Genomic DNA, 72089 nt, shown 5'->3' with positions numbered 1-72089 from the left:
CTAGGAGGAAATGGTCTTTTACTTTTCCACATCTGAGGGACCGAGGGCTGGCTGTTGTGCTTTGACGGGGTTGAGTAGGGTGTCCCCGGCAAACTGCCGGTCTGTGAGGAAGATGCAGGCGGACATGTTAGGTTGCCTTGATCCAAAGGTGGTGCTATCGATGTCAGAGAGCGCTCAACACCAGCTGGTGTTTCCACTTCCCAATGAAGCACAGTGAGCTTCCCACTGCAACTTATGCTTCATATCCATGTGACGGTACATGCATGAAGTACTCAAACTGTGGATTTTTTTTGCCTCTACTTAGCTTTTGGTGACAAATATTACAGATAACACGAGTTGGGTCATCCTTATCGATCTGAATAAATGCCCAGGCTATGCAAGGCTTAGAGCCCATGCGACCTGAAGAGCCACTACGACTTGTGGTCAGAGGCAGAGTTGTGGTTGAGGATGCAGTTGTTGATGTGCTTCCAGTACTCCGTCTCTGTCCAGGAAGGCGCAACCTAACCTCGTCGTCAATAGCATCTGTGACGCCCCGCTGCGCTTGGTATCACAGATCCTAGAAGAGTGTATTGATGGAATCCTCCACAAGAGGCCCCCATAAACATTCACACATCTCCACCTTCCACCTCAGACCAGCAGAGGGATCCCGTTAGGGATATAAATAGGGAAGGTGGAGCTAGGCAGTTCAGTTCCTCTGAAGAGTTCCTGCAGTAGAGAAGCCTAAGAGAGGTCAGTCTGCAGTGGAGCTCAGTCTAGTCTAGAGAACTCAGTTAATAGTTCAGCAGTGGAGCACAAGGCTCCTGCTAGCTAGATTCAGGGAGCCCAGATAGAGCTTAAGGTGTGCCGGCGCCATAACATAGGTGAAGCGCGGCAAGCTGCCGTTAGTGTGTATAGCCTAGTGAGGGCCCGAGTAGGCCAAAGGCGAGTGGCGAGTTAGTACATAAGGTGCAGAGGAGCTTAACCAGCTCACCCCGAAGCATGTACCGGACACCGGATCCGAGCTTACCGGGATCTCTATGACCCTGTAAGGCATAACCGGAATCCCTGGAGAACTACAAGTCCCAGGATCGCTAAGGTGCTGATACGTAACAGAGCCTGGAGACGCTTAGGCACCGCATACTGGGAGCGTGAACTCCAAGAGAAGGCCCTACCACAAGGTCAGCCAGCGCAGGACAGAGACAAAGTTAGGCCTAGCTCCAGGCAGGTCAGAAACTTACTACGCAGAGGCAAGAAACAGGAGGCCCTACACCCGCTCTTTGGGGAGGATCCTGATATGCACCCTTCACCCTACAGTGCTCCGGGATGTGCCTGAATTTCCTCCAGTAAAAGGTACTGAAGTGACTACCGTGTCCGTTCCCGTTCTTGCTCTGACCCAGCTGGGTCTCGCCTGTCCTGCATTCCCCCTGCATATGCTGCCCTGAGACCTAGCTCCACCTGTGGGGAGCTTTACCATCGAGCTGCCTTATCACGGGCCTTAGTGGACTGCTGCAGCGCTGGTGCTTCTCACCAGATCCCACAGGTGGCGTCACAAACTCTTATAAAATTAACAATTATCCACCCTTTTAAAGAGTGACCCCAGGGTACGGGCCAGGGAGCCGACCACCGCGACATCCCCAAGGCCAGGCAAAGGCCCGGTTGACCTCATCGACTGGCTGACTGTGGGTTGACATTAAGTGGGATCTCCAACCTTGTCATCATCACCCTGTGTGTTATCACACCCGTCGTCCTCAAAGCCAACCTCTTCCTGCCCTGACCGAAAAGTCAAGTTGTCGCTCCAATCAGGTGTTTGAGTCTCATCATCGTCTTCATTATTGTCTCCACCAACAGGAGTTACAGTTTGGGAATGAGGGTCTACATTATGCTCAGAACCTTCTTCATCTGGTCCTGGATCCGACTTATAAAGATTCTGGGCATCAGTGCAGATTATTTCCTCATCTGGATTAACAGAAGCTCTGGAGCAGACCTCCGTTTCCCAGGCTATAGTATGAGTAAACAGCTCTGCAGACTCAACCATCTGTGTTACCCCATACTCAGACGGGCATCTGGAGACTTGGGAGCTGTGAGGAAGCAAGTGCGATTGGGGTGACACCTCTGAGGACTGGAGTATTTGTGATGTTGAAATTGAGGTGGAGGAGAGCCCACTTGAAGGAGCACTTGATATCCGCTGAAGCACCTGCTGTTTTTGTGCCTCATATGGAATTTGTAGCGATGGGCGTGTCCGTAACAAAGGGATCTTATCACATTTTCTACGAAAAAAAGTCGACATGTTAGTTTGGCTGGAAGATGGTCTTTCTTCTGCAGATGTTACTCCCGCCCCACCGCGGGGGGGCTCGACCCACCAGCGGACAGGCACCAGTATTGGGAGAGGGGGGCTGGCCGTCAGGGTCCACCGCGGCTCTGGCACAAACCCGGAGACACGGAGGTGGCACGGGCAGGAACGGACTGGCCGTGTCGGCTTCTCACTTTTTGGATTTTAGAAGGGCATGACATGCCTATATCTGTGTCTCCCCCTCCTTTTACCCCTCCACCTCTTTTCTTTTCACATGACTATATGTACTTGTCACTTTTCCATGTGTTAATTATGTCTTCTGAGCAGTTTGTCAGCTTTTAGACACCTTTGAAGGTGTTTTCTATGTGTTTCTATGTGTTTTTGTTTGCCTGCCATTGGTTTTAACGGTGTTCGAAGGTGTTCGACGAACAGTTCGACGAACAGTTCGGCGAACAAAGGGTGTTCGACGAACCGAACTCGAACACTACGGGGGTGGCTCAACACTAAAGACGAGGACCCTGAAGACGACAACCCTGAAGACGACGACCCTAAAGACGAGGACCCCGAAGACGACAACCCTGAAGACGACGACCCTGAAGACCACCCCGAAGAAGACGAGGACTCTGAAGACGACAACCCTGAAGACGACGACCCTGAAGACCACCCCGAAGAAGACGAGGACCTCGAAGACGACGACCCTGAACACGAGGACCCTGAAGACCACCCCGAAGAAGACGAGGACCCCGAAGACAACGACCCTGAAGACGACGACCCTGAAGACCACCCCGAAGAAGACCAAGAAGATGACCCTGAAGAAGTTGACCAAGAGGACAAAGAACAAGATGACAACCACCAAGATACAGAAGAACAAGAGACAGAAAACCAAGAAGCAGAAGTGCAAGAAGCTGCAGAACAAAAAGCGGAAGAACATTAAGCATAAGACTAAAAATCAGAGCAAAAGATATTATCTAAATTATAAGCAGAAGATGACTAAGCAGTGCGTGGGGGTGAGTCCGTTCCTCCTCGTGGTGCCCCTGGAAAAGACCTGCTGCTGCAGGCCAAACTGAATGCGGACAAATCCTGTTGTAAATCTTTTGTGACGAGCAGAACGAAAGGTGTAATGTTCAAACTTTTATAAATAACAACTACAGGAATGCCTGTCACAAATAAGAATATGATGAAGAAGAAGAATATGAAGAAGATGAAGAAGTAGAATATGAAGAAGAATAATAGTTGAATAAGAAGAATATGAAGAATGTAAAAAAAAAGAATAATACGAAGAAGGTGAAGAAGAAGTTGATGAAAAAGAGGCTGATGCTGAGGATGATGAAGGAGAAAGTGTGGGAGAAGTAAAAAAGAAGGTGAAGAGCATGGAAGTAGTGAAACATAAATATCTGACAAAATATAAAAAAACTTAACATAGTCAATATTTCCGTAACTCAGAACGTCTTAAAAAAAATTATTAATTCCTGCTATTCCATTTGATTGGGCTAAACCTCTATGCCTTTATTGTCTCCCCCACCTCCCCCAATACATTCTACATTATTCTTAGTTGTTTTCCTTCATGTAGAATTAACCTACAAGGAGAGAAAGGGTTTATTTTTATTCCGATATTTCTGTCCCATTGACTTGCATTGGTTTCCGGTATCGGAATCGGCGATATCCGATACTTTTTGGGTATCGGTCCGATCCAATCCGATCCGATATTTCCCGATATCGGAAGGTATCGCTCAACACTAGTGGCCATTGATTAACTGCAGCTTTTGCAGTTTTATCTCTGCAGAAGAACAGTCTTTCTTCCACTTGAACAAGATTGTGAAAAAAAATAAGACGTATAATAAATTATGTATTTGTTTCTCATTTAATTATTGGATTTATTAATTTTCTATTTTTATAGTTGTGACTATATTTGAGACACATACAGTTGCACACACTGCCAGTTTCATGGATCTTGATCAGTACAATAAATGTGGATGCTACAGAAAAAGTGCAGTCAAACTTCAGCCATCAAGTTGACAGCTCCTACATCAGTACAGTCTTGCTCATCGTTATTAGCACCCTTGAAGTTTAAGTACATAATGTGGAATATCACAGTTTTTCTTTGCATAGAGCCCTCATTTTAAATACAAAAGAGCAAATTATAAACAATAATTTAAAACTAAAAACAATTGGAGGGAAAAATAGAAAAATCTAAAGCTTACTGTGTCACTGGTAATGGCACCCCTTAGATTAATTTAGGGTGGAAACAAATTTTGACTCGCCTGTGGTAAATCACAAAAGAGATTCTCCTGTGATTAATCGTTGGTACCCATGTGAAATGAATTAGCCAATAAATGATGGCTTCAGTGTTTTAAATAGCCACACTGTAACGGGTCTGGGAGGCGGAACCTCTGGGCTACAATACAAGGGGGCGGTCCTTGTAAGGGAGCGGGTGGCGACCAGGCAGGCAGTCACAGGAGGTGACCTGGACAGTCTCTGAGTGAACGGGACAGTCTCTGAGTGAACGGGACAGTCTCTGAGTGAACGGGGCTGGAGGTCGCGGCAAGTGACCGGGGCAGTCTCTAGGTATAGGGTTGGTACGACCTGTGGCGGCTGAAGATAGACGAGAGCTCCCAGGTGAGCAGGCGAGAGTCTCTGGATGAACGGGTGGTCACAGCATGTGATGGCGGAGCCTCCAGGAAGACCAGCGGACAGGCGACAGATGAGCGCTCCCAGGTGAGCGGGCAGAAGTCTCTGGACAGGCGGGTGGTCACAGCACGTGACGGCAGAGCCTCCGGGTAGGCAGACAGACAGGTAGCAGATGAGCGCTCCCAGGTGAGCGGGCAGGAGTCACTGGACAGGCAGGTGGTCACAGCACGTGACGGCGGAGCCTCCAGGTAGGCTAGCAGGCAGATAGCAGATGTGCGCTCCCAGGTGAGCGGGCAAGCTGGTCCATAGACAGACTGACAGGAGTTGGTAGGCAGACCATCGGACCTCAGGCAGGCAGGCAGGTAGCTGATGTGCGCTCCCAGGTGAGCGGGCAAGAGTCTCTGGAATAGCTGGTCGTCACAGCACGTGACAGCGGAGCCTCCGGGCAGGCAAGCAGGCAGGTAGCGGAGAAGCGCTCCCAGGTGAGCGGGCAGGCTGGTCCTTAGACAGACTGACAGGAGTAGTAAGGCAGACCGTCGGACCTCAGACTAGCAGACAGGTAGCAAGTAATCAGGCAGGAATCTGACAGGTAACTGGCAGGTAACTGGCAACGGGACCTGAGGGCTGAAGCACAGGTGAGACACAGGTGCAAACAACATTGCTCGGGCACCTCCATTTTGGAGGAGGTGCCTTATATATGATGAAGTCCTCCGGCCATTGGCCGGGGACTCCTTAGGACGACGCGCGCGGCCCCTTTAAGAGGAGGGGAGCGCGCGCGCGCGCGCCCTAAGCACAGGGGCCGGGAAGGAGCGCGCGCTGAGAGCAGAGCGGGAGGAGGACGCCGGGAAGGAGCGCGCGCTGACAGCAGAGAGGGAGAGGGACGCCGGGCACGGGGCAGAGCGGTGAGGGGAGCAGCGTCCCTGCCTAGCAGAGGGCAGGGACGCTGGCACTACAGTACCCCCCCCTTTAGGCCCCCCTTTTTTAGGCCAGACAGAAATTTAGCTAGGATGAGAGGGGCATGGATGTTCTCCCGGGGCTCCCACGTTCTCTCCTCAGGACCAAACCCCTTCCAATCTACCAGAAAAAAGGTCTTTCCTCTTACCCTTTTGGTGGCAAGAATGTTCTCTACCTCAAACTCGTCCTCAGCGGAAACCGGAGCAGGAGGCGTACCTGTAGACTTGGAAAAAGAGTTAAGTACCACAGGTTTGAGGAGAGATACATGGAAGGAGTTAGGGATCCGTAAGTTGGCCGGGAGTTTCAATTTATAGGCCACCGGGTTGATCTGACTGGTGACCTCCAGAGTAGTGTTGAGCCACCCCCGTAGTGTTCGAGTTCGGTTCGGTTCGTCGAACACCCGTGTGTTCGCCGAACTGTTCGTCGAACTGTTCGTCGAACACCTTCGAACACCGTTAAAACCAATGGCAGGCAAACAAAAACACATAGAAACACATAGAAAACACCTTCAAAGGTGTCCAAAAGCTGACAAACTGCTCAGAAGACACAACTAACACATGGAAAAGTGACAAGTACATATAGTCATGCGAAAAGAAAAGAGGTGGAGGAGTAAAAGGAGGGGGAGACACAGATATAGGCATGTCATGCCCTTCTAAAATCCAAAAAGTGAGAAGCCGAGACGGCCAGTCCGCTCCTGCCCGTGCCACCTCCGTGTCGCCGGGTTTGTGCCAGAGCCGCGGTGAACCCTGACGGCCAGCCCCCCTCTCCCAATACTGGTGCCTGTCCGCTGGTGGGTCGAGAGAGCCCCCCTGTGGTGGAGGCAGCTCTAAGCTTTTTAATTTAAATTGTCCCTCTAATTTGAATGAATACACTTTAAATCCATTTACAAGGATCTATTGGAGGGCAAGTCTCATGCCAGCAGCCACGTAATTCCAGCTCCAGTAGCGTCCACTAAAGCTGCTGCAGTTAAAAAGCTTTTATAAGGATCGAGCTCGGCTGTCCACCGCAAGGCATCCTAGTGCCAGTCCCAGCCCCTATGCCTTGGGGTGCCTCCTGATGCTCTTCACTGAGTATCCCGTGGTCCCGAAGCATTTCCTTTGAAAAAATTAAGTGTCCAAACTACAGGTGGTGTAGCTTGCTTAACAGCCGGGATAATCCGCTGACTAGCAGACACTGCTACTAGGCACAAAGTATTTCCTGGGCTAGATGCAGTTAAAAATTTGTAAGTAGATACTGTTGTTGGATGCTGAGAAAGCATTCCATAGAGTCTCCTGGCACGCCATATATGATTCTCTTAAAAAGCTTGGGGTAGGGGTCTAGGGGACCCTTTTATAGCCAAAATCATGGCCCTGTATCACAATACGTCACCTAGGCTGAAGATAAATGGAACTGTAGCACCGAGCTCGGTTGCTACAGACGTATTGCACCTCACCCAGAGGTGTGATATCTCACTCTCAGATAAGGATGGAGTGTGGATCAGGACCCGACACCTGCATGCATTACACCACATTGCCGTGGGGCAGGGCGACCAATATGCCCCTGAGATGGGCACGACAGTCCCTGTCCCTGGCTGGAGTGGGGGGAGGGAACACTGAGGAAGGGGAACCCTGCAGTGCAGGAGCAGGGAGGAAGCAGTTCCTGGGTGCATTGAGAAGGGAGTATAAAAGGTGGGCACCATCTTAGTTCAGTGCAGAGAAGTCTGAGCAGAAGTGGCAGGGAGCAGGGGCTCTGCATGAGCTCTGCTCCGGAGGCGGGCCTAGTAACAGAGGCCCAGGCCTGCAAGAGGGAGAAGGAAGGAAGAGGAGCGGAGAAGGCTCCAGGAACGAGGAATGAAGGGATCCCAGGGGTGCGGACGGGCGAGTCGCCACCGCACGCCCGAATCCACCTGCGTGGAGGGGTCAGGCCAAAGGGGGAGACCGGTCCCCAAACTAGTGGAGGCAGGAAACGACCCTCAGCTAGAAACCGGAGGCTCTGACATTTTATGTGGCGCAGCCCCTTGCTCCACCCGCTAGGAAGGCACCACATAGGGTCAGGGAAACTGGCGCCAAGTTTACCAAGAGGAGGCCCGAGGCAGCCGGACAGAAGTGTTGGTAAGAAAGGCCAGACAAAGGACACACAAAGGGGGTCCTGTGAAGCGCTCCAAAGTTATCTGGGAGTTGTCTGAGCCCCTCACCTGGTGAGCACAGTACGACGTGGGCAGCCGTTACCTGCAGACGTGGTCTGGATAATAAGAACTGTGAGTAAAGGCCCTGAACTGCATCACTGACTCCGTGTCGTTACTGCTGCTGCCCTGCACCATCACCCCCATCCTCCGCATACACTGCCCTGAGGCTATACTCCTCCCGTGGGGAGTTATGCTACGCTCTGCTGCACCCACAACACCAGCCTTAGCGGTCTGCCCTGTAGCGGCGGTTCACTCTGACCGCAATCCACGGGTGGCGTAGTCGGACATTTAAACATCAAAACCACATAAATAGTTCCGCCACTGGTTTGACTGCCCTGAGCCACGGAACCGGATCGCCGCCACGAAGACTACAACCACCAGCATCCACCAAAAAGGGTCCGGCTCCGGGTGTCCCAAGGCCCAGGGGGTGCGTCAGAACATTTTCATCACCTTTCACAATCACCAATGGGACAAGGCAGGGATGTCCTCTGTCCCCTCTCTTATACATCCTAGTGACGGAGCACCTGCTCTCATCAATTCGCCATAACCCCAATATTAGGTGGATTGAGGTGGGAGGCACCGAGTACAAGTGCTCTCTATTTGCTGATGATGTCCTAGTATATATCACTCAATCACATATATCCATCCCTGCTTTTATGGCTGAAATAGATCACTTTGTTACATGGTAAAATTTTAAAATCAATGCAGCGAAGTCTGAGGCCCTCGATGTCTCCCTCCCTAAATCCATATAGGATTCCATCCAGTCCAACTTTCCCTTTGCCTGGCCCTCACAGGGTATCAAATACTTAGGAATTCCTATTCATAGAGACCTCTCCCATCTATGTTATCTTAATTTTGGGCCCTTTATTGAACAATTCCATACAGACCACGGTTGGCAAGTTAGAACTGTAAGATTCACTACGTGAACCACTGGTGTTTTGTGGAAAAGCACATGTACACCGCGTTCCAAATTATTATGCAAAAAGTGTTTAGGAGTGATAAGGGAAGAATTTGTTTGTTTGTCAGTTAAACTCATTGATGGTGATGTGTGTCAGGGCTCTTTATATCACTATAAGCAATTGCAGACACCTGTGCTAATTAGTTTGGCAGGTGTGTCCAATGAAAGGCAAGACTACTTAAGAAGGCTCTCTCACATTATTAAGCAGCCTACATTTTCTGCCAAAATGGGAAAGAAAAAGGATGTGTCGGCTGCTGAGAAGCAACAAATTGTGGAGTGTTTAGGTCAAGGCATGACTACAATCAACATTGTGCGATGATCAGGATGAAGTGTCTTGGCAATCAAGAAGTATGTAGCTGATTCACAGTACACACGTGTGCGTGCTGATAAGGGCAAATTGAGGACTCTTTCCTACAGGCAATTACGTCAGGTTGAAAGAGCAGCGGCAAAAAAGCCTTGTCATAGCAGCAGACAAGTTTTTGAAGCTGCTTGTGCCTCCAACGTCCCCCGAACAACAAGATGCAGGGTCCTTCAGAGGTTTGCAGCTGTGCATACGCCATCCTGTCGACCTCCTCTATCCACTTCACACAAGCAGAAACGGCTCCAGTGGGCCAAACATTACATGAAGACTGATTTCAAAACTGTTTTGTTCACGGATGAGTGCCATGCAGCGCTCGATGGTCCAGATGAATGGAGTGGAGGATGGCTGGTTGATGGACACCCCACGCAAACACGGCTACAGCGCCAACAAGGAGGAGGTGGAGTAATGTTTTGGGCTGGAATCATGGGGAGAGAGATTGTCGGCCCCTTTAGGATCCCTGAAGGCGCTAAAGATGAACTCCATAATGTATGTGGATTTTCTCAAACAGCACTTCCTGCCATGGTTCAAGAAGAAGAACCGTGTATTTCACAGCAAGATCATTTTTCTGCATGATAATGCACCATCTCATGCTGCACATAAAACATCTGCATCTCTGGCTGATATGGGCATAAAAGGGGACAAACTTATGGTGTGACCCCCATGCTCCCCTGACCTCTACCCCATTCAGAACCTTTGGAGCATCATTAAAAGGAGTGTCTATGATGGCGGGAGGCAGTTCACATCTAAGCAACAGCTCTGGGAGGGTATTCTGTCCTCATGCAAAACAATTGAAGCAGAAACCATCCAAAACCTGACAAATTCAATGGACGAGAGAGTTCAGAAGCTCCTTTCGAACAAGGGGTCCTATGTGAAAATGTAACATCACCTAGAATAAAGTTTTGAGTTGAAAACTGTTTGATTTCAGTTTCTAACAACCTGCTAATGCTTATAATTTCAAAAATGACCATTTTTTTGGTCTTTATTAAAATGAAAAGGTTGATCGAAAAGTTTGGGGGATCTAAGAGTGTGGCAACCCAGTAGTCATGATTACTTCGAATTCTGACAATATGAGGGTCATGCTGCAGGTAGTGCAGCAAGAAGGCACTTATGTGTCTTGCGCATCTCGAAGCCCCAAAATTATTTTCCGGGCTAGATGCAGCTAAAAATTATTTTTAATTTTAAATCTGGTGAAGCTTATTATAGATGGCCTAATAGGATCAGTGCTGCACACTGCTACAAAGCCCAAATTATTTTCCAGTCAAGATACAGATAAACATGATTAGTAATTTGAAAGCTTAAAACGGTTGGTAGGGTGATTTTAACCAATCATCAAGCTTTTACTCTCCCCAGGATGACACAGGGGTAGAAAAGTCGTTTCGGATCCATGATTTGTTCATCTTTATGAACGTGAGTCTGTCTACATTATCAGTGGAGAGCCGCGTGCGCTTATCTGTCAGCACACCACCAGCAGCGCTGAACACACGTTCAGACAGAACGCTGGCTGCGGGGCATGACAAGATCTCCAAGGCGTAAGTGGCTAGCTCCGGCCATTTATCCAGATTGGAAGCCCAAAAAGAGCAAGGGTCCAGTGACACAGTCGTGGCTTCAATGTTTACTTGGAGATACTCCTGTACCATCGTCTCTAGGCGTTGACTATGTGTCAGACTTCTTGTCTCCTGTGGCCTTGCAAAGGATGGGCTAAAAAAGTGGTGAAATGATTCCGCAAAATTGATGTTACCAGCAGATACTGTGGTTCTGTTACGGTTTGAGTGCTGAACACTTGACGGTCCCACGGTTGGCAAGTTGGAACTGTGAGATTCACTACGTGCACCACTGGTATTTTGTGGAAAAGCACATGTAAGATTCTGCAACAGTCTCTGCTGATACTCCTGCATGCGTGCATCCCTTTCTATGGCAGGAATAATTTCTGCAAATTTATTTTTGTACCGGGGATCTAACAGTGTGGCAACCCAGTAGTCAGGATTATTTCTAATTCTCACAATTCGAGGGTCATGTTGCAGGTAGTGCAGCAAGAAGGCACTCATGTGTGTTGCGCATCCAGGAGCACCAAGTCCCTGTTGTGTTGGTGGCGAGGTAACAATCATGCTTCCTTCCTCTGTCCTCTCCCCCCAACCTCGCACAACAGAAATGTGATCAAGGTCTCCCTCATCTGATGAGTCTTCCATCAGTTCGTCCTCCACTTCTTCCTGGGCTCCTGCACCTTCCTCACTAGTTTGGCTGCTACCATGCGCCCTGGTAAAATCAACTCCCCCACCCTCACATGCCTGCCGCCTTGGTGCTGCCGACCGTCTGGACTTTGCAGATGTTAGCCCTTCCGCATACAACTCCTCCTCCTCTACTTCCTCCACCTCCTCTTGTGCCACCACCTGACTCCGAATTCTGTTTAACATGTGCTCCAGCATGTAAATCACCGGAATAGTCATGCTGATAATGGCATCGTCAGCACTAAACATCTTCGTCGCCATTTCAAAACTGTGCAGAAGGGTGCATAGGTCCCTGATCTGAGACCACTCCTCCAGCGTGATTTGCCCCACCTCTGAATCTCGTTGGCCCAGGCTATACGTCAGAACGTATTGCACCAGGGCTTGTCGGTGCTGCCACAGTCGCTGCAACATGTGCAGAGTTGAATTCCACCGGGTAGGCACATTGCATTTTAGCCGGTGAAGTGGCAGGCCCAACGACTTCTGTAGAGATGTAAGTCGCTGAGCTGTGGGATGCGAACGGCGGAAGTGAGCACACAGCGACCGTGCCCTCTGCAGAAGGCCATCTAGTCTGGGATAGTGGGCTAAAAATTGCTGGACAACCAGGTTCAACACGTGAGCCATACAAGGCACGTGTGTGACATTGCCCCGGCGAAGGGCCGCACCCAGGTTTGCAGCATTGTCGCACACGGCCTTCCCTGGTTTCAGGTCCAGTGGAGACAACCATTCATGAAATTGGTTCTCCACAGCTGACCACAACTCCTCAGCTGTGTGACTCACATTTCCCAGACATTTCAATGTAAAAACCGCCTGATGACGTTGAGCCCTACTGCCAGCATAGTAAGGAGGTGTGCAGGATCCCTTCTGCGCAGTTAGAAAGCTTGTGGCATGACCAGACAGGCTTTGGGTGCAGGTGGAAGACCGAGAGGAGGTTGAGGAGGCAGAAGCAGTGGAGGAACTTTGACATAAAGAGGATTGACGCACAACTCGTGGGGACGGCAAGACTTGGACAGCAGCCCCTTGTCCTGCTGTCACCATAGTTACCCAGTGCCCAGTCAGCGACATGTAACGCCCCTGTCCATGCCTACTCGTCCAAGTGTCTGTGGTGAAATGCACCCTGTCACACACAGAGTTTCTCAAAGAAGCGGTGATGTTGTGTGCGACATGCTGGTGGAGCGCAGGCACACCTTTCTTTGAGAAGTAGTGCCGACTGGGCATCTGGTACTGGGGCACTGCGACGGACATAAGGTCTCGAAAATCCTCTGTGTCCACCAGGCGGAAAGGCAGCATTTCTGTAGCCAAGAGCTTGCAGATGGTGAAATTCAACCTCTTAGCTTTCTCATGGCTAGGAGGAAATGGTCTTTTACTTGTCCACATCTGAGGGACCGAGGGCTGGCTATTGTGCTTAGACGGGGTTGATAAGGGTGTCCCCGGCAAACTGCCGGTCTGTGAGGAAGATGCAGGCGGACATGTTAGGTTGCCTTGATCCAAAGGTGGTGCTATCGATGTCGGACAGCGCTCAAGACCAGCTGGTGTTACCACCTCCAAAGAAAATGATGACCTGCCAATCACGCTGGCTGTTGCGGGTAAAGAGGTGGCAGGTCTGCGCCCCAAAACAGGTGTGACTGCTGTCCCCCCAGTCACAGAGGATGAAGAGGCCGCGGATGCACAAGATATGGCAGACGGTGGTTGGCCCGGCCGGCTAGGCCGCATTGTAGCACACTGAGCTTCCCACTGCAACTTATGCTTCATGTCCATGTGCCGGTTCATGCATGAAGTACTCAAACTATGTATTTTTTGGCCTCTACTTAGCTTTTGCTGACAAATGTTACAGATAACACGAGTTGGGTCATCTTTATCGATCTGAAAAAATGCCCAGGCTATGCAAGGCTCAGCACCCATGCGACCTGAAGAGCCACCACGACTTGTGGTGAGAGTCAGAGTTGTGTTTGAGGATGCAGTTGTTGACGTGCTTCCAGTACTACGTCTCTGTCCAGGAAGGCGCAACCTGACCTCGTCGTCACTAGCATCTTCCTCCACCTCCTCTGCTGACCTCATCTCTTGGCTGACTGTGGGTTGACAGTAAGTGGGATCTCCGACCTCATCATCATCACCCTGTGCGTTATCACACCCGTCGTCCTCAGAGCCAACCTGTTCCTGCCCTGAGAAAAAACTAAAGTTGTCGCTCCAATCAGGTATTTGAGTCTTATCATCGTCTTCCTCATTGTCTCCACCAACAGGAGTTACAGTTTGGGAATGAGGGTCTACATTATGGTCAGAACCTTCTGCGTCTGGTCCTGGATCCGACTCATAAAGATTCTGGGCATCAGTGCAGATCATTTCCTCGTCTGGATTCACAGAAGCGCTGGAGTCGACCTCTGATTCCCAGGCTATAGTATGAGTAAACAGCTCTGCAGACTCAACCATCTGTTCTACCTCATACTCAGACGGGCAGCTGGAGATTTGGGAGCTGTGAGGAAGCAAGTGCGATTTGGGTGACACCTTTGAGGACTGGAGTATTTGTGATGTTGAAGTTGATGTGGAGGAGGGCCCACTTAAAGGAGCACTTGATATCCGATGAAGCACCTGCTGTTTTTGTGCCTCATCTGGAATTTGTAGCGATTGGCGTGGCCGTAAGAAAGGGATCTTATCACATTGTCCGCTAAAAGAAGTAGACATTTTAGTTTGGCTGGAAGATGGTCTTTCTTCTGCACCTACCCCACGGACACAACCTTTTTTCCCCTTCCCAACACGCCTATTCCCCTTTCCACCAGCAGCAGGCCTTTTTCCACTCATTTTGGTGGTTAACTAATTCACAACTCTGGAGTTGTTTGCACAAAAAAACAATGGATAGTAACCGAGCAGAGCTGAGTGGCCAAACTGTGGTATTAGGCCAAGACTATTGGCTGGGTTAGATGCAGAAAAAAAATATTTTTAATTTGCAACCTGATGGAGGTCAGTATAGATGGACTAATAGACCAAGTCCCACACACCGCTAGAAGCCCAAATATTTTTTCAGAGCTAGATGCAGAAATTTTTTTTATTCAATTTGCAACCTGATGGAGGTCAGTATAGATGGACTAATAGACCAAGTCCCACACACTGCTAGAAGCCCAAATATTTTTTCAGAGCTAGATGCAGAAAAAAATTATTTTTAATTTGCAACCTGATGGAGGTCAGTATAGATGGACTAATAGACCAAGTCCCACACACCGCTAGAAGCCCAAATATTTTTTCAGAGCTAGATGCAGAAAAAAATTATATTCAATTTGCAACCTGCTGGAGGTCAGTATAGAAGGACTAATAGAACAAGTCCCACACACTGCTAGAAGCCCAAATATTTTTTCAGAGCTAAATGAAGAAAAAAATTATTTTTAATTTGCAACCTGATGGAGGTCAGTATAGATGGACTAATAGACCAAGTCCCACACACTGCTAGAAGCCCAAATATTTTTTCAGAGCTAGATGCAGAAAAAAATTATTTTTAATTTGCAACCTGATGGAGGTCAGTATAGATGGACTAATAGAACAAGTCCCACACGCTGCTAGAAGCCCAAATATTTTTTCAGAGATAAATGAAGAAAAAAATTATTTTTAATTTGCAACCTGATGGAGGTCAGTATAGATGGACTAATAGACCAAGTCCCACACACTGCTAGAAGCCCAAATATTTTTTCAGAGCTAGATGCAGAAAAAAATTATTTTTAATTTGCAACCTGATGGAGGTCAGTATAGATGGACTAATAGACCAAGTCCCACACACCGCTAGAAGCCCAAATACTTTTTCAGAGCTAGATGCAGAAATTTTTTTTATTCAATTTGCAACCTGATGGAGGTCAGTATAGATGGACTAATAGACCAAGTCCCACACACTGCTAGAAGCCCAAATATTTTTTCAGAGCTAGATGCAGAAAAAAATTATTTTTAATTTGCAACCTGATGGAGGTCAGTATAGATGGACTAATAGACCAAGTCCCACACACTGCTAGAAGCCCAAATATTTTTTCAGAGCTACATGCAGAAAAAAATTATTTTTAATTTGCAACCTGATGGAGGTCAGTATAGATGGACTAATAGACCAAGTCCCACACACCGCTAGAAGCCCAAATATTTTTTCAGAGCTAGATGCAGAAAAAAATTATATTCAATTTGCAACCTGCTGGAGGTCAGTATAGAAGGACTAATAGAACAAGTCCCACACACTGCTAGAAGCCCAAATATTTTTTCAGAGCTAAATGAAGAAAAAAATTATTTTTAATTTGCAACCTGATGGAGGTCAGTATAGATGGACTAATAGACCAAGTCCCACACACTGCTAGAAGCCCAAATATTTTTTCAGAGCTAGATGCAGAAAAAAATTATTTTTAATTTGCAACCTGATGGAGGTCAGTATAGATGGACTAATAGACCAAGTCCCACACACCGCTAGAAGCCCAAATATTTTTTCAGAGCTAGATGCAGAAAATTTTTTTATTCAATTTGCAACCTGATGGAGGTCAGTATAGATGGACTAATAGACCAAGTCCCACACACTGCTAGAAGCCCAAATATTTTTTCAGAGCTAGATGCAGAAAAAAATTATTTTTAATTTGCAACCTGATGGAGGTCAGTATAGATGGACTAATAGACCAAGTCCCACACACTGCTAGAAGCCCAAATATTTTTTCAGAGCTAGATGCAGAAAAAAATTATTTTTAATTTGCAACCTGATGGAGGTCAGTATAAATGGACTAATAGAACAAGTCCCACACGCTGCTAGAAGCCCAAATATTTTTTCAGAGATAAATGAAGAAAAAAATTATTTTTAATTTGCAACCTGATGGAGGTCAGTATAGATGGACTAATAGACCAAGTCCCACACACTGCTAGAAGCCCAAATATTTTTTCAGAGCTAGATGCAGAAAAAAATTATTTTTAATTTGCAACCTGATGGAGGTCAGTATAGATGGACTAATAGACCAAGTCCCACACACCGCTAGAAGCCCAAATATTTTTTCAGAGCTAGATGCAGAAAAAAATTATATTCAATTTGCAACCTGCTGGAGGTCAGTATAGAAGGACTAATAGAACAAGTCCCACACACTGCTAGAAGCCCAAATATTTTTTCAGAGCTAAATGAAGAAAAAAATTATTTTTAATTTGCAACCTGATGGAGGTCAGTATAGATGGACTAATAGACCAAGTCCCACACACTGCTAGAAGCCCAAATATTTTTTCAGAGCTAGATGCAGAAAAAAATTATATTCAGTTTGCAACCTGATGGAGGTCAGTATAGATGGACTAATAGAATGATGCTATGCCCAAAAGATTTTACTTCACTAGGTGCAGTAAAAAAATTGGTATTCTATACCCAGGTGGTATATCTTGCAACACAGATAGGCTACTCCACTGACTAACACACTCTGCAATAGGCCAAAAAGGATTAGCTTTGCTAGATTCAGCCAAATGCTGTGAAAAAAACTTGCACAGCACTGGCACAGACCTGCCTGGCAAAAACTGATAGGAACTGATGTAACCTAGTCCTGAAAAGGACTCCAATTACAATTAGTCTTTACTCCCACAATCTATCTATTTAAGAGCACAGACCTGCTTGATAAAAGTCGTAGGAAATGCTGTAACCTAGTCCTTAAAAGGACTGCAATCACAACTATTCCCTACTCCCAAGCTATCTGTATATTTGTGCGAAAATTGGCTTGAAATTAACAAGGTATAGCGCACACAGCAACAGCGGTGCCGTCTAACACGCAGCTGCAGCAGTGAGAAAATGGTGGCGACGGGGAAAATGGCTTGGTCTTATAGGGCAAGGACATGTGACATACATTGCCAATCACACATGCCCTTGCTTGTGTGAAAAAAAGCACTTCGCTCCGTGTGTGCGCTGCTGATAGGCTGACAGATTGCACCTCCCCACTGCAAATGCGGGAAAGAGAAAAAAAAATGGAGATCTTCATTGTTCCTGCAGAGATCCATCCCCTGCCCCTCCCCCCGCCCCGCTGTACACTCAAACTGCGTATTAACATTAATTTTCATCATTACTGAGAAAAAATCCAGTTATGATTTTGGTGCACGAACAGTTATCGAACATAACCTCGAACAGCCGAATTTTTCTCAAATTGTTCGTGTTCGCCGACCGGCTCGAACACCGCCCAAAACAGCTCGAATTTGAGATTGGCGATCAGTTCGAGTAGAACAACGCTCATCTCTACTCCAGAGGTCCGATGAACCGAGGCCCTAACTTGTAAGAAGGTATCTTGAGTCGAACATATTTAGATGAGAGCCAAACCTTATCTCCTGGACGAAATTGAGGAGGATCCAGGCGTTTTTTGTCAGCGTGTCTTTTCATCCGTTCGGACGACTGAAGGAGTGCGGATCGGGTACTCTCCCAAATGGAGGAAAATTTGCTAACGAGAGATTCCGCAGCCGGGTTGTCCACCGAGGTGGAGACAGGAAAAGGAATCCGAGGATGCTGACCAAAGACTACAAAAAACGGGGATTTGGAGGAGGATTCGCTCTCGTGATTATTGTAAGAGAACTCGGCCCATGGTAGGAGATCCACCCAGTCAGAATGGTGGGCATTAACAAAGTGCCGGAGGTAACTGGTCAGGTTCTGATTGATCCGCTCCACTTGACCATTGGACTGTGGGTGGTAAGCGGAAGAGAAGTCCAGGGTGACGTCTAGTAGTTTACAAGTGGCTCTCCAGAAGCGTGAGGTGAACTGTACCCCACGATCCGACACGATGTGGAGGGGCAGGCCATGAAGACGGAAGATGTGACGAATAAAGTCTCTAGCTAGCTCGGGTGCAGACGGGAGGCCTGGTAGGGGAACGAAATGAGCCATCTTGGAGAAGCGGTCAGCGACCACCCAAATGACCGTACAACCGGCAGAGAGTGGGAGGTCAGTTATGAAGTCCATTGCAATATGCTGCCAGGGGGCAGCAGGTACTGGGAGCGGAAGGAGGCGACCGGCTGGCAGATGTCTCGGAACCTTGTTGCGGGCGCAGGACACACAGGCAGAAACAAAGTCTATTACATCCTTGTGCAGGGTAGGCCACCAGTAGTGACGGGAAATAAGCTGGAGGGTCTTCTTCTGACCAGCGTGGCCAGCCAGTTTAGACGAGTGACCCCAGTGAAGGATCTTCTCCCGATCAGGTACTGATACGAACGTCTTTCCGGGAGGGAGACGATTTAGACTCACGGGAGCCACCTGCATTACTCTGGCGGGATCGATGATGTGTTTCGGATCTTCCTCGAGATCAGATACCAGAAAGGATCGAGACAAGGCGTCCGCCTTGACGTTTTTGTCAGCCGGGCGAAAATGAAGGACAAAATCAAAACGAGCAAAAAACAAGGACCACCGGGCTTGGCGCGGGTTAAGTCTCTGGGCATGCTGGAGGTAAGCCAAGTTCTTGTGGTCAGTGTAAATTATTACCGGGTGAAGAGCCCCCTCAAGCAGGTAACGCCACTCCTCCAATGCCAGTTTGATGGCCAATAACTCTCGATCTCCTATGGAATAATTGCGCTCTGAGGAGGAGAAGAGTTTAGAGAAGAAGCCGCAAGTTACCATCCTCCCGGAAGAAGATTTTTGAGTAAGTACCGCTCCAGCTCCAGAGGAGGAGGCATCCACTTCCAGGAAGAAATGCTTGTTGCCGTCCGGGCGATGCAGCACCGGGGCGGAAGAGAAGGCCTGTTTTAAGGAAAGAAAGGCTTCTTCTGCTTCGGGCGGCCACTGTTTGGGATTAGTACCCTTACGGGTGAGCGCGGAAATTGGGGCAGTCCGGGAAGAGAAGTGTGGTATGAAGAGGCGGTAGTAGTTGGCGAAGCCCAGGAACCGCTGAATGGCTTTCAACCCCTCCGGTCGGGGCCATTTCTCAATGGCAGACAGTTTCTCTGGATCCATTCGTAGGCCGGTCTGAGAAATAATGTAGCCCAAAAACGGAAGCGAGGTCTGCTCAAAGAGGCACTTCTCGTATTTAGCGAAGAGGTGATTCTGCCTGAGCCTGAGCAGGACCTGACGAACGTCCCTCCGGTGAGTCTGGAGATCCGGAGAGAAGACCAAGATGTCGTCCAGGTACACCACTACGCAGGAGTAGAGAAGGTCCCGGAAGATGTCATTGACCAACTCTTGAAAGACGGCAGGAGCGTTACAGAGACCAAAGGGCATTACCAGGTATTCATAGTGGCCGTCCCGGGTGTTGAATGCCGTCTTCCATTCATCCCCCTGACGGATACGAACCAGGTTGTACGCCACACGGAGGTCTAGTTTGGTGAAGATTCTAGCCCCCCTCAGACTATCAAATAATTCTGGAATGAGCGGAAGGGGGTACTTATTCTTCACCGTGATCTGGTTTAGGCCTCTATAGTCTATACAGGGACGGAGAGAGCCGTCCTTCTTTTTGACGAAAAAGAAGCCTGCTCCCGCCGGGGAGGTAGATTTCCGGATGAATCGACTGGCCAGATTCTCCTCAATATATTCGGACATCGACCGGGTCTCAGCAGCGGATAAAGGATAAATACGCCCACAGGGAGGAGTAGTACCGGGTAACAGGTCGATGGGACAGTCGTATGGTCTATGAGGGGGTAATGTCTCTGCCTCCTTTTTATTAAAGACATCAGCATAAGACCAATAAGGAATCGGAAGTCCAGGTAGATTAGCTGGGGTAGGAGAGGGACGGACGGGATGGACGGGGACCAGGCAGGTCTTATGACAGTCTTGTCCCCAGCGAAGGACTTCTCCGGTTTGCCAGTCAAGCACGGGTGCATGTTTCTGGAGCCAAGGCAGACCTAGCAAGAGGGCGTGAGAGAGTCCAGGCAGAACATGAAAGGAGATACTTTCAGAATGCAGCATTCCCACCTGCAGAGTAATGGATTCGGTGATGAGTTGGATGGGGCGTGGTAAGAGCCCCCCATCCACGGCAGCCACAGACAAGGGTACAGCCAGAGGTTTGGTGGGGATGCGGTATTTCTCTACCAGGGACTGTGAAATAAGATTCCCGGCTGCTCCAGAGTCCAGTTGGGCTAGTTCGAAATAACGGTTCTCCCCGTAGACGATTGAAACTGACAACAGCAGGGATGGAGAGGATTTATTCTTGTCTAGGTGGACCTCTCTGAGCGAACCTAGACACAGGCGTTTCCCGACCTCTCCGGGCAGGCACGGATCCGGTGCTCCTTACTGCCACAGTAGAAGCAGGTCCCCTCGGCACGGCGTAAGTCCTGACGGGTCTTGACCATCTTGGTCTGGTCGACCTGAATAGGCTCAGGAGGGTGTACCTGGTTAGAGACAGAAGGAGTGACGGGTTTCTGAAAAGTAGGGGCTAGACGTAGTAACCTCCTCTCACGGGTGACCTCTCTGGCACGCTCCTGGAACCGTAGGTCAATCCGGGTGGCAAGAGTTATTAAGTCATCGAGAGTGGTAGGAATGTCCCGACCGGCAAGTTCATCTTTAATACGGCCGGACAGACCCTCCCAGAAGACGGAAACCAGAGCGTCGTTATCCCAGGCCAGCTCCGAGGCAAGGGTACGGAACCGTATGGCATATTGGCCCACGGTGAGGCTTTCCTGACGGAGGCGTAGCAATGATGATGCGGATGAGGTCTTCCGTCCGGGTTCGTCGAAGACTTTCCGGAAAGCCGTGAGAAAAGCAGGCAAGTTGGACACCAGGGGGTCTCCTCTCTCCCATAGAGGATTTAGCCAGGCCAGAGCCTCCCCGGTGAGATGGGACATGATGAATGCAATTTTGGCTCGGTCGGAGTTAAACTGGTGGGACAATAGTTCAAAGTGCAGGGTGCACTGATTTATGAAGCCCCGAGCCTGGACGGAGTCGCCTCCGAAGCGAGGAGGTGCAGAAAGCCGGGGTCCGGGGTAGGATACCATGGTAGTAGTGGGCAGCGGAGCTGCCGGATTGCGAGACATGGCACTGGCGGAGGTTGTCGGTGGAGCAGTCAGAGTATCCAGGCGAGTATTGACATTCCGCAGGTGACCCAGGATGGACTCCTGTTGGGACCTTTGACGGGACAGTTCATGACACAGGTCCGAGAGCGAGGGAGTTTGGGTGCCACCGGGTTCCATGGCCCGAGCAAACTGTAACGGGTCTGGGAGGCGGAACCTCTGGGCTACAATACAAGGGGGCGGTCCTTGTAAGGGAGCGGGTGGCGACCAGGCAGGCAGTCACAGGAGGTGACCTGGACAGTCTCTGAGTGAACGGGACAGTCTCTGAGTGAACGGGACAGTCTCTGAGTGAACGGGGCTGGAGGTCACGGCAAGTGACCGGGGCAGTCTTTAGGTATAGGGTTGGTACGACCTGTGGCGGCTGAAGATAGACGAGAGCTCCCAGGTGAGCAGGCGAGAGTCTCTGGATGAACGGGTGGTCACAGCATGTGACGGCGGAGCCTCCAGGAAGACCAGCGGACAGGCGACAGATGAGCGCTCCCAGGTGAGCGGGCAGAAGTCTCTGGACAGGCGGGTGGTCACAGCACGTGACGGCAGAGCCTCCGGGTAGGCAGACAGACAGGTAGCAGATGAGCGCTCCCAGGTGAGCGGGCAGAAGTCACTGGACAGGCAGGTGGTCACAGCACGTGACGGCGGAGCCTCCAGGTAGCCTAGCAGGCAGATAGCAGATGTGCGCTCCCAGGTGAGCGGGCAAGCTGGTCCATAGACAGACTGACAGGAGTTGGTAGGCAGACCGTCGGACCTCAGGCAGGCAGGCAGGTAGCTGATGTGCGCTCCCAGGTGAGCGGGCAAGAGTCTCTGGAATAGCTGGTGGTCACAGCACGTGACAGCGGAGCCTCCGGGCAGGCAAGCAGGCAGGTAGCGGAGAAGGGCTCCCAGGTGAGCGGGCAGGCTGGTCCTTAGACAGACTGACAGGAGTAGTAAGGCAGACCGTCGGACCTCAGACTAGCAGACAGGTAGCAAGTAATCAGGCAGGAATCTGACAGGTAACTGGCAGGTAACTGGCAACGGGACCTGAGGGCTGAAGCACAGGTGAGACACAGGTGCAAACAACATTGCTCGGGCACCTCCATTTTGCAGGAGGTGCCTTATATATGATGAAGTCCTCCGGTCATTGGCCGGGGACTCCTTAGGACGACGCGCGCGGCCCCTTTAAGAGGAGGGGAGCGCGCGCGCGCTCCTTCCCGGCCCCTGTGCTTAGGGCGCGCGCGCGCTCCCCTCCTCTTAAAGGGGCCGCGGGAGAGCAGAGCGGGAGGAGGACGCCGGGAAGGAGCGCGCGCTGACAGCAGAGCGGGAGAGGGACGCCGGGCACGGGGCAGAGCGGTGAGGGGAGCAGCGTCCCTGCCTAGCAGAGGGCAGGGACGCCGGCACTACACACATGGCAGGCCCTGTTGCTTTGTCACAATGGTGAAGACAAAGGAGCTGTCTGAGGACATCAGAACTGCTATTATTAGCAAACACAAGACTTCTAAAGGGTATAAGGCCATCTCCAAAGACCTTGGTATCCCAGTTTCAACAGTGCGCAATATTATTAAGAAGTTTGCTAAGCATGGAGCCATCAAGAACCTCCCTGGAAGTGGGGGAAAGAGGAAAATTGACAAGAGATGTCTTCGAAGGTTGGTGTGAATGGTGGAAAAAACACTGTCAAACATCCAAAGACCTGAAGGCCAATCTGGAACAGTGTGGGGTCATGATATCAACAAGTACCATAGGCAAACTAAACAAAACAAGCTTTATGGGCGAAGGGCAGGGAAGAAACCATTGCTGAAGAAAAGACATAAAAAGGAATGACTGATCTTTACCAAAGAGTACCTTAACAAACCACAATTCTTCTGGGAAAATTTTCTGTGGACAGATGAAACAAAAATAGAGCTTTATGGCAATGCAAAACAAAGATTTGTTTACAGACTGCGTAATGAAGCTTATAAGGAAAATAACACGTTACCAACAGTTAAGCATGGTGGAGGATCCATAATGCTGTGGGGTTGCTTTGCTGAGTTTGGTACAGGAGGCCTTGACCGTAGCACAAGAATCATGAAATCAGAGAATTATCAAGACATTTGAGAGCGAAATGTCCTACCCAGTGTAAGAAAACTTGGCTTGAGTCGAAGATCATGGGTCCTCCAGCAAGACAATGACCCAAAGCACACATCCAAAATTACACAAGAATGGTTGAACAATAAAAAATGGACTGTTTTAAAATGGTCAGCAATGAGTCTTGACCTCAATCCCATTTAAAATTTTTGGGGTGAGATGAAATCTGCCACTGTGAAAAAGAACCCAGCAAACATTCAAGAGCTTGAACAACCTTCAAACAGTAGGAGAAAATTCCAGCTGAGAAGTGCTTGAAGCTTATAGATGGCTACAAGAAATGTTTGGAGGCTTTCATCAATGCCAAAGGGTGTGCAACCAAGTATTAATTAGGGGTGCCTTTATTGATTCACATGCTGTTGATTCTGTTTTTCCTTTGTTTTTCAACTTCCATTTTGCAATTTCATTGTTTTATTGTTGTATTATTTTGGACCACTATTTAAAAAATCCTGAAGATATAACTTTGGTACATTTCCATTTATTTCTGAAGATATTGTACAGTCTATGAAAAAAATGAAGGGGTGTCAATAATGTTGAGCAGCACTGTACATTCATTGTGCTTTGTTTATACTGACAGTACAGAAGTTCATGTACTATAAAGCAACTGGAATAAATTAGCAAATTGACAAAAAGAAATATAAAAAATGAAAGCAATCTCCAGTGATAAATTACTGCCTTCCCCCATAGAACAAAAGAGTGACAGAAGAGATGCATTTAAAATTGTATCTGTGTGTAATGTGTTGCTGTTCTTCCTTATCTAGTTCTCAAGCAGTACAAAAGGGCTTGTATTAACTTCTTTGTATTCTTATATCATAAGTTGACACTGTCCATTCTGCTTCAATCAATCCAGCAAAGCTGATGATAAGTTAGCTATGTCATCCTATTTTGTGTGATAGTGACGGATGTGAAACCTTTGGATTTTATAAAAAGTAAAAATATTTTTTTAAATCCAATTTAAACTATGCTTTTCTGATCCTACATTCCTTTCGTAACATACAGAAGAATAGCGTCTGTGCAACAGTTTTAAATGCTTTACTAGTTTCCAACACTTTCCAGTCTAAGGATCTACTTAAAAGGGTCTACTTAAGGGTCTAATTAAACTTTGATTTGTTGCAAGCATGTTGATAATATTTAAAGTGCTTGTGAAATTTTTTATGCCAAAAATCTGTTGGCCAGTTGTTGCCTGGTAAGTCTAAACTTATATCCCTGAAGGCATTTTCTAAACTTGAAAATGTTGGAGATGAGAAATTTTATTCATATTTCAATGTTTTTTTATTTTTTATGACATGTCATGTTTTTGGGGTGTGTATTCCAAACTGTAGTATTTTGTGAAAAATTATAGACGAAATGCCACTTCTTTAAAATCTAACATCATTAATATTTTTAACTTCTTTAACATCTACTTGCAACATGCTGTGGAAGTGCTTTCTCCACACCATATTGTAAAATTACAATGTGAGCACAACAGGCGCACATCAATTGTGCTCATTCTATCAGCAATGGGAAAGAGCTGTAATGGTCAGGATAATTCTGATTTTGACCGTTTAATGCTTTAGATGCCACTGCAGAATTTAACCTCTCTATGTGATTGTGGGGTACTCATGGGATGATGTGCCATACACATAAACATTTAGGGGCCAAATCATCAAATTGTTTCATAAAACACTTTTAGAAGTTGCAAAATTTTTGTGCAATGTGATGTCATACAAAGAAAGCTACAACTCTTGGCGTTTTCAAGTGAGTTCTGGTCAACCCTGCCAAGGTGCGCTGAGCATGAGCAGGACAGGGAATGTTAACGCCCTCCTAGTGAATTCATCAAAGGTTATGGTGTAATTTACACCAGAAAAGGTATTCGAGTACCTGAATGGAGTTACATTTTTGTTGAGGTCAACACCACTGAGAAGATGCACCAAATTCATTAAGTAGCATGTGCCTCTTCATGATTTAGTGCATCCTACTCCAAAACGCCCCTTCATTAATACTGGAATATACATTGCCAGTCTTAATTAATCGGTCCTTTAGAGATCTTATTGGAGTGGACACTTTAGGAGCTAACCTGGTCTACTGTAAGGTGAGGAGAAAGACTTACTTTTCTTCTACATTGAAAGACACTAATAATTAGCTAATTGACTGTTTTCAATGACCTGTGAGCTCAAGGTTAACTAAGGATAAGCAAAAGGTAAATAGACAAATGCATTAATAAAGGTACTTAACTTGCTATCTAGATAAATTTTAACATGGAAATTAAACAGAGAGCTAAGGAGCTTACCAGATGATACATTGGAATAAAAAGTTAACCTACTGCACTATGGGATACATTTAGTAATGCTGTCTCTGTAAGGGTATGGGTAATTTGATAATGGTAACTAAAGTATTGTATTTTTGTATTCCACATTATGTACACTTATACAGGGGTGAAATAAGTAGTGAACACGTTACCAATTTTCTAAGTAAATATGTTTCTGAAGGTATTATTGACAAGAAATTCTCATTAGATATCAGTAATAACTAGTGATGAGCGAGCAATAACTAGGGATCAGTACTCACCCGAGCATCACCCTGCTCGACATGCTCGGCGCTCGGCGAGTATTTCCGGGTTGCTCGGGTGGGAGCTCAGGTCCCCGCTCTGCATGTTTGGTGCTCTTTAGAGAGCCAATGACCATGCAGGGATTGTCTGCCACGCACTGTAATGCTGTAGCCATGTTGGTTGTGGCATAACAATGATTTGCTGGCCCCATAGCGTCATCGGGTCTATATAAAACGTGGTGGCATTAGGCTCCTCTCAGTCTATCCCAGAAACAGGCAGAGTAGGGAGAGGTGCTGCTGTGTGAGGGACAGAATTGGCGGTGTAATAGTTAGATATAGGTAGTGGTACTCCAGGAGTATATATATATCCATCTGAATTAACAGTCCTTCAGAGGACTAATCCAGCTGCATGTATTAATCCTGAGGAGTTAGGCAGACAGGCAGGGCTTGTGGAAGTTTATACAGCACAAGAGGGTCCATTGGACGTTCTGTTTGCTCCTGCTGTTACAGATATCCAAAGACATAGCCCCAGATATCAGGAGATATCGGGGGTCAGAGCTAATTTTTTTTTTATCTTAATCCTGATTATTTGCTTAAAAAGCAATCCAGAGTACACCACTTTACTGCTCCATTTGCTTGTTCACAGAATACAGACATGATACCATATGACTACCGTAATAATACAGAAATTTTGTGGAGCGTGCCAAATATTCCACTGAATTTAAAGTCAGCCAACTGTGTTTTGTTAAACCAATTAACACTTGGTCGCTGACAAATACCCTACTATTAGGTGACTGCCTGAAATCGTGGCCATTAGACGTGATCCCATATGACTGCCATACTAATACAGAAATTTGCTGGAGCATGCCAAATATTCCTCTGAATTTAAAATCAGTCAGCTGTGTTTTGTTGAACAAATTGACACTTGGGCACTGAAAAATACCATACTATTTGGTGACTGCCTGAAACCGTGACCTTCAGAATTTATACCATATGACTGCGTAATAATACAGAAATTTTGTGGAGCGTGCCAAATATTCCACTGAATTTAAAGTCAGGCAGCTGTGTTTTATTGAACCAATTGACACTTGGTCGCTGACAAATACCATACTATTAGGCGACTGCCTGAAACCATGGCCATCAGACGTGATCCCATATGACTGCCGTAATAATACAGAAATATTGTGGAGCGTGCCAAATATGCCACTGAATTTAAAGTCAGCCAGCTGTGTTTTATTGAACCAATTGACACTCGGTTGCTGACAAATACCATACTATTAGGCGACTGCCTGAAACCGTGGCCATCAGACGTGATCCCATATGACTGCCGTAATAATACAGAAACTTTGTGGAGCCTCCGTTGTATTGCATCTCCATCCAGTGTACACTCTATGTCAGGACTTCAAGCCGTGAGTAGACCTCAGAGTAAGCAGCATGAATTCCATGGCCTGCTCAAGGTTGTAAATCCCAGCTTAGAATGAACATCAGGATCAGGCCAGTGATGCACCACGATGGAGGCACAGAGGACTGAACAGCAGGCTGGGAGAAGCCAGTGCAGCCAAAGAGCTAAGCTGTCTCCAAAAGACTAAAAAGAAAAAAAAGCATACTCTCCTCACTGCTCACCTTTCCGGATATGCAGGGACTGCGACAGGAAGCCATGAACCCATATTGACTGTATGCTAGGATATCACGCCGCAAGTAGGCCCTGTGCATGTGCAGTGAACTCCAGGGCTTGCTCACAGCTGGAAGCCCCAGTCAAGAGTGAATACCTGGACGGATATCAGGGGCCTGGGCTATTTTTTTTTATCTTAATCCTGATTATTTGCTTAAAAAGCAATGCAGAGTACATCATTTTACTGGTCCATTTGCTTGTTCACAGAATACAGCCAGATTTTTTTAATTTTATTCACATTACTGTATTGTGGAAGCAGAGAAACTTTTTTCAATGATCAGACGTGATCCCATATGACTGCCGTAATAATACAGAAATTTTGTGGCTCGTGACAAATATTCCACTGAATTTAAAGTCAGCCAGCTGAGTTTTGTTGAACCAAATGACACTTGGTCGCTGACAAATACCATACTATTAGGCGACTGCCTGAAACCTTGGCTGTCAGATGTGATCCCATATGATTGCCATACTAATACAGAAATTTGGTGGAGCATGCCAAATATTCCTCTGAATTTAAAGTCAGTCAGCTGTGTTTTGTTGAACCAATTGAAACTTGGTCGCTGACAAATACCATACTATTAAGTTACTGCCTGAAACCGTGGCTATTAGAAATGATCCCATATGACTGCCGTAATAATACAGAAATTTTGTGGAACGTGCCAAATATTTCTCTGAATTTAAAGTCAGCCAGCTGTGTTTTATTGAACCAATTGACACTTGGTCGCTGACAAATACCATAGTATTAGGCGACTGCCTGAAACCGTAGCCATCAGACGTGATCCCATATGACTGCCGCAATAATACAGAAACTTTGTGGAGCCTCCGTTGTATTGCATCTCCCTCCAGTGTTCACTCTATGTCAGGACTTCTAGCCGTGAGTAGACCTCGGAGTAAGCAGCATGAATTCCATGGCCTGCTCAGGGTTGTAAATCCCAGCTTAGAATGAACATCAGGATCAGGCCAGTGATGCACCACGATGGAGGCACAGAGGACTGAGCAGCAAGCAGGGAGAAGCAGGTGCAACCAAAGAGCTAAGCTGTCTCCAAAAGACTAAAAAGAAAAAAAAGCATACTCACCTCACTGCTCACCTTTCCAGACATGCAGGGACTGCGGAAGGAAGCCATAAACCCATATTGACTGTATGCTAGAATATCACAACTCAAGTAGGCCCAGTGCATGTGCAGCGAACCATACTATTAGGTGACTGCCTGAAACCTTGGCCATCAGACGTGATCCCATATGACTGCCATACTAATACAGAAATTTGGTGGAGCATGCCCAATATTCCTCTGAATTTAAAGTCAGTCAGCTTTGTTTTGTTAAACAAATTGACACTTGGTTGCTGACAAATACCATACTGTTAGGTGACTGCTTGAAACCATGGGCATCAGAATTGATGCCATATGACTGCCGTAATAATACAGAAATTTTGTGGAGCGTGCCAAATATTCCACTGAATTTAAAGTCAGCCAGCTGTGTTTTGTTGAACCGATTGACACTTGGTCGCTGACAAATACCATACTATTAGGAGACTGCCTGAAACCGAGTCCATCAGACGTTATCCCATATGACTGCCCTAATAATCCAGCAATTTTTGTGAATGTGTCAAATATTACTCTCCATTTAATGTATTGCATTTGTGGGTTCAAACCTATTCACAATTGGTCGCTGACAAATAGCATATCTGTGAACAATGTTGTCAGAGTATTATGCCACTTTTACAGACTGACACAAAAAAACATACAAAAAACAAGCTAAAATGGAAAAAAAATGTTAAGAAATATTAAGGCATATAAGACTTGTATATAAGGCAAAAGAAACAATAAAAAAAAAAGTTATGGACTGTGGAAGACAATTATGCGACCAGAATGAAAACTCATCTGGAGCTGATGATACCACCTAGCAGCACCTGTCCCTATTGTAAATGCATCTAACAGCGTTATCGATAGGGAATAGAATAGATTTTAATTTTTTTTAGGCAGCATCAGGAGCACGCAATATAAGGCAATAAATAATACCTGGCTGGATCTTTGTAATAGACTATTCATACTGCGATACCTCACCCATAAATGAATTTCAGATAAGATAGTTAATATTCTAGAATATATAATCGTCCTTCCCATTATTAAGGAGTGGGTCTTCTATACTGTTATTGAATATGCAGCAATTTCAAGGTCAGCCAAAAATTAGGACACACTCAAATACACATTTGAAGAGACGTTAAAAAAAAAAAAAACACAGTAGGATCTTTCTTTAGTATAAAAACCAGACTTGCCAATGTAACCTCAATGTAATCACATTCTTCAGCTCCTGCACCTGCTCCTCCTCCTCCTCTTGTTCGGCCTCCATCTCCGAAATGACCGCATCAGTTACAAGCTGGAAGCACTGCAGCACTGCCTTGGCCAAGTGGCAACAAACTGTGCTGAAAATAATATGCCTAATGCTTAGGTGACAAACCGCACACCGCTGCAGAGTTGTTGAAAGCTGTAACACTGCAGGCAGATCTGTGGCTCTCAGCGTTGAACATGCAGCCAGGCATGATCGTTTGTGACAATGGCCAGAATCTGGTGGCGGAGAAGTGACAGCTGGAGTAGATACGGTTTCCCTGTATGCCAGTCCTTTCACCAAGCTAAAGAATATGGCTGTGGTGAAATACAACTCTCACCGAGAAGCACTATCAGACTGAAGAACATTTGGGCCCACCTGATGATTTGATTTTGAGGGCCCACCTTTCTCCCCGGCTCAAGAGCCCCGTAGCAGCTGCAAAGTTTGCGCTATCACGAACTCTCCTGATGGAGAAGCCAGGGCCCACCGGAGGATTCTCTGGTGGCCCTTCCAACCCTGCCGAGAAGCAGCCCTGGCTAAAAAAAAGTCTGTGTGAAGGTTCCTGGACACTCTATGGCTGCATTTTTACTTTGGGAAAACCCACGCAAACACGGGGAGAACATACAGAATCCTTGCAGATGTTGTCCTTGGTGGGATTTGAATCCAGGACCCCAACACTGTAAGGCTTCAGTTCTAACCACTGAGCCACTGTGCTGCCCTATCTGTTCTACCTCAGATATCTAACATGCTGGAGAAACTTGCACCTACTGCCACTCAGTATCTTCAGCTCCTTTGTGAGAACTTAATGTATTTGGGCAGCCACTCAGTCTACCAAATAAAATTCCTGAGAAGGAAATTGTGGATGGCTTCGCTACTGGTACTGGGAGCACTGCTAATACCATGGCATTGTGCCATAGTTCATTATAAATATTCCAGGCTGGTAGGAGCCAAGCTGATTCCCACAGAAAAGTACCAGCCACAAGCTATGGAGATGGTGGCCTCTATTATCATCACAACGTGCAAGGTTTGCACAATGAACTCTTCTGAAGGAGAAGCCAGGGCCCACCGGAGGAGTCTCCAGTTCTCTGGCAGGCCCATCCAACTCTGCCGAGAAGCAGCCCTTGCTAAGAAATGTATGTGGGAAGGTTCCCGGACACTCGGTGGCTGCTTTTTTTTACCGTGGACTGACTCCAGCAATCTATAAGATTGCAATCTATAAGATCACTTCACTGGCTCTCCATTGCCCACAGACTCCAGTTCAAAACCCTAACCTTGGCATGCAAAGCCATCCACAACCTGTCTCCTCCATACATCTGTGACCTAGTCTCCTGGTACTTACCTGTATGCAACCTCCGATCCTCACAAGATCTCCTTCTCTGTTCCTCTCTTATCTCCTCTTCCCACAATCGCATACAAGATTTCTCCCATGCACCCCCTCTTCTTTGGAACTCTCTACCCCAACATTTATGACTCTCGCTTACTGTTGAAACCTTCAAAAGGCACTTGAAGACCCATCTCTTCCGACAAGGGTACAACCTGCAATAACCCTCGCTCCACCATACCGCTGCACAACCAGCTCTATCCTCACCTACTGTATCCTCACCCATCCCTTGTAGAGTGTGAGCTCTCCCTGGCAGGGTCCTCTCCTCTCCTGTATCAGTCTCTGTCACATTTTTGTTTAAGATTATTGTAATTGTTTTTACAATGCATTTATATACCCCTTTTTCAGATGTAAAGCGTCATGGAATAAATGGCATAATAATAATAATGTGGTCCAGACTCACGGCTACTGAGACTGGACCGTGTGGAAGACAGGGAGGTGGAGGTATCAAACTGACTGGAAGCATTATCTCTTTGCTATCCAACCAACAACCTTTTCACACATCTCTGGCTTCAATAGCGGTGTTCCGCGGCCCCCCAGAAATTGGGACAAGAAGGTAGTTCGACATGATGTGGGTGTTTGTTGTGCTCCCTCAGCAGGCACAGTTTCATCTTGTCCATGGCCTCTGCCTCTGTGTGCACCATCACCATTACATCCACTCCCCATCCCTTGACACAAGTCTTGCCTATTTAAAATGGAGTTTAATATTTGCCACGTTGCCAAAAATGTCTCTATTATTACAGCAGTATTATAGGATCACGTCTGATGAGCACATTTTTAGGCAGTGACCTGGGTGTCAGAGATGCTTTCAGGGGTCTTCCCCATGCTGTTCCCATGTCTTTTAAGCACTGTATGGATGTGTCTGATCATGTCTCACACACCACTTGCCAGATAATGTAGTAAAATGTTAAAATTACATTTACCGATGAATGTATTTTTCACTGTTGAACATAGCCCAAGGTATGGAGGAGCATTTTTGTTTTTGGTTATTTGTTTTATATACAAGTCATTACCCTGGAAAGGATGTTCCTTAACATTTTTCCCAGGAAAATCCATTTTGTTTTTGTTTTTGTATGTTTTATTGTGAGCCCGTAGAAGTGGCGTAATACTCTGACAACATTGTTCACAGCCAGGGGTCTTCCCCATGCTGTTCACATATCATTTGAGCACTGTTTCCATCGATTTCAGCAATTTCTAGGCCCCCTGCAGACCTCCCGGTGGGGAGGGGGGGCACCTGAAAAATGCTCGAGTTTCCCATAGACTTACATAGTGCTTGACTCGAGTAACAAGTACCCGAGCATTTTAGAGCATTTTTCCAGCGGCTCCCCCAGAGGTCGGGAGGGGGCCTAAAAATTGGTCAAATCGATGGAAACAGCTGTATCAATAGGGAATAAAATAGATTTTTTATTGCAGCAGCAGTATGCAGTATAAGGCAATAATAGCTGACTGGATAGGTGAAATACGCTATCCATACTGCGATAGCTCACCCGTAAACACATTTCAGATAAGAGAGGTAATATTTTAGAATATAGAATCGATTTGAATATGCATTCCCATTACTAAGGAGTGGCTCTCCTATACTGTTATTGCGTTTATGTTATAATACCCCCGGTTGTACTAAAAACTATCTGTGACAAAACGCTAGTGGCCAGGACCTACAAGGCATAGAGAGACAGTTTATGCCACTTGTCCAGCTTGGGTACCCAATAGTTGTAAGGCACAGAGGAATCACGGAGCACGCTGGTAAGGTCGCCAAGGTAGTACTACAGCATCTTCCAAAACTTTTCCCTCTTTGTCAGAGTACCGGCGCATCAGGACTTGGGCACTGGGAGGGTCTGGGAAAACTGTCCCAGACCTTTGACAACATTCCTCTGCCTCTGCTGCATCTGCTTTGTTTCTCCCTTGCCTGCACTCCTTGTCCAAGAAACTATGACCTCTGTCTCCAGCGTTGTCAGTGGGATTTTTTAAAATAATTCTTCAACAAGGGCTATCTGGTACGGCAACATACAACATAGGAGTGGGTCTCCTATACTGTTATTGAGTATCCAGTAAGTGCAAGGGCTGCCAAAAATTAGGACGACTCCAATACCCCTTTGAAGAGACATAGAGAAGGGCCTTATTTAAAACTTGTTCCCATTATTAAGGAGTGGGTCTACTATATTGGTAACGCCTGTGCACTAAGAGCATGGGCTGAAAAACATTTACCCCTGGGGGGGTAAAGATGAACATACTGTATACATGAACATACTGTATAACATACAGAATGTTAGAGGTAGACCTCGAAAAATAGTTTCTCCGGGCATCATAAACACCCTTAAAAAAATTATGTGGGTGTTGCATGATGGTCACCCTGTTGATATGGTGCTGGAGGATGAGGAGAAGGAGAAGGAGGAGAATGACATAAAATAGACAAAATCATGAAGCATATACCCATGTCTGGGTGTGAAGAGGTGAATGGGAATAGACCCCCCAAAAAATAACGACTGAATTTGACTTTTTATTCCACTGCTATCATACGGTGGTGTCATGAAGTCTGTCCCAATCCAGCCCTTGATCATTTTGATAAGAGTAAGCCTATCAGCATTTTCAGTTGACAGGCGGATGCACCTATCAGTTATAATGCCCCCGGTGGCACTAAAAACCTGCTCTGACAAAATGCTAGCAGCAGGGCAGGCCAGGACCTCCAAGGCATAGAGAGACAGTTCACGCCACGTATCCAGCTTGGATACCCAATAATTATAAGGCACAGAGGAATGACGGAGGATGCTGGTACGGTCGGCAAGGTATTCCTTCAGCATCTTCCAAAAAATTTCCCTCATTGTCAGTGTACCCCGTGCATCATGACTTGGGCACTGGGAGGAGCTGAGAAAACTGTCTCAGACCTTTGACAGTGTTCCCCTAACTGCTGCATCTGGTTAGTGTCTCCCTCACCTGTACTCCTTGGTTGTCCAAGGAACAATGACCTCTTTACCCAGCATTGTCAGCTGTGAACTTTTTAATAATTCTTCAACAAGGGCCTTCTGGTACTACAACACTTTATTTAACCTCTCCGCCACAGGAAGGAGAGATAGAAAGTTCTCCTTGTAGCGCGGGTCTAGAAGTGTGACCAACCAATAATTACTGTCTCCCAAAATGCATACAATGCGAGGGTCATAGGAAAGACAGCGGAACATAAAGTCAGCCATGTGTGCCAGACTGCCAACAGCCAGGACTTTTCTGTCCCCACCGAAAGGACAACTGTCCCTGTTCTACTCCTCATCCTCCTCTTGGTCCTCATCCTCATTCACCCTCTCCTCAGGCCATCCATGTTGAACAGACGGTATAAATGTTGTGTGGGCAGTACCATCTGTAGTGCAGGAAACCAGCTCCTGTTCCTTCTCTTCCTCTTTCTCCTCCTCCTCCTCATTATCACCCAATCCACATTGAGATGAGATGAGGCTGGTCTGTGTAGCATCACCCTGTAAAGTTCCTTGCTCTATCTCATTGTGCTCCGCCTGCAATGCCTCCTCTTTAATTGCAAGCCGCAAGCATTTCAGTAGACAGAGAAGCAGGATGGTGACGCTAATTATGGCATCATCGCCGCTCCCCATAGTACCGTCTATAGCAAAGGAAACTAGCTCCTGTTCTTCCTCCTCCTCTTCCACCGCCTGAAATGCATCCTCTCTAATTGTGAGCAGAAAGCATTTCAGAAGACAGAGAAGTGGGATGGTGAGGCTAATTTTGGTGTCATCGCCGTTGACCATCTTGCTGGAGTTCTCAAAGTTTTGGAGGATGGCACAGATGTCAGACATCCATGCCCACTCATCAGCTCTTATGTGAGGAGGCTAACCTAAATACCGATGGGCGTGTTGAAGCTGGTACTCAACAACTGCCCTCTGCTGCTCACAAATCCTTCCCAACATATGCAACTTTGAGTTCCAATGCGTGACATTGCACACCAGTCGGTGAACTGCAAACGCTGCTGAAGCACTGCCAGGGCGATGGAAGCTGTAGTTGACTTTCTGAAATGGGCACACAGGTGGCGTTCTTTCACAAGCAGCTCAGGCAGATCTCGGTAGGCTTTGAGAGACCTCTGAAGCACTAGATTGAGCACATTGGCCAGGCATGGTACGTGTGCGAGGTTGCCAAGTTTCAGAGCCGCCACCAGGTTCCGGCCATTGTCACACATGACAATGCCTGGCTGTAGGTTTAGAGGTGACAACTACTGATCTGCCTGCTTTGTAACAGCTTTCATCAACTCTGCAGCGGGGTATGGTTTGTCACCTAAGCATATTAGCTTCAGCACAGCCTGTTGCCGCTTGGCCGAGGCAGTGCTGCAGCGCTTCCAGCTTCCGACTGATGTGGTCATTTTGGAGATGGAGGCTGAAGAGGAGGATGTGCAGAAGCTGTAAAATGTGTGGGCAACCCTCATTGACCCAGGGCCCGCAATCCTTGGCTTTGGAAGGACGTGTTCCATCCCAGGGTCCAACTGGGTTGACTGGAACAGTGTGCTGTCAGTGAGATGTACTGTCCTTGGCCACAAGCACTTGTCCACATGTCCGTGGATAGGTGGACATTCCCAGTAACTGCATTGTTGAGGGCAAGGGAAATGTTCTGTGACACGTGCTTGTGTAAGGCGGGGACAGCACACCAGAAGAAATAGTGGTGGCTGGGGACCGAGTACCGAGGGACGGCTGCCGCCATGAGGTTGGGGAAAGGTTACATCTCCACAAGCCTAAAAGGCAACATTTCAAGTGCAAGCAATTGAGAAATGTGTCAGTTTAGTGTTGTGGACTGTGGATGGTTGGCTGCGTATTTGCGCTTGCGTTCCAAGGACTAAGGTAGGGACAACTGAACAGTGCGCTGGTACAAGGATGTGGACTTGGTTGCTGACAGTGATGTTGCAATTGTGCAACAACATGTGCAGGGTGGGAGGCATCTTCGCCTGTGCCATTGGCGTGCACTTAGAACAGGGGAAGAGGCAGTGGTGTCACCCACAGACACTGTTTCTGCACCCTAGCGTTCGGCCAAACTAGTCGGGTGCTTTGCTGCCATGTGCCTGAGCATGCTGGTGGTGGTCAGGCTGGTAGCTTTGCTCCCCTGCTGATGCTGGCAAGGCAAATGTTACAAATGGCCTTTTTAGGGTTAATTGGACAGTCTTTAAAAAAGAGCCAGACCTGGGAAGACCTAACAGTTGGACTGGAAACTTCCCTGATATTGGTGTTTTGGGGAACAGTTGCCCACCTTGTGTCTGTGGCCATCCCATTGCTTATTACTGCCTGTTGTGGTGCTATGCCTCCCTCCCCCTCTGTGATGCTGTCCTCGCAATGCATGTCACCTTGCCAGGTTGTGTCAGTGACTTCATCATCAACCATCTCATCTTCCAAGTGCGCACCCTGGGCCTCCTCCTGACTTGCTGGCAATTGTGCATCATCATAATCATCATCATCCGCCTGTTGCGACAGTAATTATACTTTCTCACCATCGCCTTCATGTGACCGTGGCTGCTCAAATATTTGGGCATTGCTACATGTGATTTCCTCTTGCCCCACTTGAAGCGGACTGAGAGAGGGGCCCGAATCTATAAATGGAAATGTGAACAGCTCTTCTGAGTGTCCAAGTGTGGAATCACTTGTCTCTGGGCGCTTGGCATGGTGGGAGGAAGGAAGATCAAGTTGAGGAATATGTGGTCCAGACTCACGGCTACTGAGACTGCACCATGTGGAAGACACAGTGGTAGTGGTGGCAAACTGACTGGAAGCATTATCTGCTACCCAACCAACAACCTTTTCACACTCCTCTGGCTTCAATAGTGGTGTTCGGCGTTTCCCTAGAAATTGGGACAGGAAGGTAGGTTGACATGATTTGGGTGTTTGTTGTGCTCCCTCATCAGGCACTGTTTCATCTTGCCCATGGCCTCGGGCTCTGCATGCGCCATCAGCATCACGTCCACTTCCCTGTCCCTTGCCACGCACCTTGCCCATTTTAAATGGACTATAATATTTTGCAGCTTGCAAAAAAAAATTAGGATTAATACCGCAGTATTTGATCACATCTGATGACCAATTCTTTTGCCCAGTGAGTGCATTCCGATACTATTGGTCAGTGAACAAGTGTGAATATATTTTTGACACGCAAGTAGCAGACTTTAAATGCTGTATAATATTTTGCAGCTTGCAAAAAAATCAGGATTAATACAGCAGTATTTGATCACGTCTGATGACCAATTTTTTTACCCAGTCACGGTATAGCGATGCTATTGGTCAGCGAACAAGTGTGAATATATTTTTGACACGCAAGTAACAGACCTTAAATGTAGTATAATCTTTTGCAACTTACAAAAATAAATCAGGATTAATACCGCAGCATTTGATCATATTTTTCTGCCCATTGAGGGTATAGAGATGCTATTGGTCAGCAAACTAGTGTGAATATATTTTTGAAACACAAATAGCAGACTTTAAATGCAGTATAATTTTTTGCAGATTGCAAAAAAAACAGGATTAATACTGCAGTAATATTTGACCACCTGAGACAAGTTTCTCTGCTTCTACAATACAGCAGTGCTATTCAAATCAACCATATCTGGTTGTATGCTGTTAACAAGCAAATGGAGCAGTAAAAAAGGTGTATTATATTGCATTTCACCAAAATTATCAGGATTAAGAGCAAAAAGAATATTATCAGCTCTAAATTCTAGGGCTATTGATAGGCACTCCAGCAGCAGAAAGAACGTGCAATGGACCCTATTCTGTACTATACTAGTGTTATGGGGACGGTTGCAAACAAACTTTATTATAATGGAAAGCAACCGACCCCGGGGTCCGCAATGCAGCCTGGTGGACTGCGGCCGAACACTTTCCGGGTGAGAAGAAAGACAACCAACTTAAATATAAACCCTTCCGTGTTACAGCACACAGGAATGGGTATAGCGGTTCGCTCTATCTCCGTTAACTGCATGGGAGATGTGCGAACGGGGAAGCAGCTGTAGCCCTGTTAACTACACAGGGGCTACGCAGTAGGCGCTAGGGTGCGGGTGTGATACCCGCCGGGTATGCGTGCTCTCAGCCGGCGTGCTACCGGACTGAGGAGACTAGGTCCACGTGGCTCACAGGCGGTACCGGGAATACGGCGTCTGCAGATGGCTCGGGGTGTATGGCGACCCCCTTGTCAGAGCCAGACCGCCGGGCGAAGCTACCTGCCTATTTCCACTAACCTGCCTATTTCCACTAGACCTGCCTATTTCAACTACAGCTCACGGGGAGCTCAAATGCCCAAAGCGTACACACCACACCACCACTGCTCAAAGATCAGAGCGCGCCGCCATGTTTGTGGGTGGGCCTTTTAAAGATTAAGCCCTGCCCACCCTCGCACCATTGGTGACGTCACCAGCGACCAATCAGGCGGTGCCAGGTCACCGGATTAGCTGGGTCCCGAACCACCAATCACAGTCCGCCATGTCACGGGCATGCTCAGTGCGAATCATCTTGGACTTAGGCTGCCGGAGCCCTGACTCCCTCCGCAACCTATACTTCATATTGCTAGGCACAAACACTTGAGATACAACCTGTGCATCTTGTGCACTAGCTAGGCATTGGGACCAATGGAGATGCTGTGCAGCATCAGCCCTTGCTGGACCCAAATGGGAGACCACAGAATCCACTGAAGATTCTGAACCCATTTCAGATCCAGCAGCCGCCCAGCACCTAACAACTAGCTCCACAAACTCTGCCTAACTAGTGCTATCAGCAGGATTAATACTTTTTTCAGAATTAGTCCTTACAAGGACTGTTAGAGTAGATTTCTGATAGTGGTGTGGAATCTCTGTTTGAAATAACTGCCAATTCTCTCCCTCACTCAACAGCAGCTCTCCCTACTCTGTGTCTTTGATTAAGACTGCACGTCGAAACGCGTAGGTCGAGACAGCTGTGATTCTTGTGTGCACTAAGACTTATTATGGTGGTAGCAGCATTTTTTTAATGGCTCAATAAAAGCTATGTTTTATTCATGTTTATAGCCTCATACGCTGGATCATTCCTCCAATTTTCTGAATAATGTTGCAAAGGTCTTAAGACAGCTCACTGATTTTACCCATCATGAGATGTTTCTTGTGTGGCATCTTGGTAATGAGATATCTTTTTATAGGCCATACATTGAACCAGCTGATATTATTTTTCACAAAGTGCTAGGATTTCTTTCTATTTACTGATAGATTTCAACTGGTGTTTCGACTGTCCATGGCTTTTTGCACCTCTCTGTTCATGTGTTCTATACTTTTTACCTGTGTCATTTCTCATTATTACACATTACTTAATTTATGGAAATCCATGGTTTGATTGTTTTGCCTGTGTGGATTGGATGGGTTGCTAGCGGCATCTGGTGACAATTTCATATCAATAGCACCTTTAGAAATATATTTTCTTGGAAAATCGGTGACGTGGTCAATACTTTTTTCACCCGCTGTACATTACATTAAAATGGTTATTGGAGCAGAATGCATTTCTTGGTTATACAATGCATAGGCATCACATATTAGATTAGTGGGCAACTGACCATTATTGACCACTAAATGGGAACCTGAGTCCTCTGCATCTCCACCACCCACACAAGCAGGGTAATGAGAAATTTGTATGGTGTGGTGTTGCATGCATGCTTCTGCTCATTTGTCTCAATTAAGTTAATAAACCAGCTGGGTCGCCATTGTAAATAGATAGTTTGGAAACTATTTCCGCTGGAATATTCTTTAAGTGTAGCAGCAAAAAATAGCAGAATCCTTGGTTTATGTTATAACGGCTACTATTCTACTTTCAGAATATGTCTTTCTTGATCCTACTACATTAACATATCTTACTTTATTATGCCAATTTGTTTTCCAAAGTGACAGAGGAATTAATTCTTAAAAGAACAGGGACACTTTTCCCTGTAGGCCATTAAGTTTTACCTGCATCTATATGTTACATAAATATATCTTTCCATTTTAATTGTTCAAGTTCTTAAATCATAACCAACAGAGGGAACGCATTGTAGAATTATGACATTACGGACAGTTGCATTAATATTCACTCATACCTTAAGATGGAAAGTAGAGAGCTGATTGTTCTAAATGTGACCTATGATACTTTCCAGACTTTGTAAGTTATGGAATTAATAAGGTTTAGTGGAAAAAAAAGATTGCCGGATTTAAAGGTGTCAAGGATGTAGAAAGCCATGGTATTTATTTTAAAAGGGTCTTTTGAATGACATCAAAAGGATTAAGAGGTTTTCCTTCTTTTACAGAGAGTTTAAAATGGGCATATTATTTTTACAATGCACAATCACACGTCTGTGAGTGCTAAGCTTGGGTTTTAACTTAAAATGTACATTTTGTGGGAAGTGAAACATATACGTTTTAGAAAAAAAAGAATGGATGAGGTGTTAGTATATACACTTATATAGTACTTCACAAGGAGAAAATTATCTGCTTTTCCTGTGTTAGCTTTTACCTTGCTATGTATAGGCCTGCATTTTCTGTGCTGGGCTAAGTCATAAGTCATTATACACTCCATTTTATAGGCCTGACATCACAATTACATTCTGCTAAATAAAAAAAAACATTGTTAAGGAAATATAAATGATTGCAAGATATGCTTTAAAAATAGGTAAAGTATTATTGCCATACTCATGTCATGTAATTTACCAAGTACTCAATAAAGCTGTTCTCAGCTTCCCTTTTTACATAAGTAGCTTTCAATATATAGTAAAATTCCTTTAATTTAGCATCAATGATGTCTGATTAGTGCTATATGATTTGGTTGTGTATTAGGTAGTGTAGGGAGAAAACAAGTACATTACACATATCCATCTCAACAAACAGTCCTTCTGAGGACTAATGCATCTGCAGAGATATCAGGCAGTGTATATAGGCAGGCAGGCAGTATATATCGCAGACTACAGTGCATGCAGCGCAACAGGCTCCATTCCAGTTCTGCCTTATGCTGCTGTTAGATATTTCTAGACAATGGCCCAGGTCTCGGGCCAGGAATAATAATCCTCATTATTTGCTTAAAAAGCAATCCAGAGAACACCGTTTTTCTGCACCATTTGCTTGTTGGCACTGCAGCATACAGCCAGGTCCTTTCCATATTGCATCGCTAAAAATCCAGCTATTTAAAACTGTGCTTTGTCCGTCACACGGATCACATATAATTTCGCTGAGAATACTGCCATTTCTGGCCTCCATTAAAAAAAAATTTCAGTGTGTCAGCAAAGTTTTTGACACCAGTTTGCTCTTCAAAATAGTTACCTGCAGGCCAGGTATTTAAAACTGTGGTTTCTCCATCACACGGATCACATTCGCATATAATTGCGCTGAAAATACTGCCATTTTTGGCCTCCATTAAAAAAAATTTTCAGTGTTTAAGCAAAGTTTTTGGCACCGGTTTGCTGTTCAAAATAGTTACCTACACGCCAGGTATTTAAAACTGTGGTTTGTCCGTCACACAGATCACATACACGTGTTTTGAAAATTCTGCCATTTCTGGCCTCCATTCTAATTTTTTTTCAGTGTGTCAGCAAAGTTTTTGGCACCGGTTTGCTGTTCAAAATAGTTACCTACAGGGCAGGTATTTAAAACTGTGGTTTGTCCGTCACATAGGTCACATACACGTGTTTTGAAAATTCTGCCATTTCTGGCCTCCATTCTAATTTTTTTTTCAGTTCATCAGCAAAGTTTTTGGCACCAGTTTGCTGTTCAAAATAGCTACCTGCAGGCCAGGTATTTAAAACTGTGGTTTCGCCGTCACACGGATCACATTCGCATATAATTGCGCTGAAAATACTGCCATTTTTGGCCTCCATTAAATTTTTTTTTCAGTGTTTCAGCAAAGTTTTTGGCACCGGTTTGCTGTTCAAAATAGTTACCTACAGGCCAGGTATTTAAAGCCGTGGTTTGTCCATCACACGGATCACATATATGTTTTCTGAAAATTCTGCCATTTCTAGCCTCCATTCTAATTTTTTTTCAGTGTGCCAGCAACGTTTTCGACATTGGTTTGCTGTTCAAAATAGTTACCTACAGGCCAGGTTTTTAAAACTGTGGTTTCTCCATCACACGAATTACATATAACTTCGCTCTAAATTCAACCATTTGTGGTGAGCGTGGAAGATATTGTCCTTCATTTAAAATGGGCAAGGCGCGTGGCAAGGGACGGGGAACTGGACGTGATGGTGATGGTGCATGCAGAGGCCGAGGCCGTGGGCAAGCTGAAATTGTGGCACAACAAACACTCACATCATGTAGCCCGACCTTCCTGTCCCAATTCCTAGGGGTCCACAGCACACCACTATTGAACCCAGAGCAGTGTCAAAAGGTTGTTGGTTGGTTGGATAGTAGATAATGCTTCCAGTCACCTAGCCACCACCACCACCCTGTCTGTCTTCCACACAGCCAAGTCTCAGTAGCCATGAGTCTGGACCACATATTCCTCACCCTGATCCTCCTTCCTCCCACCATGCCGAGTGCCCGGAGACAACTGATCCCACACTTGTACACACTGAAGAGCTGTTCACTTTTCCATTTATAGATTCGGGCCTCTCGCCCGGTCCACTTGAAGCGGGGCAAGAGGAGATTGCATGTAGCGATGCCCAAATATTTGATCAGCCATGGTCACACGAAGGCGACGGTGGGAAAGTGTCACAAGAGGTGGACTATGATGTCTCACAATTGCCAGAAAGTCAGGAGGACTTATGCCAAGTTTCTAGCAATAAGGTTCGGATACGGCTTTAAAGAAGGCAACCCTTTGCAATATAACGCAATTTTATTTATAATAGTTGATTTAAAAGGTAAAATACATAATTAAAGGAATAGTATGATATGATGATATTGCATACACTTTTGTATATGTTATAATACAAAGGTTAAGTACATATATATATATATATATATATATATATATATATATATATACTCACTTCGTCACCAAGGAGCTTTTAAACATCATCCGTCTGGAACATGAGAGATGCAATTTCACCAAGAGAGAGAGACCCCTGGAAGCCTTCACAACACTGCATGGGCAGGTACATACAACACTACTCATCAGTGCAGGTATAACTTATGGCTTCTGTCTGTATCATGATTCCAGTGACTTTTATAAGGCTTAGACAATGGAAGCATAAAATTGGTTAATGTTTATAAGTATGAGTCGTCGATAATACAGAATTGGCCAGGTTCTGTAATCTCGAGAAGTTTACCTATAAACATTGTTTTAGACAATAGATCTGTGTATTTCTTATGGAACATAATGGTAAGTGTACACACATTATCTGAATCAGTATTTTGGTTATGTAGCACCCTGAGGATTCGGCTGCTACAGGGGTATTGCACCTCAACCCAGAGGTGTGATATTCCACTCCCGGGTAAGGATGGAGTGTGGATCTGAGCTCGGTAGGCTGCATGCACTACACACATCCCATTTCCGAGGAGCAGGCCGACGGTACTCCCACTTAGAAATGTGCAGGTACGACCGAGTCTGTTCCTGGCTGGAGTGGGAGGGGGGTGGTACATCCCAAGTAGTGTAGGGGCAGATAGGGGGAGCAGCCTGGGTAAAGATAGGAGCTCATTGGGTGCTGGTCACCTGAGCTCACACATAGAGGGTGTATATAAGGTGGGCACCATCAAAGAACAGGGTCAGTCTGTCAGAGTCAGTAAGAAGCAGAGGTCCAGATGAGCCTGCAGAGAGAGAGTGGAGCAGAGAAGGAAAGACCCAGAGAGGGAAAAAGAAAGGACTCTGAGAACCCAAATTCAATCCCCGGGTGAAGAGTCGGCAATAGGGTACCGGATCCCAAACTGGTGGGGGCAAAAGCACACCCTAGCCAGAGACCGGAGGCCGTGGGCAGCGTCTGCCACGGCCACCCACCACATCCACCCCGAAGGCATACCACGTGGAGGGTCAGGGAACCCAAGGCCAAGGGTCTCCCAACAGAAGGCCCGAGGGAGCTGGACCTGGGTGGATCACTAGTGGGGACGGCCAGAGGAAAGGACAGAAGGAGAGCTCAGGGTCACGCTCCGGACTTGTTTGGGGGTTGGCTGGATCCAGGACCTGGTGGACGCAGCACGGCTCGGGTGGTCACTTGAAGCTGGAGTGACCGGAACATCAGCAGTGAGTAAATACCCTAAACTGCACAACCCGACTCTGTCTTCCTTTAACATCTATGCTGCACCACCACAACCCCCATCCTCTGCACCTGACCCCCTGAGGCTATACCCCACCCGTTGGGGGTTATACCACCAAAAGCTGCACCTACACCATCAGCCTCAGTGGACCCTGCTGCAGCGGCGGCCATAGTGACCGCAATACAACGGGTGGCGTAGTCGACATTAAGAACTTTATAACATCTGTAGGACTGCCACATACTCTGAGCTTGACACCCTGGGCACGGACCGGGTCACAGCCACTCGGAAGACTACAACTCCCATCTGATCCGGCTCCGGATATTCCCCTAAAGAATATGGCCCAGGGGGCGCGTCAACTTTGGCGTAGTCGGCAGGATTACGTGCCCGCAACACCCGGGTACTGCGTGCCTGAAGAAAAGAACGAGTTTACCTCAAAAAGAAGTCTCCTGCCGGTTCCGGAGGGTCCCCGCCATCGGACCCCATCACCAGTCGATTCCCGCCGGTTGTCCGCCATTAACAGCTTTTTCCCGCCATCTGCAGAGTTTCCCGCCACTGGGAGACGATTCCCGCCATTTCCAAAGGTTTCCCGCCTTGGAAGAGCGGACGCCATTATGGGCGTGCCAGAGGATGGCAAGGGGCCACCTCCCATCGTGGGCCAGGACCGAAAATGGCGCCAAAAGTGGAAACCGCCCCCACCAACAGAGACTGTGATGCTAGAGGTGTCTGTCAGCGTGAAAGAACAGCCCCTGGAGCTGACAATCACGAAGTGGCCCCGGGACCGCCCTCGAAGGGGGAGGAGACGAAAGGAGAGAACAAAGATGGGTGTCGCTTGGAGCAGTCTGGAGCGAGCGCACCCGGAGGCAAGAAGCCTGGAGAAGAATATCGGAGGAGCTTACCCGGAGATGGCGAGAAAGCAGAGCAGCACCGGCCCGCTGGCCAGGAGCCTGCTGGAGACAACAGAAGAGGGAGAGCAGAGCAGCACCGGCCCGTTGGTCAGGAGCCTGCTGGAGACAACTGAAGGAGAGCAGAGCAGCACCGACCCGTTGGTCAGGAGCCTGCTGGAAACAACGACCCCACTAGGCCTAGTGGAGGTCCTAGCACAGCTCCCCCGAGACCGGGAGTGTGCACAGACCGCTCTGGAGGGCCTCGCAAGGAGGATGGCCCGGGTGCAGCGAGAGACGTTGGCGGAGTGGAGCCGTGAGATGGCCCAGCAGACCGAGACCTGTCAGCGGAGCACGCCACCCGAGACGAGGAAACAAACCGCCTCTGAGGTTGGCGCGGGAGGATTGAAGGCCGGAGACGGCGCCGAGAAGGGAGCCGAACGAGTGGAGGCAGGTAAAGGGGACGTCTATACCCCAAACCGGGAAACCGCGTACCTGCCCCAGCTCCCCGTCGCAGAGCCCGAAGTCTATCCTGCCGTGCCCGTCGCTGCAACGTCACCGCCGCAGACTAGGCCTCAAACGGGAGCCGCGACCCCTGTGACGTCACACGCCTCGACCCCGAGCGTGACCAAGCAGGAAGTACCACCAGCCTGGTCGCAAGGCCTAGTACCCCCGGGCGCCGCAATACCAACAGCGCCCCCTACCTCCGCGGAGCCCCCGGCCTGGTCGCAGGGCCAAGTAGCCCAGGGCGCCGCAGTCCTTACGGTGCCCTTTACCTTCCAGGTGCCCCAGGCCTGGCCGCAAGGCCTGGGCAACCCGGGCGCCACCACCACCGCGCCCATAAGACCAAGAGTGCCGCATCTGGGAGAAGATCTGTTTGCCCAGCATACGTGCCCGAACGGGTCTGAAGCTAAAGGAAAACATAAAGAAAGAGCAGGAGGACGTCGTCGTTAAGTACAGCGAAGCAGAAGCTGTATATAGTTGCCCGTCGGGGCACCGTGAACTGTTACTGCTGCTATCATAGTCCCCGTTGGGACCAGCAAGTGTGAACTGTTTACCCGTTTAATCCCTAAATCCCACTGACCGAGGACTGAGAGCGGTCATTCCTCCCCAATACCTGGCCGAGGACTGAGAGCGGCCACTACCCCTGTATATAGTTGCGCGTCCTAAAGCGCCCCCTACCGGTTTTGTAGGAAAACCATTTGTCTAGAGAGACTGTCGCACTTTACCCGGTCACAAGTTGCACAGTGACCGGAGGAGGAGCCAGAGGCGACGAAAAAGTTTTATATGAAAAGTTTTATTAATATATATATATATGATGTTTTATATGTTTATGCAAAAATTTGTATGTTTTTGGTGTTTTGTTCTTACAGCCCGAGGACGTGCTGTGATTTACCAGGGGGGAATGTAGCACCCTGAGGATTCGGCTGCTACAGGGGTATTGCACCTCAACCCAGAGGTGTGATATTCCACTCCCGGGTAAGGATGGAGTGTGGATCTGAGCTCGGTAGGCTGCATGCACTACACACATCCCATTTCCGAGGAGCAGGCCGACGGTACTCCCACTTAGAAATGTGCAGGTACGACCGAGTCTGTTCCTGGCTGGAGTGGGAGGGGGGTGGTACATCCCAAGTAGTGTAGGGGCAGATAGGGGGAGCAGCCTGGGTAAAGATAGGAGCTCATTGGGTGCTGGTCACCTGAGCTCACACATAGAGGGTGTATATAAGGTGGGCACCATCAAAGAACAGGGTCAGTCTGTCAGAGTCAGTAAGAAGCAGAGGTCCAGATGAGCCTGCAGAGAGAGAGTGGAGCAGAGAAGGAAAGACCCAGAGAGGGAAAAAGAAAGGACTCTGAGAACCCAAATTCAATCCCCGGGTGAAGAGTCGGCAATAGGGTACCGGATCCCAAACTGGTGGGGGCAAAAGCACACCCTAGCCAGAGACCGGAGGCTGTGGGCAGCGTCTGCCACGGCCACCCACCACATCCACCCCGAAGGCATACCACGTGGAGGGTCAGGGAACCCAAGGCCAAGGGTCTCCCAACAGAAGGCCCGAGGGAGCTGGACCTGGGTGGATCACTAGTGGGGACGGCCAGAGGAAAGGACAGAAGGAGAGCTCAGGGTCACGCTCCGGACTTGTTTGGGGGTTGGCTGGATCCAGGACCTGGTGGACGCAGCACGGCTCGGGTGGTCACTTGAAGCTGGAGTGACCGGAACATCAGCAGTGAGTAAATACCCTAAACTGCACAACCCGACTCTGTCTTCCTTTAACATCTATGCTGCACCACCACAACCCCCATCCTCTGCACCTGACCCCCTGAGGCTATACCCCACCCGTTGGGGGTCATACCACCAAAAGCTGCACCTACACCATCAGCCTCAGCGGACCCTGCTGCAGCGGCGGCCATAGTGACCGCAATACAACGGGTGGCGTAGTCGACATTAAGAACTTTATAACATCTGTAGGACTGCCACATACTCTGAGCTTGACACCCTGGGCACGGACCGGGTCACAGCCACTCGGAAGACTACAACTCCCATCTGATCCAGCTCCGGATATTCCCCTAAAGAATATGGCCCAGGGGGCGCGTCAGTTACAATAACACTATTTGTCAAAGCAAATATAACACTGGTCACTTGTGTACAAATCAGGATAATGAATCTTTGAAACACACAACTTCATAGACCATAGAACAATTAACATTGTCTTACTGCATTGACACCTAGCAAACACTTTGTGGATAGCATGCATCAAGGACAGTTCATGTGAAAGAACTACTTTATCAGTATCAGAGTATATCAATGATATTACACTGCAGTATATTGCAATATATTCCACACTTGGTCTAATGACCACACTTTATCAAAGCATATAAACAATATGTTACAATATGTAGGCTATAAGATATCCATATTTTTATTAGCACTACAATCCACACTTGGATATCTTATAGCCACACATTATTTATACAAAGCACCCCATCCAAAGTGGATGGTTTTAGCGGATGATTGACATAAAAATAATATTGGAAATGTGCACTGTGTACAACAACACAAAGCAATGCATGAACAAATTATAGCAAAAAATAAATCAGCTGGCCTAATACTCAAAGTCTTCATGGTAATCATCTCTTCTGCCAAAAAGCTTTCCCCAATGCAGTTCACACAGGCACAACATGGATTGCACGTGAAGTTCTGGGTCACAACTTCTCCTTCTGTATCATCATCTTGAGTAACTACCCCTATAAGCTTTGTCCATAACTGTAAAGGGGGTCAGTATTGCCAACAAGTCTCAAATATATTGATAGCAGTGGTAACCTTTGTCACGCAAAAATGGCTAGTGTTCATCATTTGAGCTAAGTAAATCCATAGATTCTGTTTGGTTTTCCATGACGCCACATTTTCCATGGTTGGCCTCTCGATTTTTGGTCTGAAGATCGCTTGGGTCATCATTTCCAGATTTTGATCTAAAGGGAAAACACATATTATTCTCTGCACAAAATCCCAGTCAGTTGGGACGTGTTCCCCTTTCTTTTGCCCGTGTTTCATAACTATCAACACATTGTCTGCTCCTTGAGCAATTACCTCAGCAGGTTCTGGAGGACCTTTGTTACCCAGTTGTTTCACCCAGATTTTTGCACCATCATTGATAGGATGTGAGGATCCAAATCCTTCACCTCCTCTGACTGTCACAACTGCAGGGGTCCTTACTCTGACCACCTTCGTTTTAGAAATAGACAGTACCAGTAACTGAGTTATCTTATCTCTCTTCTGTATTATCATTACCTTTTCTTCATCATTCATTAAAAGTACTTTAATTTCTTCCTGCTAATCCTGGTCTGTCACTCCTCCCATTACCTGAATACCCTTTAAGGCCAAGCCTGACCTTGAGGTTATAAGACCAAAATGCTCAGGTGGCATTAGCAAGCCTATAGCAGTCCTGATGTTCTTTACAACTTCTTTGAAGTGACTTTCATTGTCACTTTGAATCTGCATTGGGATACAGTACAATACCATTGTTTCCAAAGTCTTAATAGTATTGTTAGCATTGGCCATTTTACAGGTACAAATCAACGTAAACCCAGAATGTGCATCCACAGCCATGCATACGCATCCTCCATCATGTAGAGGAGGGCCAATGTGGTCCATTTGCCAAATTTGCCCAGGAAGTTTTCCTCCAGCTTTCTGGCCTCTCACCACATGAGGGATTGGTCTCTGTTTTGAATGTTGACACTTCATGACAGTTTCCTTTATCAAATCTAACCTGATGGGCACCCCTCTGGTCTGTGCCCATTGAGTCAGTCCAAGCAGCTCCTCAGTGGTGTCAGTCTTTTTATTGGATTCAGTGACTGATATTTTGGACTGTTCTTCTGCTACTGAGTTGAAGAGTCTTTCCAAGGTATCTGAAGTACAAATAGCATCAACATGAAACACAGTCACTTTAATCATTTGCACAATTGCCCAGATATCTTGCCACAACTCTTTTCCCCATACTTTTTTTGCTATGTATACGTGTAGTCTGATAGCCCACTGCGTTCCACACATGTTTGTTGCCTTGGTAACTAGCTGACCCTTCTGTAAACCACACTTGTTTCCTCTGCTCAGGAATCAATTGTTCAAAGGGTATCTCCTGCTCCTGAAGTCCCACAGAGACTTTGCTTAACTTCTCATGCAATGTGGAGATTCCACTAACTCCTGGTTTTGCTCTGTCCTGAATTGCCTCAATTTGCTTTCCTCCTAATTCTGTAGTTATAACCTTGCATTCACTGAATTGTTTTGGAGTTCCCTTAATCAAACTGGCCTCCGCCCCTGTATCTACCAACATATGTGGGGCGTGGCCAGCATGTCAGTCACTTTTATCTGTCTCCCTCCATCGATCCTCCATTTCAGATGAAGACATCTTATTAGGAGAAAATCATGCCCCCTTCTGTTGGGCTTTGAATTCCTGTATCAAGGATTTAACTTCATCATAAAGATCCTCAAACCCCGGTGCTGTGGGCTTTGCTGGCGACGAGGAGAGAGTGGGCCCTCTCTCCCCATGTCCTGCCCGGCCCCTGCTGTGGGGATTCAGAATCTTTTACTGTAACCTATCTATTATGTGAAACCCCTGACTTTTTATTAAGTCCTCTCTTTAGATACAATTTCCACATCTCATCAGTACCAATCCCATCTATTTTATCCCTGTGGACACCATCCTTTATCAGGGCCATAAACACATCTTTCCGGGTAATGCGGGATCTAGGATTGTAGTTACTTTTGACATTGTTACGCTGCTCTTCAGTGAAAAATTACCCTTTTGTTTGGGACCCCCAATCTCCCAGATCCCCTAACTGTCTAATTGCCTCCAATGTATTGGCTATAGTTTTCCCAGTCTGATTTATCATTAGTGTCATAATGATATGCTTATAGGCTGGAGGGGCATTTCTAATGATACGATTTCTAATAGATACACTTACAATAACTTGCATGCAATCGTCATATGTATTTGCTGAAATAGCATTTTTCATGACCTCCTCCTTCAATCTCTGAGCACAATCTTTCAATGTAAACCATGGTTTTTCATTTGGTGACCAATCTGCCTCTGATGGGTATTTATGCTGCAATGCCATGGCCACAACATCAAGCATACTACACACCACATGTGGCTGCTGAATTGTCAAGATACGGAAGGCCTCCTTCACTACAGGTTCATGACTGAGTTGGACAAATTTTGAGCCATCCTCTGCATCCACCTGCACTCCATGAGCCCCCATCTCCCATAATCTGACAGCCCAAGCCACCAAAGATTCATTTGGCTTTTGAGAAAAACGATCATGAAGGTCATTAAGCTCCTGCTGACTGTAATCCTCTACTGCATTCTTATTCTGTTTACCTGCAGCAGTCTCTACCATCCGTCTCCGATATATAGGATGAACTTTCACTGGGTTAAGAGGAGGATCAATTTCTCTCTTTCCATTGAAATATTCATCCTCAGTCTCTGGATCAGTGATGTTTTCGGAGTCAGTTGAATCCCATACATCCCCATCCCACTGATCAGGGCTCCACTCTATCCCTGCTTTGGCTATGGCCAAAGCTACTTTCTTTTTATTAACCTTCCCTCGCCTCCTTTTGTATTTATACTGCGCTACACATACAGCAGCCTTTTCTGCAACATGCTGATATCCATCACATCTGTCCATTAATAACTTATTCTGACACTGTGCTATAACCAATACATTCTGGGCCTCACACAACTGTCTTTCCAATTCCTGAACTTTTGTTAATATACGTATTCTTTCCTCATGCTGTTTTCTATATGCATAGAGCAGGATCCATCCACGCCTGCCAACAGCGCCCAACTCTTTACCTTTTTCTACTTTCACTTTCTGCAAGCATGAAACCACATCATCAGGTTCAGCATCATTCAAACATTTGTCCCACGCTTCACTCAAACCAGCACTGTGGGACCATTTGGTTGCCAAAATATAATAGAGAGTCTGTTCCCAACCTGGAATCTCAACAGACTCACTTACACCTACCTTTCTCTTAAAGAAAGGCATGTTTTATGCAATATAACAATATCACTCTATCACACCTTATCACACAGAGTCCTTATCAATTCAAGATGATTGTAATTTTTAACAAAAAAGAACTTCTGAGCCTTCTGCGTATCCTGCCGACTACGCCAAATGTTATGCCAAGTTTCTAGCAATAAGGTTCGGATACGGCTTTAAAGAAGGCAACGCTTTGCGATATAACGCAATTTTATTTATAGTAGTTGATTTAAAAGGTAAAATACATAATTAAAGGAATAGTATGATATGATGATATTGCATACACTTTTGTATATGTTATAATACAAAGGTTAAGTACAAATATATACAGTACAGACCAAAAGTTTGGACACACTTTCTCATTTAAAGATTTTTCTGTATTTTCATGACTATGAAAATTGTACCTTCACACTGAAGGCATCCAAACTATGAATTAACACATGTGGAATTATATACTTAACAAAAAAGTGTGAAACAACTGAAAATATGTCTTATATTCTAGGTTCTTCAAAGTAGCCACCTTTTGCTTTGATGACTGCTTTGCACACTCTGGGCATTCTCTTGATGAGCTTCAAGAGGTAGTCACTGGAAATGGTCTTCCAACAATCTTGAAGGAGTTCCCAGAGACGTTTAGCACTTGTTGGCCCTTTTGCCTTCACTCTGCGGTCCAGCTCACCCCAAACCATCTCGATTGGTTTCAGGTCTGGTGACTGTGGAGGCTAGGTCATCTGGCGTAGCACCCCATCACTCTCATTCTTGGTCAAATAGCCCTTACACAGCCTGGAGGTGTGTTTGGGGTTATTGTCCTGTTGAAAAATAAATGATGGTCCAACTAAACGCAAATTGTATGGAATAGCATGCCACTGCAAGATGCTGTGGTAGCCATGCTGGTTCAGTATGCCTTCAATTTTGAATAAATCCCCAACAGTGTCACCAGCAAAGCACCCCCACACCATCACACCTCCTCCTCCATGCTTCATGGTGGGAACCAGGCAAGTAGAGTCCATCCGTTCACCTTTTCTGCGTCGCACAAAGACACGGTGGTTGGAACTCAAGATCTCAAATTTGGACTTATCAGACCAAAGCACAGATTTCCACTGGTCTAATGTCCATTCCTTGTGTTCTTTAGCCCAAACAAGTCTCTTCTGCTTGTTGCCTGTCCTTAGCAGTGGTTTCCTAGCAGCTATTTTACCATGAAGGCCTGCTGCACAAAGTCTCCTCTTAACAGTTGTTGTAGAGATGTGTCTGCTGCTAGAACTCTGTGTGGCATTGACCTGGTCTCTAATCTGAGCTGCTGTTAACATGCGATTTCAGAGGCTGGTGACTCAGATAAACTTATCCTCAGAAGCAGAGGTGACTCTTGGTCTTCCTTTCCTGGGGCGGTCCTCATGTGAGCCAGTTTCTTGGTAGCACTTGATGGCTTTTGCAGCTGCACTTAGGGACACTTTCAAAGTTTTCCCAATTTTTCGGACTGACTGACCTTCATTTCTTAAAGTAATAATGGCCACTCGATTTTCTTTACTTAGCTGCTTTTTTCTTGCCATAATACAAATTCTAACAGTCTATTCAGTAGGACTGTCAGCTGTGTATCCACCTGACTTCTGCACAACACAACTGATGGTCCCAACCCCATCTATAAGGCAAGAAATCCCACTTATTAAACCTGACAGAGCACACCTGTGAAGTGAAAACCATTTCTGGTGACTACCTCTTGAAGCTCATCAAGAGAATGCCAAGAGCGTGCAAAGCTGTCATCAAAGCAAAATGTGGCTACTTTGAAGAACCTAGAATATAAGACATATTTTCAGTTGTTTCACACTTTTTTGTTAAATATATAATTCCACATGTGTTAATTCATAGTTTTGATGCCTTCAGTGTGAATGTACAATTTTCATAGTCATGAAAATACAGAAAAATCTTTAAATGAGAAGGTGTGTCCAAACTTTTGGTCTGTACTGTATATACTCACTTCGTCACCAAGGAGCTTTTAAACATCATCCGTCTGGAACATGAGAGAAGCAATTTCACCAAGACAGAGAGACCCCTGGAAGTCTTCACAACACTGCATGGGCAGGTACGTACAACACTACACATCAGTGCAGGTATAACTTATGGCTTCTGTCTGTATCATGATTCCAGTGACTTTTATAAGGCTTAGACAACGGAAGCATAAAACTGGTTAATGTTTATAAGTATGAGTCGTGGATAATACAGAATTGGCCAGGTTCTGTAATCTCCAGAAGTTTACCTATAAACATTGTTTTAGACAATAGATCTGTGTATTTCTTATGGAACATAATGGTAAGTGTACACACATTATCTGAATCAGTATTTTGGTTACAATAACACTATTTGTCAAAGCAAATATAACACTGGTCACTTGTGTACAAATCAGGATAATGAATCTTTGAAACACACAACTTCATAGACCATAGAACAATTAACATTGTCATACTGCATTGACACCTAGCAAACACTTTGTGGATAGCATGCATCAAGGACAGATCATGTGAAAGAACTACTTTATCAGTATCAGAGTATATCAATGATATTACACTGCAGTATATTGCAATATATTCCACACTTGGTCTAATGACCACACTTTATCAAAGCATATAAACAATATGTTACAATATGTAGGCTATAAGATATCCATATTTTTATTAGCACTACAGGTGTCGAAATGGAAGATATAGTAACTGACCCAACCTGGCAGGAGGACATGCAGAGTAAGGACAGCAGCACACAGGGGGAGGGAGGCAGAGCACCCCAACAGGCAGGAAGAAGCAGTGTGCTGGCCACAGAAAGAAGGCAGGCAACCGTTCCCCGTAACACCAACACGAAGGAAGTTGCCAGTACATCTGTTAGGTCTTCCCGAGTCTAGTTGTTTTTTAAAGACTCTGCCGATTACCCCAAAAGGGCCATTTGCAACACATGCCAGGCCAGCATGAGCAGGGGTGGCAAAACGAGCAGTCTGACCACCACCGGCATGATCAGGCACATGGCAGCAAAGCACCTGACTTTGTGGGCCAAACCCCAGGATCCAGGAACAGTGAATGCGGATGGCACCTTTGCTTCTTCCGCTGTTGTGCATGCAAGCCAATCCCCTGTCCATGGTGCATGCGAATATGCCTCCTGCCCTGTACCTGTCGTTGCACACTCTCAATTGTGCAGCGTTCAGTTGTGCACACCCCAGTCCTTGGAACGCAAGCGCAAATATGCAGCCAACGCCCCACAGGCCACACTACTAAATTTCCACATTTCGCGACTGTTGGCGCCCGAAATGTTGCCTTTTAAGCTCGTGGAGACGGAAGCATTCTGCAACCTGATGGCGGCGGCCGTCCCTCTGTACTCAGTTCCCAGCCTATTTCTCCCGGTGTGCCTTTCCCATATTACAAAAGCACGTGTCCCATAACATTAGCCGTGCCCTCAACAACTCAGTTACTGGGAATGTCCACCTAACCACGGACACGTGGACAAGTGCTTGTGGGCAGGGACGGTACATATCGTTGACGGCACACTGGATTAACATAGTGGAAGCCGGGATGTGGTTGATTAGGCAGCCGGTGGTTGATGAGGCCCGCTAGTCCACATTTTAACGCAGTGAGACTCCCAGACTAACGCATGTTGATCGAGCATGTGCCGATTCATGCATGTAGTAGTCAAATTATTGCACTTTTTGCCTCTACTTAGTCTTTTTTTGCAAAGTTGGCAGGTAACGTGAGGTGGGTCAACCTTTGAGGTCTCAAAAAAGGCCCAGGCTAGGCTACCCTTTCCGCCCCTGTGAACTGCAGACCCGCGACCGCTACTGGCCACAGCCACAGTTGTGGCTGAATATGCAGTACTTGTCATGGTTGCATCGCTCCGTGTCTTTGCAGGAGGCCGAAATGTAACCTCCTCATCTTCCTCCTCATCCACCTCCTCTGCTGAGCTACTCAGTTGCATACCTATAGGTTCACAACAAGTGGAATCTACAACCACATTATCATCCTCTTTGCTCCCTCTCTCCTGGCCCTGAAAGTCACCCTCCTCCTTTTCCTGCCCTGACAGCACAGTACAGTCCGCGTGAGCCTTAGGTAACTGAGTCTCATCAGGATTACCTCCCCCTCCGGGGGTAAACATCTAGTAACGAGGGTCAGGATTCTGCCCGGACCCTACTTCATTAGGTCCCGGATCAAACTGGAAAAATTTTGGGCATCGGTGCAGATGCTTAACTCCTCTTGAGTCTGTGAATCTTTGGTGCAGACCTCTGATGCCCATGTCATAGAATGTGTGAGCAGCTCTGCACATTCACCCTGGTTCCCTACAGTCAGTTGGCTGATTTTAGAGATGTGAAGCGGGGAGAAACAAGGGTAATTGGGATGCCACCTCTGAAGACTGCACTGTGTGTGATGTTGAGGTGAAGGAAGAGGAGGAGAGGTTACTTTATGCAGCGCTTACCATCCACTGCAGCACATGCTCTTTCTGCCCTCATCTGCAAGGCATACCGTTGTGCGGCTGCCAAAGAAAGGAAGTGGAGTGGCCAATCCTGTAACAGAAGTTGTCAGTTGTCTTTGGATAGGATGTGACAGTGTTTGTTCACTAGAGCTTTCACTAACATTACCACCTACACCACGTACACCTTAAACCCCAAGCCTATTCCCCCTTCCACCACGACCTCGCTTTTTCCCACGTGTCTTGTAATCAGCTGCTTCAGAAACCTAGGCCCAGACCTATCAGTCACCTGTCATAAAATTACCAATCAGTATTTATTTGCTCAGATAGTGTGGTTTGAGCACGATATTAGCAACAAAAATTTTGATTTTTAATGTGAACTCCTGGCTAGAGCAGAACATCAGGACAAAACAATTACAAGCTCAGATGTGGCCTTGTTTATATAGTACTGTAGTACCAGAAAAAAAATAGATTTTTAATGTGAACTCCTTGATGGAGTAGAATCTAAGAACAAAACAATTACAAGCTCAGATGTGGCCTTGTTTATGTAGCACGGTAGTACCAGAAAAAAAATAGATTTTTAATGTGGAGCCCTGGATAGAGCAGAATCTCAGCGCAAAACAATTACAATCTCAGATGTGGCCTTGTTTATGTAATACGGTAGTACCTAGTGATTAGCGAGCACTAAAATGCTCGGGTACTCGTTGTTGGAGTCGAGCAAATTGAAATTCTTGAGTGCTCGATTCGCAACGAGCCCAATGTAAGTCTATGGGAAACTCAGGCATTTTTCTGGCGCCCTGCCCCCCCCCCCCGAGATCTTCAGGGGGCCTAAAAATTGCCAAAATCAATGGGAACAATGCTCAACTGACATGGGAACAGCGTGGGGAAGACCCCTAGAAGCATCTCTGACTGCAAGGTCAATGCTGTCAACAATGTTGTCAGAGTATTATGCCACTTTTACGGACTCACAATAAAACATACAAAAACTAAACCAAAATGGATGTTCCTGGGAAAAATGTTAAGGAACATCTTTTCCAGGGTAATGACTTGTATATAAGGCAAAATAAATAACCAAAAACAAAAATGCTCCTCCACACAGTGAAATGTCATTTTGGCATTTTACTACCTTATCTCGCTATGCTGTGTTTGAGACATGATCAGACACATCCTGTTTCATTTATGAAGACGGGACTCACAAAGCCTATTTATATAGGGCCATCAGGCGGCCCTTACTATTCTTAAAGGGCCAGCAGTCGTTTATGCTTCGTTGTTCCCATGATTAACGATTAGGTCTCCTATACTGTTATTGCGTATGCAGTGAATGTAAGGGCTGCCAAAAATTTAGACGCACCCCAATACTACTTTGAAGAGACATAGAGGATGGCCTCAGTAAAACAAATGTTCCTATAGTGGTAATGCCCATGCAGTGACTGCAAGGGCTGCATAAATTTGGGAAAAACCCCAATACCAATTTAAAGACACATAGAGGTGGTCCTCAGTAACTACATGTTCCCATTAGAAAGGAGCGGTTCTGATATACAGTTATAGGATATGCAGTGAGTACAACGGGTGCTAAAATTTGGAAAAAAAACAATACCAATTTAAGACCCATAGAGGTGGCCCTCAGTAACGACAAGTTCCCATTAGAAAAAAACAGTTCTGCTATACAGTTATAGGGTATGCAGTGAGTACAACGGCTGCCAAAATTTAAGAAAAACCCCAATACTAATTTAAAGACACATAGAGGTGGGCCTTCATAACAACATATTCCCATTAGAAAGTAGAGGGTCTCCCATACTGTTCTTGCATATGCGGTTAGTACAACGGCTGCCTAAATTTGGGAAATACCCCAATACCAATTTAAAGACTCATGGAGGTGGGCCTCAGTAACAACATGTTCAAATTAGAAAGGAGTGGTTCTGCTATACAGTTATAGGGTATGCAGAGGTCCAATTTAAGACCAATTTAAGACCCATAGAGGTGGCCCTCAGTAACGACAAGTTCCCATTAGAAAAAAACAGTTCTGCTATACAGTTATAGGGTATGCAGTGAGTACAATGGCTGCCAAAATTTGGGAAATACCCCAATACCAATTTAAAGACACATCGAGCTGGGCCTCAATAACAACATGTTCCCATTAGAAAGGAGCTGGTCTACCATACTGTTCTTGCTTGTGCAATGACCTCACGGGCTGCCAAAAATTTGGAGGCACTTCAATACCCCTTGCAAGAGACGTAGAGGAGGGCCTCATGAAAAAAATGTTCCCATTATTAGGAAGTGGTTCTTCCATACTGTTGTTGCCTATGCAGAGAATGCAAGGGCTGCCAAAAATTTGAAGGCACTCTAGTGCCCCTTGCAAGAGATGTAGAGGAGGGCGTCATGAAAAAAATGTTCCAATTAATAGGAAGTGGGTCTCCCATACTGTTATTACCTATGCAGTGAATTCAAGGGCTGCCAAAAATCTGGAGGCACTCCAATGCCCCTTGCAAGAGACGTAGAGGAGGGCATCATGAAAAAGTTTTCCCATTATTAGGAAGTGGGTCTCCCATACTGTTATTGCCTATGCAGTGAATGCAAAGGCTGACAAAAGTTGGGAGGCACTCCAATACCCTTTGCAAGAGACGTAGAGGAGAGACTCATGAAAAAAATGGTCCCATTATTAGGAAGTGTGTTTCCCATACTGTTATTGCCTATTTAATGAATGCAAAGGCTGCCAAAAATTTGGAGGGACTCCAATGCCCCTTGCAAGTGACGTAGGTATGGTGATATGGTGGTGATATGATGGTGGAGGAAGAGGATGAGGAGAATAAGGAGGCAAATAGACAAAATCAGGAAGGATATACCCATGTCTGGGTGTGAAGACAGAGGTGCATGGGAATAGAGTTAGACCTACCAAAAAAAAGACACTGTATTTGAGTTTATGTTATGCTGCTATTTTTTGGTGATGTTGAGAAGTCTGGCCAATCCAGCCCTTGTTCATTTTTATAAGAGTCAGCCTGTCAGCATTTTCAGTTGGCGCCTATCAGTTATAATTCCCCTGGCGGTGCTAAAAACTTGCTCTGACAAAACTCTAGCAGTAGGGCAGGCCAAGACCTCCAAGGAGTAGAGAGTCAGTTCATGCCACGTGTCCAGCTTGGATACCCAATAATTATAAGGCACAGAGGAATGATGGAGGATGTTGGTATAGTTGGAAAGGTACTCCTTCAGCATCTTCACAAACTTTTCCCTCTTTGTGAGACTACCTCGCACATCAGGGCCTGTTGCGATGGTAGGGTCTGAGAAAACTGTCCCAGAACTTTGACAGTGTTCCCTTGCCTCTGCTGGATTGAATTTGTGTCTCTCTCACCTGTACTCCTTGGTTGTCCAACGAACTGTGACCTCTGCCGCCAGCATTTTCAGAAGGAATTTTTTTTAATAATTCCGCAACAAGGGCCTTCTAAGGCTACTACCCCATTTTAGCAGACCTGTCCACTGAGGGAATAAGAGATATAAAATTCTTTTTGTAGCATGGGTCTAGAAGTGTCACCAACCAGTAATGACTGTCACCCAAAATTTGGAGAAAGCGAGGGTCATGGGAAAGGCAGTGTAACATAAACTCAGCCATGTGTGCCAGACTGCTAACAGGCAAAACTTCTATGTCCTCACCAAGAGGACGACTGACTATGCTCTCCTCCTCATCCTCCTCCTTCTTCCTCTCCTCAGGCCATCCACGCTGAACAGGTGGTACAACAGTTGTGCGGGTAGTACCGTCTATAGCGCAGGAAACTAGCTCCTGTTCTTCCTTCTCCTCCTCCTCCTCTTCCTCATTGTTATCCAATCCAAGTTGGAATGAGATGAGGCTGGGCAGTATGGAATCACCCTGTATGGTTCCTTGCTCCATCTCATTGTGCTCTGCCTGCAATGCCTCCTCTTTAAATGTGAGCAGCGAGTGTTTTAGAAGACAGTGAAATGGGATGGTGATGCTAATTATGGTGCCATCGCAGCTCACCATCTTAGTGGAGTTCTCAAAGTTTTGGAGGATGGCTAAGATGTCTGACATCTATGCCCACTCCTGAGGTCTTATGTGTGGAGGCTAACCTGAATACCGACGGCCGTGTTGATGTTGGTAGTAAACAGTTGCCCTCTGCTGCTCACAAATCCTTCCCAACATCTGCAACGTTGAGTTCCAATGCATGGGGACATCGCACACCAGTCGCTGAGCTGGAAGCTGCAAATGCTGCTGAAGCATGGCAATAGCGACGGAAGCTGTAGTTCACTTTCTAAAATGGACACACGTGGCGTACTTTGACAAGTAGATCTGGGTAGGTTTTGAGAAACTGCTGAACCACGAGGATAAGCACATGGGCCAGATATGGTACGTGTGGTAGCTCACCTCAGAGCCGCCACCAGGTTCCGGCCATTGTCACACGACAATGCCTGGCTGTAGGTTCAGCGTTGTCAGCCACAGATCTTCCTGCTCTTTCAGAGCTTTCCACAACTCTTCAGTGGTGTGCGGCTTGTCACATAAGCATATTAGCTTCAGCACAGCCTGTTGTCGCTTGGCCGAGGCAGTGCTGCAGTGCTTCCAGCTTGTGACTAATGTGGTCATTTCGAAGATGGAGGCTGAAAAGGAAGATGAGGTGCAGTTGCTGTAGAATGTGGGGGAAGCCCAAATTGACCCAGGGCCTGAAATCCTCGGCGTCGGGAGGCCCCGGCTTCCACTATATTTTTTTTCTTTCAATATAATTTTTATTTGATATTTCAAGACACAAATACATAACATACATCTAATCTGGTACATAGAGAGGTAAGAGTGCCCGTACGCAGACTGGGTCTGTAACAACTCTATTCACATATTTAATTTGCATAACAGATATAAGAAACAACAAAATGAATTAGTTGACAGTATGTCTTATATCTCATTGAAACCATCATGGATAATTAATGCATTTATATATATGACAGAAGTCCTGGCCCATTGATTGTTCCCCTCACCATTCTCTTTTTCATTTTAAGTTAAACGAGGTGGACCTAAGTTATTTTTGAGATCTTCTAGTATATACCATGCTGTAGATGTAAAGGGTTCTACCATTTTCCTTTTGTCCTCTATTAAACAACAATTTATAATAAACTGTTTCCATTTTTGAAGGAATTTGCCAGCTTGCTTCTCTTTATTACATAGGGCATTTTGTTGTTCTTTCTTAATGTAATGCTTCATTTGTGCTATTAGTTCCATAATGGGGGGGGGGTATTGGGATCTAGCCAATGTTTTAGGAGCTGTTTTTTTGCCAATAACAGCCAGGTATGTAATAACTTGGGGGGGTCACCCTATTAATTTGTTAGGGTTGTTTATGTTAGTCCAAACATGCAGCAGGGCTAGACATCGAGAAAGAACATATCCTGGTCCCCATGTGGTGTTAATCATGTCAGCTACCTGGTCCCAATAGGAAACTGTTGCAGGACAGGACCAAAGGCCGTGTAGGAGGTCAGAGTGTGGATATTGGCACTTGGGACATGCAGTTAGTTTATAAGAAAGTGGGTATTTTTTTTGGTAGATTAAAGGCATATATCGCACCATGCATGATTCTGAAATGAGTTTCTCTCCACGACTCATTTATAATACGTTTCCTGAATAACCTTCAACCCGTTCTAATCTTCTTGGGGATATCTACATCATCAAATTGTTGTTTCCAGTACTTAATAAAGGGTATCTGGGTGTGATTCTACAAGGTTAGGTTTCATTGATGAATATAGTGTAGATATTGAGGGGGTACCCATTGGAGATGACAGGATAATATCCAGTTCATTTCGGGAAGTTTCAAAGGGTGGCTTCCACTATATTAACCCAATGTGCTGTCAGCTAGATGTACCGTCCCTGACCACAAAGACTTGTCCACGAGTCCCTGGTTTGGTGGACCTTCCCAGTAACTGCATTGTTGAGGGTACGGCTAATGTTCTGGGACACGTGCTTGAGTAATGCAGGGATGGCACACACCGGGAGAAATAGTGGAGGCTGGGGACTGAGTACCGAGGGACGGCTGCCGCATCAGGTTGCGGAAAGCTTCTGCCTCCATGAGCCTAAAAGGCAACATTTCGAGCGCAAGCATTCGCGAAATGTATGAATTTAGTAGTGTGGCCTGTGGGGCGTTGGCTACGTATTTGTGTTTGCGTTCCAAGGACTGGGCAGGGACAACTGAATGCTGCGCTAGGACAAGGACATGGACGTAGTTGCTGATAGTGCTAGTTGAGAGTGTGCAACGACAGGTGCAGAGTGGGAGATATCTTCGCATGCGCCATGGACAGGGGATTGGTGTGCAAGCACAACAGCGGAACAAGCAGTGGTGTCACCCACAGACACTGTTTCTGGACCCTTGTGTTCGGCCCATTTAGTCAGGTGCTTTGCTTTCATGTGTCTGACCATGCTGGTGGTGGTCAGGCTGCTAGTTTTGCTACCCCTGCTGATGCTGGCCTAGCAGGTGGAGCAAATGGCCTTTTTGTGGTTATCTGCCGAGTGTTTAAAAACCAACCAGACTAGGAAAGACGTAACAGTTTTACTGGCAACTTCCGTTGTGTTGGTGTTCCGGGGAGCAGTTGCCTGCCTTTTATCTGTGGCCACCCCACTGCTTGTTTCTGCCTGTTGTGGTGCTACGCCTCCCTCCCCCTATGTGCTGCTGTCCTCGCTCTGCATGTTCTCCAACCAGGTTGGGTCAGTGACTTCATCATCCACCACCTCGTCTTCCACTTCCGCACCCTGGTCCTCCTCCTGACTCTCTGTCAATTGTGTCTCATCATCATCCACCTACTGCGACAGTAATTGCACTTTCCCACTGTCTCATTCATGTGACCGTGGCTGCTCAAATATTTGGGCATCGCTACACACGTTCTTCTCTTGCCGTGCTCGAAGCTGGCAGGGCGAGAGGCCCGAATCTATAAATGGAAAAGTGAACAGCTCTTCAGAGTTTCCAAGTGTTGGATCAGTTGTCTCCGGGCACTCGGCATGGTGGGAGGAAGGAGGATCAGAGTGAGGAATATGCGGTCCAGACTCATGGCTACTGAGACTTGACCATGTGGAAGACAGGGTGGTGGTGGTAGTGGCAAAGTGACTGGAAGCATTATCTGCTATCCAACCAACAACCTTTTGACACTGCTCTTGGTTAAATAGTTATGTGCTGTGGTCCCCTACAATTGGGACAAGAAGGTCGGGCTACATGATGTGGGTGTTTGTTGTGGCACAATTTCAGCTTGCCCATGGCCTCAGCCTCTGCATGCACCATCATCATCACGTCCACTTCCCCGTCCCTTGCCACGCGCCTTGCCCTTTTTAAATGGAGGATAATATTTCCCACGTTCACTACAAATGCCTGGATTTGAACTGCAGTTATATGTGACACGTCTGACAGACACCCGCAGTTTTAAATAGTGGCCCTATAGTTTACTATTCTTCACAGTTACCATGTGTGAATAGCTTCACTGACACACTGCTACTAACTGTAAGTGGAGGACAAAAATGGCTGAATTTGGACCACAGTTATATGTAATACATCTTACGGACAACCACGGTTTTAAATAGCGGGCTTGCAGTTTACTATTATTCACAGTGACAACGTGTGAAAAGCTTCACTGACACACTGCTACAAACTGTAAATGGAGGCCAAATTTTTCCACATTCACTACAAATTTCTGGATTTTTATTGCTGTAATATGGAAAAGATCTGGCTGTACTCTGCAGTGTTAACAAGCAAATGGAGCAGAAAAATGGTGTACTCTGGATTGCTTTTTAAGCAAATAATCAGGATTAAAAAAAAAAATTAGCCCTGACCCCTGATATCTGGGGTTATGTGTATAAATATCTGTCACAGCAGGATCAGACAGAATGTGCAATGGACCCTCTTGTGCTGCATATACTGCCTCAAACCCCGCCTGCCTGCCTTGCTTTTTAAGCAAATAATCAGGATTAAGATAAAAAAAATTAGCCCTGGCCCCTGATACCTGGGGCTATGTCTACAAATGTCTGTAACAGCAGGAGCTGAGAGAACGTGCAATTGACCCTCTGTATACACTGCCACAAACCCAGCCTGCCTGCCTAACTCCTGCTATTATCACTGAATATATGCAGCTTGATTAGTCCTCAGAAGGACTGTTAGTTCAGATGGATATATAGATATGATGTGGAATACCTATACTAACTAATAAACAAGCAAATCTCTCTCTGACTCAGCAGCAGCTCTCCCTACTCTGCCTGTTTCCGGGTTAGACTGTGACTAGCATAGGGGCAGCAGGTGTTATATAGACCCGATGACGCTATGCGGCCAGCCAATCACTGTAATGCCACAACCAACATGGTATTACAATGCATGGCAGGCAATCCTTGCATGTTCATTGGCTCTCTAAAGAGCAGCAAACATGCAGGGCGGGAACCAGAGCTCCCGCCAAGCAACCCTGTAAAAAATACTCGCCGAGTGCTAAGCATGTCGAGCACAGTGATGCTCAGGCAAGTACCGAGTAGTGGCGAGTAGGCTCGCTCATCACTAGTAGTACCAGAAAAAACGTAGATTTTAAATATGAACACCTGGATGGAGCAGAATTTCAGCGAAAAGAATTACAAGCTCAGATGTGGCCTGCTTTATATAGTACGGTAGTACCAGAGCAGTATCTCAGCACAAAACAAATACAAGCTTAGATATGGCCTTGTTAATGTAGCATGGTAGTACCAAACAAAAAATAGATTTTATATTGTGGAGCCCTGAATAGAGCTAAATCTCAGGATAAAACAATTACAAGCTCAGATGTGGCCTTGTTTATGTAGTATGGTGGTACCAGAAAAAAATTTTGATTTTTAATGTTAACTCCTGGATGGAGCAGAATCTAAGCATAAAACAATTACAAGCTCAGATGTGGTCTTTAGTGATGAGCGAGCACTAAAATTTTCGGGTACCCCTTGCTCGGGTCGAGAAAATTGGAATACTCGGGTGCTCGACGCGAGCATCGAGCCCAATGTAAGTCTATGGGAAACTCGAGCATTATTCAGGCGGCTCCCACCGGCGGTCTGCAGAGGGCCTAAAAATTGTCCAAATCGATGGGAACAGTGCTCAAATGACATGGTAACAGCATGGGGAAGACCCCTGGAAGCATTTTTGACTCCCAGGTCACTGCTGTCAACAATGTTGTCAGAGTATTACGCGACTTTTACGGACTCACAATAAAACATACAAAAACGAATATGGATTTTCCTGGGAAATATGTTAAGGAACATCCTTTCCAGGGTAATGAGTTGTATATAAGGCAAAATAAATAACCAAAACCAAAACCAAAAATACTCCTCCACACCTTGGGCTATTTTCACACGTAGCGTTTTTGATGCGTTTTTGCATTGCTTTCAACCAAGACAAATGCATTAACTGGGAAATGTCATTTTCACATGTTACAACCTTATCGGGCCATGTGGTGTGTGACACATCATCAGACACATGCATACAGGGCTGAAAATACATGGGAAAAGCTTGTGGAGACCTCTGGAAGCATCTCTGACTCCCAGGTCACTGTCTAAAAGTGTGCCCATCATAAGTGATCCTTGGCGCATACGAAGATGCCTCCTGCCATGCACCTGTCGTTGCAGACTTGCAACAATCACCGTCCACGTCCTTGTCCCAGTGCAGCATTCAGTTGTCCCAACCCCATTCCTTGGAATGCAAGTGCAAGTATGCAACCAGCCACCCACAGGCTGCAATACTATACTGCCAATTTTTTGACAGCTGCTTGCACTTGAAATGTGGCCTTTTAGGCTCGTGGAGGCGGAAGCTGTCCACAATCTTATGGTGGCGGCGACTGGGTATCCATACTCGGTCCGCAGCCGCCACTATTTGCCCCGGTGTCATCTAAGCCTTCCACAAGCACGGGTCCCACAACATTACCCATGTCCTCCCCAGTGCACTTACTGGGAAGAACTGCCTAACCACAAACACGTGGATAGGTGAATGTGGCAAGGGAGAGTATGGAGCCAGTCCACAGCTTTTTTTGCCGAGTTGTATTTCACCACAGCCATATTCTTTAGCTTGGTGAAAGGACTTGGGAAACCATATTTACCCAGCTGTCATTTCTCCCAGGAAGTCCTCTAAAGCTGCTTTCACTTGAAATGTGGCCTTTTAGGCTCATGAAGACGGAAGCTTTTCATAGCCTCTTGCCGGCGGCAGGCGGGTGTCCATACTCGGTCCCCAGCCACCACTATTTCACCCGTGCCCTCCCCAGTGCACTTACCGCCTAACCACAAACACGTGGACAGGTGAATGTGGCCAGGGATGGTTCGGAGCCAGTCCACAGCTATTTTTGCTGAGAGTTGTATTTCACCACAGCCATATTCTTTAGCTTGGTGAAAGGACTGGCATAAAGGGAAACCGTATCTACACTGGGTGTCATTTCTCCCAGGAAGTCCTCTTATGCAGCTTGTTGCAGAAGCAATGGCAGCCCGTCCAACAACAAGTCACACTTGTCGGAGGTGCTTTGACACACAAACATCTTTCTTTGCTCATTTAATTTCATGACTACAGAGTTGGACAATGGCCTGCTCTGCAATGCGGTTTGAGAAATAACATGCATAAGCACGTCCGATCCACATTAAAAAAGCAGCCATAGAGTGCCCGGGAATCTTCCCCCACACTTTTCTTAGCCAGGGCTGCTTCTCGGCAGGGTTGGACAGACCCACCAGAAAACCGGAGACTCCTCCGGTGGGCCCTGGCTACTTCTTCAGGAGAGTTCATAATGCCGAGGTGAGGCCATGATGATAATAGAGGTCACCATTTGCTTAGTTTTCTGTTACTTGGAATGCAAGCGCAAGTATGCAGCCAGCCAAAGCAGGCCGCAATACTATTACTAAACTGCCAGATTTCTGGGCATCTGCTTGCACTTGAAATGTGGTCTTTTAGGCTCGTGGAGGCGGAAGCTTTTCACAACCTCATGCTTCGTGTCCATACTCGATCCCCATCCGTCACTATTTCTCCCGGTGTTGTCTCAGCCTTCTATAAGCGCGGGTCCCTGAACATTACTGCTGGTACTTTTCTGGGCGAATTTGCTTGCCTCCTACCAGCCTGGAATATTTCCAGTAAACTATGGTAAGACGCCATGGCATTAGCACTGCCCCCATTACCAGTAGTGAAGCCATCCCCAATTTCCTTATCAGGAATTTTATTTGGTAGACTGAGTGGCTACCCAAATACATTACTTTCTCACAAAGAAGCTGAAGATAAAGTGGCAGTAGGTGCAAGAATCTCCAGCATGTTAGATATCAGAGGGAGAACAGATAGGGCAGTGTTATGATCTGCTACAAGGACTAAGGAAAGAAAGGGAATCTGTCCCTACAATAAGACTAAGCTGATTCCCTACGTTGCAGCGGGCGACCTGTTCCTTGTGAACAGACCCGCCTTCGTAGTCAGCTAGTCTGAACGCAGACCTATAGAATAAAGGGAGGGGTCTCTAAAAGAACTAAGGACTGGGACAAAATTGGACACCTCCTAGCAGATGTCGTAGTGGAGCAAAAAGACAAACAGACAAAAAGTACTTAGAGGTCCAAAGGACCAAATGAACTAGAGAGATAGGTACAAAAGCACCTGGCTAGATAGCGAGTCAAATAACACTGAAGTCCAGCAAAGCCAGAAGGGCGGAGCTGGAATAAATAGGCAGCAGGTCACGTGACCAAATAGAAAAAAACTAACAGGAGAGTTCTAACAGTACCCCCTCTTCTATGAGGATCCTCTGGATCCTCCAGGCCCAGGCCTATCAGGAAACCTCCTGTGGAACGCTCTGACAAGTCTTGGAGCAGAGACATCATCCGCCCCTACCCAGGAGTTATCCTCGGGACCGAAACCTTTCCAAGCGACGAGATACTGCAATCTCCCTCTATGTCTTCTGGAATTCTGGATACGAGAAATTTCATATTCGCTGTCTTCCACCACCGGAGGAACTGTGACAGTAGCATCCCTATCCGATACATCAGCCTTTTTCAACAAGGAAACATGAAACACAGGATTAATCTTCCAGGAGGTGGGGACCTCCAACCTAACAGCAGATTGATTAACCACCTGAAGCACCTTAAATGGCCCCACAAACTTCGGACCCAATTTTTTAGAGGGAATCCTCAACCGCAGATTCTTTGAAGACAACCAAACCATGTCACCCACCGTAAACAAAACGTCTTTACGTTTCCTGTTAAAATACATCTTGGACTTTTTGTTAGCCTCTTGAAGGTTACAATGTACGTCAGTCCAAACTCTCTACAAATCACCGGAAAAATTCTCCTGCTCCGGCACAGCCGTCACCAATTTGGAGAACGAACCAAATGACGGATGTCTCCCAGTACAACAAAAAAAAGGAGAACACCCAGCAGAAGAGGATGTATGGTTGTTAAGAGCAAATTCAGCGAGTGGCAGAAACTTAGACCACCCCTCTTGATTGTCTGCCTCAAAACAACGCAAAAACTGTTCAACATCCTGGTTCTTTCTTTCTGTCTGTCCATTAGACTCAGGATGATACCAAGATGAAAATGACAAATGGACTCCCAACCTGTCACAAAAAGCACGCCAAAAGCGAGCCACAAACTGAGGTTCCCTATCAGAAACAATGTCGGTGGGAACGCCATGGAGTCTGACAATTTCCTTAACACAGGGTAGTTTAATGAAAGTAACCAAATGACACATCTTGCTAAAACGGTCCACGACCACCCAGATGACAGTGAAACCCTTGGACACAGGAAGGTCAGTAATAAAATCCATTGCCAGATGCGTCCAAGGCGCACTAGGAACCTCCAGAGGGCAAAGCAACCCCGCAGCAGGGGTATGCGAAGCCTTTGACCTAGCACACACCGTACATTGACGCACCCACTTGATGACTTCCTTCTGCCACCCAGGCCACCAAAAACTGCGACTTATAAGTCTCTTAGTCTCAGAAATTCCTGGATGACCTGCCAACCGAGACTCATGATATTCCACAAACAAATCTTTCCTAAAGGTTCTAGGCACAAACAACCTCCCATGGGGAGTGTTAGATGGGGCATCCTCCTGAGCTTTCAGAATCCCATCTTCCAAAACGGAGTCCAATGCTGCTACCACAACTCCTTCCAGTAAAATGCTCTCCTCCTCCTCGGTACCAACCATGGGAGAAAAACTGCGAGATAAAGCATCGGCTTTAACATTCTTGGTACCAGGGATGTAAGCAAGAGAAAAATTAAACCGAGAAAAATAAAGTGCCCACCTAGCCTGACGGGCATTCAAGCGCTTGGCAGCATCCAGATAAATCAAATTTTTCTGATCAGTGAAAACCTGAACCGGAAATTTAGCACCTTCCAAGAAATGCCGCCAATGGTCAAACGCGAGTTTAATAGCCAGCAATTCCCGATTACCAACATCGTAATTAAATTCGGTTTCTGAAAATTTAAAAAAAAAAAAAGCACAGGGATGTACTCCATCCGCACCGACCCCCACCGAAGAAGCATCAACCTCAACCAAAAAAGGCTTGGTCTCATCAGGATGGATAAGGATAGGGGCAGAACTGAACCTCTCCTTGAGATACACAAAAGCTTCAATGGCCTCAGTAGTCCACTGGACAGTATTCGCACCTTTCCTGGTGAGATAGGTCAACGGCTTAACAATTATAGAAAAATTCTTAATGAATTTTCTGTAATAATTGGCGAAACCCAAAAATCTCTGTATCGATTTCAAACCAATAGGCCTAGGCCATTCCTGCACAGTCTGAACCTTCACCAGGTCCATCTCAAAGCCCTCGCTGGAGATAATGTAGCCCAAAAAATGAATTCTCTGCACAGCGAACTCACATTTCTCCAGCTTAGCAAAAAGTGAATTGTCACTTAATAACTGCAATACCTCACATACGCTCTGCCAATGAGACTCCAGATCTGGCGGATAAATCAAAATGTCATCCAAATACACAACCACATTCTTACCAATCAAAGGTCTCAGGATGTCGTTAGTAAGGTTCTGAAAAAACCTGGTGCATTGGTAAGACCAAAAGGCATCAGCAGATTCTCAAAATGACCTACTGGAGTGTTAAAAGCAGTTTTCCATTCATCACCCTCCTTTATTCGTAACAAATTGTATGCCCCCCGGAGATCAATTTTAGAGAAACACTTGGCCCCCACTAACTGGTTAAACAAGTCAGGAATTAACGGCAATGGGTAGGAATTGCGTACGGTAATTTTATTAATTTCACGAAAGTCCAGACATGGACGTAAACCGCTGCCCTTTTTTTTTACAAAAAAAATCCAACAGCCACAGGTGACTTAGAAGGTCTAATGTGACCAGCAGCCAAGCTCGTCTGTATGTATTCCTCCAAGGCCTTTCTCTCAGGGATAGTCAGAATAAATAAGCGACTCTTGGGAAGAGTAGCTCCAGGAACAAACTCAATGATGCAATCATAGTCCCTATGAGGAGGTAAAACTTGCGACTCCTCCTCTGAAAAAACCTTCCAAAAATCCTGAATAGGTACAGGTAATTCCCCTTTTTCCACAGCCGCAATGCGACCGTTACAACACTTATCATAGCATTTAGGACTCCATGACTTAATCTCATTAGTAGACCAGTCCAGTAAAGGATTGTGCAGTTTTAACCAAGGCAAACCTAAAACTACTGGAGAAGGTAAATTATTTAATACCACCAAATCCAAATTTTCCTGGTGAATAGTGAGGGGAAATTCAGCAACCTTGTGAGTAATACATTCAAAGGAGTGTTGTCAATAGCAATCACAGAAATAGGTGATGACAAAGGTTTGGATTCCAATTTAAGTTTTTCCAAAAACCCCTTATCAATCACATTAAGTGTTGAACCAGAATCCACAAATACCTGAAATTCAATCAAATCTTCCTGCAATAAGGTTCTCCCTGAAAGAAATAATCCCTTAGAATTCAAACAAGCAATACGGGCGTAACTGACCTTTTTTTTTTCTTTGCTTAAACGAAGCTCACAGTTCTTAATTAAATGGTCAGATTTACCACAGTAAAAACACAATCCCTTGGAAAACCTGCAATCTCTTTCCTGAGAGCGGAGTGACATCGCCCCAACCTCCATCGGTTCTCCGCCGTCCGAGCAGACCCTCTGAGGACTAGGAGCTGCCATTGCAGGAATTTTCTCATCATTAACCCTGGCACACAGTCTCCTGTCCACACGTATAGCTAATTGCATGGCCTCTTGCAATGTCACAGGTGCAGGAAATGCAATCAGCAGATCTTTAACCCTTTCACTTAGACCGGCAAGAAACGAACATTTTAACGCCGAATCATTGCATTTCACTTCTGAAGATCACCTTCTGAAGTGTGTACAATAATTTTCAACATCACCTGACCCCTGCTTCAAACATCTCAGTTCTGTCTCAGCAGATGAGACTCGATCAGGATCGTCATACAATAACCCCATAGCAGAAAAAAAATCCTCCACTGATCCAAAACACGGATCATTAGGTTGGAGAGAAAAGGCCCACCCCTGTGGTTCCTTGCGCAAAAGTGACATGATAAACCCAATGCACTGTGATTCATTCCCAGAGGACCTGGGTCTCAAATGAAAATATAATAAACAAGAATTTTTAAAGGAAAAAAAATCTTGTTGTTTACCATCAAAAATATCAGGCAGTCCTACCTTTGGT

The sequence above is a fragment of the Phyllobates terribilis genome, unplaced genomic scaffold (genome assembly GCF_046119375.1).
Source record: "Phyllobates terribilis strain yellow unplaced genomic scaffold, ASM4611937v1 Scaffold_1__5_contigs__length_1240528914, whole genome shotgun sequence".
NCBI lineage: Eukaryota > Metazoa > Chordata > Amphibia > Anura > Dendrobatidae > Phyllobates > Phyllobates terribilis.
Note: the sequence above shows the minus strand (reverse complement) of the source record.